This window comes from Blennius ocellaris (genome assembly GCF_963422515.1).
Source record: "Blennius ocellaris genome assembly, chromosome: 21".
Taxonomy (NCBI): Eukaryota; Metazoa; Chordata; class Actinopteri; order Blenniiformes; family Blenniidae; genus Blennius; species Blennius ocellaris.
In genome coordinates, this window is record NC_137670.1 from 21736063 (window position 1) to 21808151 (window position 72089).

The window sequence follows — 72089 nt, forward strand, 5'->3', positions numbered from 1 at the left end:
GGAAGTAATCAGATTACTACACCATCACCAGGTAAAAACAGGAAGTTATAAGATTACTACACTCTACTATCAGGTGAAAACAGGAAGTAATCAGATTACTACACTCTACTATCAGGTGAAAACAGGAAGTAATCAGATCACTACACTCTACTATCAGTTGAAAACAGGAAGTAATCAGATTACTACACTCTACTATCAGATGAAAACAGGAAGTAATCAGATCACTACACTCTACTATCAGTTGAAAACAGGAAGTAATCAGATTACTACACTCTACTATCAGTTGAAAACAGGAAGTAATCAGATTACTACACTCTACTATCAGGTGAAAATAGGAAGTAATCAGATTACTACACCATCACCAGGTAAAAACAGGAAGTTATAAGATCACTACACTCTACTATCAGTTGAAAACAGGAAGTAATCAGATTACTGCACTCTACTATCAGTTGAAAACAGGAAGTAATCAGATTACTACACTCTACTATCAGGTGAAAACAGGAAGTTATAAGATTACTACACTCTACTATCAGGTGAAAACAGGAAGTTATAAGATTACTACACTCTACTATCAGGTGAAAATAGGAAGTAATCAGATTACTACACCATCACCAGGTAAAAACAGGAAGTTATAAGATTACTACACTCTACTATCAGGTGAAAACAGGAAGTAATCAGATTACTACACCATCACCAGGTAAAAACAGGAAGTTATAAGATTACTACACTCTACTATCAGGTGAAAACAGGAAGTTATAAGATTACTACTCTCTACTATCAGGTGAAAACAGGAAGTAATCAGATTACTACACCATCACCAGGTGAAAACAGGAAGTAATCAGATTACTACACCATCACCAGGTGAAAACAGGAAGTTATAAGATTACGATGCCATCACCAGGTGACCTCATATAAAGACATCAAACTATACTGTTGATGACTAAACCTTTATGAAAGGTTTAATCATATATATATCATATATATATAAGGTTTAATCATATATATATCATATATATAAGGTTTAATCATATATATATATATATATATATATATATATATATATATATATATATATATATATAAATATATCTCCTCTGTCGAAATGACCTAAAAACACTCCCTCCTCTGGGCGGGAGGGGGTGTCGATGGTCAGTGAAGCGCATATATGTATATATCGGGAAACCGGAAACCATCCGATTTCCGTTTTTCGAGGTTCAATTTGAAAACGAAAATCGAAAATCGGATGGTTTCCGCTTTTTCGTTCTCCGACATCAAAACGAAAGTCGAATGGCCGGAAAGTACACGGACCGTACTTCCGGTTGGAGGACTTCCTGCTGCCAGCTTGACTTGTGCCGCAGTTAATCGGCGGGACGGAGCTCAGCGGACAGTGCGCTTCTCGCCCGGTATGTTCTTTGACTCTCCCGGTATGTGTCAGAGCGCACGGCCCAGAGCTGGAGCGTCTCCCTGCCCGGCTCTGGACGCCTCGGGGCGGCGTCGTGACGCTCTTCGTGTCTGTCTGCCGGCGCGGAGCGGCTAATGGTGGTTAGCCTCAGAGGAGAAAGTCACAGTCCGTCACGAACCGACCTTATAAACTGACCGTGGGAATAATACGGAAAAAAATGTCTTTTTTTCATTAGTGTCGTTGATACTGAACATTTCCGAACTGTTAATATCCCATTATTTATCCCCAGTGTGACCTGAGTGCGGCCGCGTCTCAAATCCTTAATGTTGCAGACTCCTTCCATTGGAGGGAAGATACTAACAACACTGTCTAAATGACCTTAAAACACTCCCTCCTCTGTCTAAATGACCTGAAAACGCTCCCTCCTCTGTCTAAATGACCTAAAAACGCTCCCTCCTCTGTCTAAATGACCTAAAAACACTCCCTCCTCTGTCTAAATGACCTTAAAACACTCCCTCCTCTGTCTAAATGACCTGAAAACGCTCCCTCCTCTGTCTAAATGACCTAAAAACACTCCCTCCTCTGTCTAAATGACCTTAAAACGCTCCCTCCTCTGTCTAAATGACCTAAAAACGCTCCCTCCTCTGTCTAAATGACCTAAAAACACTCCCTCCTCTGTCTAAATGACCTTAAAACACTCCCTCCTCTGTCTAAATGACCTGAAAACGCTCCCTCCTCTGTCTAAATGACCTAAAAACGCTCCCTCCTCTGTCTAAATGACCTAAAAACACTCCCTCCTCTGTCGAAATGACCTAAAAACACTCCCTCCTCTGTCGAAATGACCTAAAAACACTCCCTCCTCTGTCTAAATGACCTTAAAACACTCCCTCCTCTGTCTAAATGACCAAAAAACACTCCCTCCTCTGTCTAAATGACCTTAAAACGCTCCCTCCTCTGTCTAAATGACCTGAAAACACTCCCTCCTTTGTCGAAATGACCTAAAAACGCTCCCTCCTCTGTCTAAATGACCTAAAAACGCTCCCTCCTCTGTCGAAATGACCTAAAAACACTCCCTTCTCTGTCGAAATGACCTAAAAACACCCCCTCCTTTGTCGAAATGACCTAAAAACGCTCCCTCCTCTGTCTAAATGACCTAAAAACACTCCCTCCTCTGTCGAAATGACCTAAAAACACTCCCTACTCTGTCTAAATGACCTTAAAACGCTCCCTCCTCTGTCTAAATGACCTAAAAACGCTCCCTCCTCTGTCTAAATGACCTTAAAACGCTCCCTCCTCTGTCTAAATGACCTTAAAACACTCCCTCCTCTGTCTAAATGACCTTAAAACACTCCCTCCTCTGTCTAAATGACCTGAAAACACTCCCTCCTTTGTCGAAATGACCTAAAAACGCTCCCTCCTCTGTCGAAATGACCTAAAAACGCTCCCTCCTCTGTCGAAATGACCTAAAAACACTCCCTTCTCTGTCGAAATGACCTAAAAACACCCCCTCCTTTGTCGAAATGACCTAAAAACGCTCCCTCCTCTGTCTAAATGACCTAAAAACACTCCCTCCTCTGTCGAAATGACCTAAAAACACTCCCTACTCTGTCTAAATGACCTTAAAACGCTCCCTCCTCTGTCTAAATGACCTAAAAACGCTCCCTCCTCTGTCTAAATGACCTTAAAACGCTCCCTCCTCTGTCTAAATGACCTTAAAACGCTCCCTCCTCTGTCTAAATGACCTTAAAACACTCCCTCCTCTGTCTAAATGACCTTAAAACGCTCCCTCCTCTGTCTAAATGACCTAAAAACGCTCCCTCCTCTGTCTAAATGACCTAAAAACGCTCCCTCCTCTGTCTAAATGACCTAAAAACGCTCCCTCCTCTGTCTAAATGACCTAAAAACACTCCCTCCTCTGTCGCGATGACCTAAAAACGCTCCCTCCTCTGTCGCGATGACCTAAAAACGCTCCCTCCTCTGTCGAAATGACCTTAAAACGCTCCCTCCTCTGTCGAAATGACCTAAAAACACTTCCTCCTCTGTCTAAATGACCTAAAAACACTCCCTCCTCTGTCGCGATGACCTAAAAACGCTCCCTCCTCCGTCTAAATGACCTAAAAACGCTCCCTCCTCCGTCTAAATGACCTAAAAACGCTCCCTCCTCTGTCTAAATGACCTAAAAACCCTCCCTCCTCTGTCTAAATGACCTAAAAACGCTCTGTCCTCTGTGTAAATGACCTTAAAACGCTCCCTCTTCTGTCTAAATGACCTAAAAACACTCCCTCCTCTGTCTAAATGACCTTAAAACACTCCCTCTTCTGTCTAAATGACCTAAAAACGCTCCCTCCTCTGTTGAAATGACCTAAAAACACACCCTCCTCTGTCGAAATGACCTAAAAACACTCCCTCCTCTGTCTAAATGACCTTAAAACGCTCCCTCTTCTGTCTAAATGACCTAAAAACGCTCCCTCTTCTATCTAAATGACCTAAAAACACTCCCTCTTCTGTCTAAATGACCTAAAAACACTCCCTCCTCTGTCGAAATGACATAAAAACGCTCCCTCTTCTGTCTAAATGACCTTAAAACACTCCCTCTTCTGTCTAAATGACCTAAAAACACTCCCTCCTCTGTCGAAATGACATAAAAACGCTCCCTCCTCTGTCGAAATGACATAAAAACGCTCCCTCTTCTGTCTAAATGACCTTAAAACACTCCCTCTTCTGTCTAAATGACCTTAAAACACTCCCTCTTCTGTCGAAATGACCTAAAAACACTCCCTCCTCTGTCTAAATGACCTTAAAACACTCCCTCCTCTGTCTAAATGACCTAAAAACACTCCCTCCTCTGTATAAATGACCTTAAAACACACCCTCCTCTATCGAAATGACCTTAAAACGCTCCCTCCTCTGTCTAAATGACCTTAAAACGCTCCCTCCTCTGTCTAAATGACCTAAAAACACTCCCTCCTCTGTCTAAATGACCTTAAAACACTCCCTCCTCTATCGAAATGACCTAAAAACGCTCCCTCCTCTGTCTAAATGACCTAAAAACACTCCCTCCTCTGTCTAAATGACCTTAAAACACTCCCTCCTCTATCGAAATGACCTTAAAACGCTCCCTCCTCTGTCTAAATGACCTAAAAACACTCCCTCCTCTGTCTAAATGACCTTAAAACACTCCCTCCTCTGTCTAAATGACCTAAAAACACTCCCTCCTCTATCGAAATGACCTTAAAACGCTCCCTCCTCTGTCTAAATGACCTTAAAACGCTCCCTCCTCTGTCTAAATGACCTAAAAACACTCCCTACTCTGTCTAAATGACCTTAAAACACTCCCTCCTCTGTCTAAATGACCTAAAAACGCTCCCTCCTCTGTCTAAATTACCTAAAAACACTCCCTCCTCTGTCTAAATTACCTAAAAACACTCCCTCTTCTGTCTAAATGACCTAAAAACACTCCCTCCTCTGTCTAAATGACCTTAAAACACTCCCTCCTCTGTCTAAATGACCTAAAAACACTCCCTCCTCTGTCGAAATGACCTAAAAACACTCCCTCCTCTGTCGAAATGACCTAAAAACACTCCCTCCTCTGTCTAAATGACCTAAAAACACCCCCTCTGGAGGCAAGATCCGTCCGAGTGAGGAAGGAGTGGAGTGATGGAGGAAGGATGTCTAAAAAGCGTATGAAGCCAGATCAACTTATTATATTATTATAACTTAAGGGGGAGGGAACCCTGGCCCTCGAGAGCCGTAGACCCAATCCCAATTCTCTTTTGTACCCCTCTGCCTACCCCTTAGCCCTCCGCCTCTGCCGTCACCTCCAAAACGTGGACAAAGGCAAAGGGATAAAAGTTTCAGTCCTTAGATTTGGGACACCCCTCTCCCTCTACTCCTCCCCACCCCTCTCCCATTGCCTCTCCCTCTGCTTTGTTTCACATCGAGGTGAAGAAATAGACGGAGACATGGATTATTCAGTTTTTGTATTTGGACTTCAGAAATATTTCCTCATTCACCATGTGAAAGTAGAGGAGCTTCCTTGCTTGCTCTGGTCCCTGTTTTCAAAACACCATATTAGAAGACTTTGGAACTCTACAGTGTAATAATAATGTTATAAACAGTCTCTACCAAGCAAAGACACACGGAAGCTCCATACGGCAGACGGCAGCCCTACTGCTGCTCTTACTAGTATAAAACACAACAGGTTTATATAACTTTAGAAGCGTGTATATGTGAATCTTGCTAGTATAAAACACAACAGGTTTATATAACTTTAGAAGCGTGTATATGTGAATCTTACTAGTATAAAACACAACAGGTTTATATAACTTTAGAAGCGTGTATATGTGAATCTTACTAGTATAAAACACAACAGGTTTATATAACTTTAGAAGCGTGTATATGTGAATCTTGCTAGTATAAAACACAACAGGTTTATATAACTTTAGAAGCGTGTATATGTGAATCTTACTAGTATAAAACACAACAGGTTTATATAACTTTAGAAGCGTATGTATGTGAATCTTGCTAGTATAAAACACAACAGGTTTATATAACTTTAGAAGCGTGTATATGTGAATCTTGCTAGTATAAAACACAACAGGTTTATATAACTTTAGAAGCGTGTATATGTGAATCTTACTAGTATAAAACACAACAGGTTTATATAACTTTAGAAGCGTGTATATGTGAATCTTGCTAGTATAAAACACAACAGGTTTATATAACTTTAGAAGTGTATATATGTGAATCTTACTAGTATAAAACACAACAGGTTTATATAACTTTAGAAGCGTATATATGTGAATCTTGCTAGTATAAAACACAACAGGATAATATATAACTTTAGAAGCGTGTATATGTGAATCTTACTAGTATAAAACACAACAGGTTTATATAACTTTAGAAGCGTGTATATGTGAATCTTACTAGTATAAAACACAACAGGTTTATATAACTTTAGAAGCGTGTATATGTGAATCTTACTAGTATAAAACACAACAGGTTTATATAACTTTAGAAGCGTGTATATGTGAATCTTACTAGTATAAAACACAACAGGTTTATATAACTTTAGAAGCGTGTATATGTGAATATTACTAGTATAAAACACAACAGGTTTATATAACTTTAGAAGCGTGTATATGTGAATCTTACTAGTATAAAACACAACAGGTTTATATAACTTTAGAAGCGTGTATATGTGAATCTTACTAGTATAAAACACAACAGGTTTATATAACTTTAGAAGCGTGTATGTGTGAATCTTACTAGTATAAAACACAACAGGTTTATATAACTTTAGAAGCGTATGTATGTGAATCTTACTAGTATAAAACACAACAGGTTTATATAACTTTAGAAGCGTGTATATGTGAATCTTGCTAGTATAAAACACAACAGGTTTATATAACTTTAGAAGCGTGTATATGTGAATCTTACTAGTATAAAACACAACAGGTTTATATAACTTTAGAAGCGTGTATATGTGAATCTTACTAGTATAAAACACAACAGGTTTATATAACTTTAGAAGTGTATATATGTGAATCTTACTAGTATAAAACACAACAGGTTTATATAACTTTAGAAGCGTGTATATGTGAATCTTGCTAGTATAAAACACAACAGGTTTATATAACTTTAGAAGCGTGTATATGTGAATCTTACTAGTATAAAACACAACAGGTTTATATAACTTTAGAAGCGTGTATATGTGAATCTTGCTAGTATAAAACACAACAGGTTTATATAACTTTAGAAGCGTATGTATGTGAATCTTACTAGTATAAAACACAACAGGTTTATATAACTTTAGAAGCGTGTATATGTGAATCTTACTAGTATAAAACACAACAGGTTTATCTAACTTTAGAAGCGTGTATATGTGAATCTTACTAGTATAAAACACAACAGGTTTATCTAACTTTAGAAGCGTGTATATGTGAATCTTACTAGTATAAAACACAACAGGTTTATATAACTTTAGAAGCGTGTATATGTGAATCTTACTAGTATAAAACACAACAGGTTTATATAACTTTAGAAGCGTGTATATGTGAATCTTACTAGTATAAAACACAACAGGTTTATATAACTTTAGAAGCGTGTATATGTGAATCTTACTAGTATAAAACACAACAGGTTTATATAACTTTAGAAGCGTGTATATGTGAATCTTACTAGTATAAAACACAACAGGTTTATATAACTTTAGAAGCGTGTATATGTGAATCTTACTAGTATAAAACACAACAGGTTTATATAACTTTAGAAGCGTGTATATGTGAATCTTACTAGTATAAAACACAACAGGTTTATATAACTTTAGAAGCGTGTATATGTGAATCTTACTAGTATAAAACACAACAGGTTTATATAACTTTAGAAGCGTGTATATGTGAATCTTACTAGTATAAAACACAACAGGTTTATATAACTTTAGAAGCGTGTATATGTGAATCTTACTAGTATAAAACACAACAGATTTATATAACTTTAGAAGCGTGTATATGTGAATCTTACTAGTATAAAACACAACAGGTTTATATAACTTTAGAAGCGTGTATATGTGAATCTTACTAGTATAAAACACAACAGGTTTATCTAACTTTAGAAGCGTATATATGTGAAATGCGAGTCCTTCGGCGCCATGTCCTGCTACCCCTCTGTTTAAAGTGTGCATCTGTAAATGCTTCGTTTAGAGGGGTGAATAGCCCTTCCCCTCACCCCTCCACCTCTGCACAGTAGGGAAATAGGACACCCCTCAGACCCTCATGGACATGCATTTCAGAGGGATAGGGGTAAGATGAAGGGCTAAGGGGGAGAAATGAAACGCAGCCGTAGCCCGGCACATTTTCCACGCCTCCCTCCACTGAACATCCTGATGGTTCATCACCATGTTCAGCACAAAGCCAGATGACGAGCTGCTCATTGCAATCAGCCATGTTGATGCAGGGGGACATGGAAAACGTGCAGGGCTGCAGCTCTCGAGGACCAGGGTTCCCGACCCCTGAGTTTAATAAACGGTCTGGGTCAGACCCGGCCTCCCAGGGTTCAGTCCAGAGTCTTGAACCCCTTATTTTCTGATCCTGATGTGGATTTCTCACAGTTACTCTACATTTTGATCAGAAGAGCCACGTAGCACGGATGAAGCCACACGTCCTGTAAAAACAAGTCCTTGATTACTCTGTGGTCGACCTGCTCATGAATCCAGAGACTGTATGGAGTCACTTTAATTTAACGACTCTGCATTTCTATCACGACACAAAAACAAAAAAAAATCTTGTAACCTTGAAGGTTTTAAATCAGAGTACAGGGGTTCTCAAAGTTTTTCATATTTAGGTCCGTCAAAGACAAAAACCGATGAAAACATCCAATTTCTAATGATTTTAATGACCAGGTTGCATTTCTGATTTACATTTATTGGTCTGCATTCAGTAATCTGCAATAAATTCATTTTAATAAATTAAAACACAAAATCCAAAATGGGGTTTTGTGCTCTCAACAGTCAAATTTGGGATATGACAGTCCTGTGTGCAGTCCATTTCAGAATATATGTGAAAACGTATATAGAACAGTCAGTTAGTCCCAGGGTCTGTCCACACCAGAACGCCATCTCCTGCAAAAATGCACCGTTTTTGTCTGATCATTAGGGATGGGTATTGTTAGGATTTTTATGAATCCAATTCCAATTCTGGTTCTGCTTATCGATTCCGGTTCCAAATGATTCCTTACTTCGATTCCAAAATGGTGAAAAAAATAGGTCAATTGTTTATTTAACAAAAGCACCTTTATTCCTTTACATTCGAAGAAACTGGTTAACAAAAATAAAATTCTGTCTGAGCAGCATTAGTGCTAAAATACTAAAGTGCATTGTAGCCACAGCAAATAAACATCAAGAATTAAAGTGCATTCAGTATATAACAGCTGCTTACAATCAGTAGAGATCCCTGAGAAATGAACTGAAATAATATTTATTACCTGCCGTTTTTGGCAGGAACCGGATTTCTGGACCCAACCCTACCGGTCATACACACGGCATGGTGTTTTAGGACTAACATGTTGTTGGTTTTGTTCCCCAACACGGTCCTGGAGTGGGGAAATTCAATATAGCAGCAGGGGCATAGACCTAAATAACTTAGAGTTAGAGTTAAAATGGTCCATGAGCAGAAGTCAACTTCTATATTTCTGTTATCTGTGTCTTCTTCTATGGTTTGGGTGTATTCAGTTAGTCACAGTGCCTATACACGTGGCCAAAGTACAGGAAATGGAGTTTCAAAGTGATGCACAGTCAGATTTGAGAGTCATTGTGGGCAGCCAGAAATGTTGGTTCGGTCATTGGCCGCACTGAAGAAGCTCTGATTGAGATGATTGGTTTGTCCTCGCATCTCGCTGTGAGCCCGAGCCTCATTTCAGGAAGAATCGCAGAACTTAATGTCATTTTGCATACATAAAGCCAGTTTGCAGGTCAATGGACCGAGAAAATAGTACAATCAATGAAACTTCAGAGTCCTCCTGGACTCCATCCCAGACTTCCGTTGGAGAGGTCGCTATTTGAAACAGTCATATGGACTTTGGTCAGCATGTTTCCCCCCTGTGTGCTACTGGTCCATGGTTTCCAAACCAACCAGCTCATGCTATTTTTCCACTGACCCTTCAGACATTCTAGGTCCTTGTGTAATAACAGTTAGTTACCTTGACGCAGGACTTGGCAAGTTAAACAAAATGTTGAACTGAAACCTGCCATCTTTGGTTGCATCTTGGCTGTTGGGACACAGTGAATTGTTTCTGAAGTGAACTCCTCTCTGTGGAAACAACTTTTCTGATCATTGTCTGAATGTGAAGCCTTTGTACTGTCCAGTCGATCAATCTGCCACCAGCTGGAAATACTTCTTGTATCTACCTAGTTTGTGTAGCACAAGAATCAAAGTGAGGTCACACTCCGAGAGAAAAATATATCAGTGGCATAAAGTCAAAGATCAAACAGTAATTAAATTAGCTGCTAGAAATCTCTCAACAATCCTGAAATCCTGAAATCCAGGTTGGTTATTTAGTTCATTTGTCAGAAATCTAAGATGAAGACCTGGTTGGTTTTGTTCCAGATGTGTGTAGATGTTCTTCTCTTTGTCAGACGGAAAACATTCACCCTTTTCTCTCTCCTCCACCATTAGACTTGGTCTCCGATGTAAAGAGAATTTAAAAAAGCAATCAAAGCAGAGGAGTGACGGGCGACTTGTCTTGTTACTTTCATTCTTCTGAGATGGACGTCAGTGTCCAAATCCTACGTCTTCCGCAACTGCAGCCCCACAGCTGCTCTCCCAGTGAGACACATCTGTATGGTGCTGCTGTGTCTCCTCACCCTCCTCACTCTCCTCACTCTCCTCACTCTCCTCACTCTCCTCACTCTCCTCACCCTCCTCACTCTCCTCACTCTCCTCACTCTCCTCACTCTCCTCACCCTCCTCACTCTCCTCACTCTCCTCACTCTCCTCACTCTCCTCACCCTCCTCACTCTCCTCACTCTCCTCACTCTCCTCACTCTCCTCACTCTCCTCACTCTCCTCACTCTCCTCACCCTCCTCACTCTCCTCACTCTCCTCACTCTCCTCACTCTCCTCACTCTCCTCACCCTCCTCACTCTCCTCACCCTCCTCACTCTCCTCACTCTCCTCACTCTCCTCACCCTCCTCACCCTCCTCACCCTCCTCACTCTCCTCACCCTCCTCACTCTCCTCACTCTCCTCACTCTCCTCACCCTCCTCACTCTCCTCACTCTCCTCACCCTCCTCACTCTCCTCACTCTCCTCACCCTCCTCACTCTCCTCACCCTCCTCACTCTCCTCACTCTCCTCACTCTCCTCACTCTCCTCACTCTCCTCACTCTCCTCACTCTCCTCACTCTCCTCACCCTCCTCACTCTCCTCACTCTCCTCACCCTCCTCACCCTCCTCACTCTCCTCACCCTCCTCACTCTCCTCACCCTCCTCACCCTCCTCACTCTCCTCACCCTCCTCACCCTCCTCACTCTCCTCACTCTCCTCACCCTCCTCACCCTCCTCACCCTCCTCACTCTCCTCACCCTCCTCACCCTCCTCACCCTCCTCACTCTCCTCACTCTCCTCACTCTCCTCACCCTCCTCACCCTCCTCACTCTCCTCACCCTCCTCACTCTCCTCACCCTCCTCACCCTCCTCACTCTCCTCACCCTCCTCACCCTCCTCACCCTCCTCACCCTCCTCACTCTCCTCACTCTCCTCACTCTCCTCACTCTCCTCACCCTCCTCACCCTCCTCACGCTCCTCACCCTCCTCACCCTCCTCACCCTCCTCACTCTCCTCACCCTCCTCACTCTCCTCACTCTCCTCACTCTCCTCACCCTCCTCACTCTCCTCACCCTCCTCACCCTCCTCACTCTCCTCATCCTCCTCACCCTCCTCATCTGTCTCATCCTCCTCACCCTCCTCACCCTGTGGATGTCAAAGTCAGGTCCTGGACCCTTTGAACTTTGGAGACTTGAAAGTGTCTTTTCGAGGTGGTGTAAACCCAGAGAATGGTCCCTCATGAGATCAGTGCTAAAGTATTTGTACTAGTTACGAGTCCCCCTCCCAGTAGGCTGTATGATGGCCCCCATGGGCTCCATGTTTAGACCGGGGCCCAGCATATGGCTCGAGGGCCAGTGTGGATGTGAGATGAACTGAGGGACGTGTAGGGCTGTTGGATGTTGCTGCTTTGACTCTGTGTGCTGCATGAGGCCTCAGGCCAGCAGGGGCCTCTGGAGTGTGTTTGCTGCTTTGACTCTGTGTGCTGCATGAGGCCTCAGGCCAGCAGGGGCCTCTGTTTGCTCCAGGTAAATGAAGGGACATGTGTCCAGGTGGAGGACGACCAGTCATGGACGCAGTGAAGGAGGGTCCGAGCCTGAGCTCGGCTAAAGTTCTGGCTGTGGCTGCAGGGCTGTCAGTGGGCGCTACGGTGGGCTACATGCTATATCGCCATGTCAACAGAACCAACACCGGTAGGTGTGTGTGTGAGAGAGACTCTCTGAACTCTCTTACTCTGATTTCTCTCTTATCTCTCTCTGTCTTTGTCTCTCTCTGATGTCTGTCTCGACCTACTCTCTGGTGTCTCTCTCTTTCTCTGATCTCTCTCTGATTTCTCTCTCTGATGTCTGTCTCGACCTACTCTCTGATGTCTCTCTCTTTCTCTGATCTCTCTCTGATGTCTCTCTCAACCTACTCTCTGATGCCTCTCTCTGATCTATCTCTCTTTCGCTGATCTCTCTCTGATGTCTCTCGACCTACTCTCTGGTGTCTCTCTCTTTCTCTGATCTCTCTCTGATGTCACTCTCTTTCTCTGATCTCTCTCTGATGTCTCTCTTTCTCTGATGTCTCTCTCTTTCTCTGATCTCTCTCTGATGTCTCTCTTGACCTACTCTCTGGTGTCTCTCTCTTTTTCTGATCTCTCTCTGATGTCTCTCTCTTTCTCTGATCTCTCTCTGATTTCTCTCTCTGACTTCTCTGATCTCTCTCTGATTTCTCTCTCTGACTTCTCTGATCTCTCTCTGATGCCTCTCTAATTTCTCTGATGTCTCTCTGATGCCTCTTTCTCTGCTTTCTCTCTGATCTCTCACTATTTCTCTGATATATCTGATGTCTCCCTCTGATCTCTCACTCTCTGCTTTCTCTCTGATCTCTCTCTGATTTCCCTGATGTCTCTCTGATCTCTCTCTCTCTCTCTCTGATTTCTCTCTCTCTCTGATCTGTCTCTGATTTCTCTCTCTGACTTCACTGATCTCTCTCTGATGCCTCTTTCTCTGCTTTCTCTCTGATTTCTCTCTGATCTGTCACTAATTTCTCTGATCTCTCTGATGTCTCTGATTTCTCTCTGATTTCTCTGATCTCGGTTGTCTCTCTGATCTCTCTCTGGTGTCTCTGATTTCTCTCTGTCTCTCTCTCTCTGATGTCTCACTCTGATGTCTCTGATTTCTCTCTGTCTCTCTCTGATCTCTGATGTGTCTGATTTCTCTCTCTGATTTTTTTCTGTCTCGCTCTCTGCTTTCTCTCTGTTGTTTCTCTCTCTCTCTGATTTCTCTTATGTCTCTCTTTCTAATCTCTCTGCCTCCCGCAGACCGGGATGTGAACTCTGAAGTGTCCAGGATGACCCTGCCTGTAGACGTTTACAAGAACATTTCCAGATACCAGAACCAGTTTTTGGATGAGGTGAGTAGTTTGAGTAGAAGTAGGGATCATAACTTGGTGTTGCAACGTGCAGATTACACAAAAATGTGTTGATGTTGAGTGGTTTTCTTCAGGCCCTGTCCACACAAGCCAAAACGTTCTCTTTTTCTCCTCGTTCTTCAAAGAATTCAGTCCAAACGTCACTATGAACATGGCTCAAAACAATGTACTACATATGCCAGGCTTATAGGTGGTGCTGGAACTCTGCCACAGAAATGCACCGAAACCAGAGAAGAAGATGGGAGCATGAAAAAACCCTGGGCCTCGAGAACTCCCAACATATCACCTTATTAAACTAAATAGCATCAGGAGCATGCACCAGCTGCAGCAGGTTGCCCACCATGTTGTTCAGTGAGGTCAAGGAGAGGGTGGCGGGGTTACAGGTGTTGAGGTGGGCCCATCACCTCGTCTTCCTGAAAGTAGGATTCTTGTCCGTCCACACCGCACCATGTGGAAGATGCGGCTCCATGACACGCTGTGTGGACAAAGCCTTAGTTCTCCACAGGGAGCTCCTGACCGGGGACTCCAGTGATGTGGGAAGTGTGTCCATGTACCGCTTGATGGGATTTTCTGACATTGCTACAGAGAACCTGGTTTGACTTGTTGATTCGGCTTCACTTTTCTTCTTCTCTGATGATGTGTGCTGCAGGTCATCCAGAAGTCTGGCGCTCAGGTGAAGCTTGTGTCCGACTGTGGGGGTCCAGTGGGCGTGTCCGTCCTCCTGCAGGGCTCCAAGGAGCAGGTCCTGCTGGCCCGCTGTGCCCTGGACACCCTGATGACCGACTGGCAACCCGTGTCTGAGCTGCTGGAGGTCCCTCAGACCGCCCTGGGGCGCATCATAGGTAGGTGTGTGTGTGTGTGAAGGTTTGGATGAAGGAAATTAGTCAAATGATCTTATTTTAAGTAATAAAACAGCTGATTTTGAGTTTAGAGTAAATCTGCAGGAAACGGTGTGTGTGTGTGTGTGTGTGTGTGTGTGTGTGTGTGTGTGTGTGTGTGTGTGTGTGTGTGTGTGTGTGTGTGTGTGTGTGTGTGTGTGTGTGTGTGTGTGCGTGTGCGTGTGCGTGCGTGCGTGCGTGCGTGCCAGGTCGTGGTGGAGAGAGCTTGAAGAGGATCACCAGGACGACTGGGGCCCAGGTGTCCTGCCCCAGACAGAAGTCCAGGGGCCCCGGGGCCAAAGAGAGCGTGAGCATCGTGGGCAGCAGACGGGAGGTGCAGCAGGCGAAGGTGAAGGCTCTGGACTGCTGATGATGGACCTCTGTACCAGGATGAGGACACTGACTCTGACGTCCTCTTGTCCCTGAAGGAGCTGATTCTCCAGAAGGTCTCTGAGGACACCACCGTGAGGACCATGATCTCCAAGTCCTCAGCGCTGCGCCACAAACGGGGACAAAGTGTCTTCAACCACAAGATGGACAGTCTGGAGACTGAAGCTCCTCCTCAGTGCCTTAACAAGAACGGGCCCCTGCCCCAGGAGAAGGACGGAGGCCTTCACCCCGTCGACGCCCACACTGGTCCAGAACCACTGCTGTCCCAGAAGACGGAGGAGCTCAGCGTCTGCACCTCGGACAACAGGGAGGAGGACAGCCTTTCTACTGAGTTGCTCCCACAAACCTCCAAGTTTGAAAGTGAGTGCTCTTTCAATGGAAACAGTCACAGAGCTGCTGTCTCATCCTGTCCTGCTGTCTGTCCACTCGGTATGCTGTCTGCAGCAGAAACACTTCTGCTACTCTTTCAGTACTTCACTAGGAAAAGGATGTCCCATTGTGTGGAGCATGAGCATCCAGATGATAGAGTTTGAGTTTATTTAAAACAGGGAGAACACATATTTAGGAACATATACATGTAAATATGCAAGATTATAGCCAACGGCTAAATTCCGCCTTTAGTCCCTTCGGCAGGTTGATGTCAAGAACACAAGATAATAAAATCAGTAAAACAACAGTAACAACAAGTAGAACAGTGTGAGCAGGAGGGGTAATTATATAGAGAGGAAGTGTGTCCCTGAAAACACAATAGGACAGGTAAGAATAAAAAAGAAAGTCAAAAAAATGAAACAGTGCAGTGATCATGTAGCATACAGGCCAAGGGCCAGGGGACCAAACGTATTTCACTAATGCTAAAATTAGATAAAGAGCTGAATATAGTGAAGAATGCTGAAGTGTTAAAGTGTTCGATGCTTAATTATATTGCAAATTGCCCGATTGCACAGTAATTATAAAGTGCTATTTTAAGTTCACAATACTCAATACATATTACATTAATCAAATACCAGCAATGGCAATTATATAATACTGAGAGTACCCATTTTTAAGAAATATAAAGTGCGTCTTACCTTGCATGTAGCCCTAATACCTATGTTGGGATTTATGGTTGGTTATTAGCGTTAAAATTACTGTAACTAATCACTGGAAGTAATTTATGAAAAATGTTAATTATTAATTGAAGTAAATGGTCATTTACTGATTAACAACTTCTAAAGTAATTGACTAATTACTTAAACATTAATAAATTATAAAAAAAAAATTTTGAAGGAAAAATTATTCATTTGAATAAATCATTTATTTATCAATTAATAATTAAATGGGGCGCCACTAGTTAAACTGGAAGTAGCTGATACCAAAATTTCTATCTCGTTAAAAAGGTTTATTTAAGTTAGTTAATATTTCTGTGTAAAATATAACAATCTGAAAAGTGAAGGTGTGAGATTTGAGCACAGACTGTTACAAACCAGTGAATTGTCAACAATAAATATACAATAATCACCAGGACGTGATCAATTCAGCTAAGAGGCGTAAATGTCATCTGACACGGTACAAGAAAGTGTGTGTCTGTAATACTGCATTGTTTTACATTATTCCATACTGGATGGAGGTAAACTCCGTCTGTAGCCACAGCTGCCCTGGGGCAGACTGACTGAAGTGAGGCGGCCATGTTGCACCATCGGCTCCTCCACCACCACCAACCTCTCACTCTCACTCTGCAGTCACACAGTTCAGGGTTCAGTGTCTTGCCCAGGGACTCTTGTGGGCAGGCAGAGATGGGATTGAACATGCAACCTTCCAATTGGGAGACGACCGCTCTACCAACCGAGCCGTGTGATGATAGTGAAGGGAGTCTAACCTGGGTCAGTGGAGCTCAGTCAGGTGGTGCTCCCTGTACTGAAGCTGCTAGGAGACGAGCTAATCTCCCGACGATCTCCTGTCAGATCTCCAACGACTGTTTATTTCTCCTGAACAACCCTCGACAGTCTCAGACATGCTAAGTGGTGAGTTTACAGTGACTATATTTCCCTGAATGGTTCAACTCGAGCTTTGTAACTGCTCACGTTGTCTAAGGAGGCAGAGTTAGATTTCTGATGGTGGCAGGGGTTAGTACATGCACCTGATGGGAGTTGAGCATGCTGTCCCTAAACCCTACTGATTAAAATCTGTTCTGCTCCTGGAATGGAGGTTCTCCCCCCTCGCTAGGGGAGGAGTCAACATTACTCCGAGGGAGTAAATGGATTGAGTGGCTCTGCAGTGCAGGCCGTGACAACACTGGATCTTCTGGCTGGTCCAGAAGGTGCAGTGGAAGGTCATTTCTCTACCAGTCATTCTTTGGAGGGAGTGGAACCTGTGGAGTGGTGTATGGTGGACCGAAGGGTCACCAACACCCATTGGAGGCTCACATCTCCATCTGTACCACCGCTGTTACCATACCGGAGTATGTGGGTGGTGCTGTGGTTGACTCGGTCAACCTGGGTAGATGACAAGGGGTGAACTGGTGAATGGAGGTTGGCCTCCATTACCAAAATGTCATACAGAACAGTCCTGACACTGGGTGTGGCATGTGGACGGAAGGTGGGAGGCTCCAGTGGCTGAACGCTTGGTTCAGAAGGACGACAGCAGCCGTGGTGGCTGTGTCAACGTGGAGATGGAGGTCATCAACATGAATGTTACGTGGGCCCTGACAGGCATTTTCATCATGATTATGATGATTGGATGGAACGGTCTGAGTCGTGGTGAAGGCTTTCTGGCAGTGGGAGGTCTGTATCTCCATGCTGTAAAGCCGTCTGCTGGCATGAGGAGAGGAAGTACTTCCTCCTCTTTCCAGGATGGGCATGTGGGCGGAGCCAGTTCAGCTCCCTGAAACCCAGCAGATGCTGAATGTGGCTCGAATGCCCAAATATTCAAGTATCAAGTTGTGTGATATGACTTCTTTAACTTCGTTCTCAGAAGTTCGGGTTAGTAACCCAATAGGTTCCGTATAAGGAGCCTGATGGTCCCTGGCCTGGATCTCCTGTCGCAGGCGGGAGTTCTCCAGCTTCAGCTGGGCAGTGTTGATCCTCAGCTGCGAACTGTAAAGTTGCAGCTGGGAGAGCTGCTCTTGAGCTTCGAGAGCTTGCAGCTCGGCCTTGCGCTGGTAGAGCAGTGCAATGTGGCCTAACACATCTGGAATGGTGAGCTCTACCTGACCAACCGGGTTCCTCACATAGCTTAACAGCTGCCTGATCTCTGCTTCACAGGTCTCTAAGCTGTAGCTGTTGAGGTTTCTTCTCTCCTGTGTGGAGAGGCATAGGAGACCAGCGACCACAGTCTGCAGGGCTGGGTCATGTGACTCCCGAGGAGTCTCTGCTCCGAGCACGCAGTGTCTCTGACTCCTCATGGTAGGAGTCACGCGAAAGCTGTGTTTTGAAAAGTGCCAAATTGTTGTTAATGCACAGGTGATGGTTACACCTGTGGCTTACACCTCTATAGGTTGCTGCTGATGCACAGGTGAGAGCTGAACCTGTGACTTCCACTCCTATAGTTTATGCTAATGGCTCTAACTGTAACCTCTCAAGTTAACAGGGTGGTGTTAGCACCTTGGGTGAGCAATAGCTGTGTTAGTGTACATGTAATTGTCAGAAACAAAAGAATGCATGAAAATGCAAGAACAAGGCTCTAACCACTTCACAAACACAACTGACTTTGCTTAGCATGCTGTAACTTTGTTCTTTGAAACAAAGTTATCGGTTGGACAACTGACAATTCAAATCAATTATGCAGATATTGTGACAATACTGGTTTTAAAATATCCTCACATGGGTGGCCATTATGTTGTGCAGCCATCGGGGAACCATTATGTTAAGTCCGCCCATGGGGCACCATTATGTTGGGATTAATGGTTGGTTATGAGCATTAAAATTACTCTAAGTAATAAATTACTGAAAGTAATAGATTACTGAAAGTAATAAATCACTAGAAGTAATTTATGAAAAATGGAAATGATTAATGAAAGTAAACAGTCATTTACTCATTAACAACTCCTAAAGTAATTAAGTAATTACTTAAAAGTGAATACATTATCAAAAATAATGTGTTCATGAAAAATTATTCATTTGAATTAATCGGTTATTTATCAATTAATAATTAAATGGTGCACCACCAGTTATACTGGAAATAGCTATTACCAAAATTTCAGTTTCGTTGTAAAAAGGTTTATTGAAGTTTGTTAATGTTTCTGTACAAAATATAACAATCTTAAATAACAAGGAAGGTGTGAGATTCAAGCACAGACTGTTACAAACCAGAGAATTGTCAACAATAAATACACAATGATTACCAGGAATCCATCAATTCAGCTAATCTGTTTATTACAGAAGTGTATTCAGAAATTATTCAGAAATCATCTCATAAATTAACACATTCAATTAGCAAACCTATGTACCAAAGTGTGTGTGTGTGTGTGTGTGTGTGTGTGTGTGTGTGTGTGTGTGTGTGTGTGTGTGTGTGTGTGTGTGTGTGTGTGTGTGTGTGTGTGTGTGTGTGTGTGTGTGTGTGTGTGTGTGTGTGTGTGTGTGTGTGTGTGTGTGTGTGTGTGTGTGTCAGTTTCCAGCCCTGACTTGAGCTTCCAGCCTGGTGAACATCTGGAGGTGTATGTGTCTGCGGTGGAGAATCCAAACCACTTCTGGATCCAGATCCTGGGGGTCCGCTCGCTGCAGCTGGACCAGCTGCATGAGGAGATGACCCGGTTCTACAGCAGTGACAGCACCACCGTGAGACACACACACACAACTGGATTCATTTTCAGTCTGGTCTCCAGCCTGGGGTCCTCGGTGGACAAACACTGAATAGAGCTGCTGCCACTGGTTCCATGAGCAAGTGTGTCAACAGTCAGTTTCTGTAGACAAACATCAAGGTCAGACTAACAATGGAGCTGTGATTTCCTGTGACTCAACCCAACCAGCATCAGCCTCTATTTTAGAAGGTGTGTGGTTCCTGCAGGACCAGGAGCGTCATTGACTGTGGTTCCTGCAGGACCAGGAGCGTCATTGACTGTGGTTCCTGCAGGACCAGGAGCGTCATTGACTCTGGTTCCTGCAGGACCAGGAGCGTCATTGACTGTGGTTCCTGCAGGACCAGGAGGTTTACATGGTAGTGTTTGGGTTGTAACAGAAGTGTTCTGGTTCCTGCAGGACCAGGAGGTTTACATGGTAGTGTTTGGGTTGTAACAGAAGTGTTCTGGTTCCTGCAGGACCAGGAGGTTTACATGGTAGTGTTTGGGTTGTAACAGAAGTGTTCTGGTTCCTGCAGGACCAGGAGGTTTACATGGTAGTGTTTGGGTTGTAACAGAAGTGTTCTGGTTCCTGCAGGACCAGAGTGTGCAGGCCCTGGTGGTCGGGGACATTGTGGCAGCTCCGTACCAGGACCACGGCACTTGGAACAGGGCCAGAGTCCTGGGGGTGCTGGACTCTGGACTGGTGGACCTCTACTACATGGACTTCGGGGACAATGGGGAGCTGCCCAGAGACGGCCTGCGACGCATGAGGTGAAACATCAACACGTCCAGATAGAGAAAGAAGGAGCTGATATTAGTACGTGGTTAGAACAAGCTGCTGAACGTCTTCATGATGCACTGCAATCTGAACGCTGGTACCAACACTGGAAAACACTGGACTTCATTTACTTACACTAGGTGATGTTCTGTTTACATTATGTAGCATTGTTGATTTAAAGACGCAATATGCAGTATTCTACAATTACAGGTACAATTTAAATTAACAATAACATTCTTTATTTGAAGGGTTCATATGTAATATTCATATAAAGGTACAATAATGTTTATTTGAATTACAACCTTTATACTTTATATTTAAAAATATTATTAAAAGGTTCAAGTGGTGTTTTTTCTTTCAAGATACAAAGCGAAAGTATTATTATTAACAACTACGATAATAGTTGTAAAGTTGTATAGTAATAAAAGAGTTTATTGCCAGCTTACTACGAGAGCAGAGCTGTATTACTGTGAGCAGACTGGACGCTGCGGTTTCTCCAGTGTTTCACAGTGAAGATGCTGGATGCTCTTTCTGCCACTTTATTTGGTTCTGCTCTGTGTTTCTACTGGATGGTTTCAGGAGCGACTTCCTCAGTTTGCCATTCCAGGCGATTGAGTGCAGCTTAGCAGGAGTGAGGCCCAAAGGTAAATTAAAGCCCGTCTCAGTGTCCTGATGCATCTAATGGTCCTCTCACTGGGATCTGTCCCTGTTCTCTGATTGGTCGCCCTGTCTCAGGAGACGTGTGGACCGAGGAAGCTCTTGACCAGTTCGACCAGCTGACGCACTGCGCATTGTGGAGACCCCTGCAGGCCAAATTGTGCAGCTACTCCAACTCTGACGTGTCCTCCTGGCCCAGCGTGAAGCTCTATGACAACAGCCAGGGCCAGGTGGGACCCGGTCCTGTTGTCTGTCCTGTCTCTGCTGTGTATTCTGACCCGGTCCTGTTGTCTGTCCTGTCTCTGCTGTGTATTCTGACCCGGTCCTGTTGTCTGTCCTGTCTCTGCTGTGTATTCTGACCCAGTCCTGTTGTCTGTCCTGTCTCTGCTGACCCTGGTTCTGCTTTCTCCTTGGTTTGTCCTTTCCACCCCTCATGTTGCACCAGACCCTGGACATCGGTGAGGAGCTGATCCGGCGGGACCATGCCATCAGCTTCCAGGAGACGCTGGACGGGAGAACGGAGGGAGAAAACCTGGGCTGTTTGCAGAGGATGCTGGTGGGTACTGACTCACTCCTCAGCATGGTACAGAAGAGAACTGACTCACTCCTCAGCACGGTACAGAAGAGAACTGACTCACTCCGCAGCACGGTATAGAAGAGAACTGACTCACTCCTAAGCACGGTATAGAAGAGAACTGACTCACTCCTCAGCACGGTACAGAAGAGAACTGACTCACTCCTCAGCACGGTACAGAAGAGAACTGACTCACTCCTCAGCATGGTACAGAAGAGAACTGACTCACTCCTCAGCACGGTACAGAAGAGAACTGACTCACTCCTCAGCATGGTACAGAAGAGAACTGACTCACTCCTCAGCATGGTACAGAAGAGAACTGACTCACTCCTCAGCACGGTACAGAAGAGAACTGACTCACTCCTCGGCACGGTATAGAAGAGAACTGACTCACTCCTCAGCACGGTATAGAAGAGAACTGACTCACTCCTCGGCACGGTACAGAAGAGAACTGACTCACTCCTCAGCACGGTACAGAAGAGAACTGACTCACTCCTCAGCACGGTATAGAAGAGAACTGACTCACTCCTCTGCATGGTACAGAAGAGAACTGACTCACTCCTCAGCACGGTATAGAAGAGAACTGACTCACTCCTCAGCACGGTATAGAAGAGAACTGACTCACTCCTCAGCACGGTATAGAAGAGAACTGACTCACTCCTCAGCATGGTACAGAAGAGAACTGACTCACTCCTCAGCACGGTACAGAAGAGAACTGACTCACTCCTCAGCACGGTATAGAAGAGAACTGACTCACTCCTCAGCACGGTACAGAAGAGAACTGACTCACTCAGCACGGTACAGAAGAGAACTGACTCACTCCTCGGCACGGTACAGAAGAGAACTGACTCACTCCTCGGCATGGTATAGAAGAGAACTGACTCACTCCTCGGCACGGTATAGAAGAGAACTGACTCACTCCTCAGCACGGTACAGAAGAGAACTGACTCACTCCTCAGCACGGTATAGAAGAGAACTGACTCACTCCTCAGCACGGTATAGAAGAGAACTGACTCACTCCTCAGCATGGTACAGAAGAGAACTGACTCACTCCTCAGCACGGTATAGAAGAGAACTGACTCACTCCTCAGCACGGTATAGAAGAGAACTGACTCACTCCTCAGCACGGTATAGAAGAGAACTGACTCACTCCTCAGCATGGTACAGAAGAGAACTGACTCACTCAGCACGGTACAGAAGAGAACTGACTCACTCCTCGGCACGGTACAGAAGAGAACTGACTCACTCCTCGGCACGGTACAGAAGAGAACTGACTCACTCCTCGGCACGGTACAGAAGAGAACTGACTCACTCCTCAGCATGGTACAGAAGAGAACTGACTCACTCCTCAGCACGGTATAGAAGAGAACTGACTCACTCCTCAGCACGGTACAGAAGAGAACTGACTCACTCCGCAGCACGGTACAGAAGAGAACTGACTCACTCCTCAGCACGGTACAGAAGAGAACTGACTCACTCCGCAGCACGGTACAGAAGAGAACTGACTCACTCCTCAGCACGGTACAGAAGAGAACTGACTCACTCCTCAGCACGGTATAGAAGAGAACTGACTCACTCCTCAGCACGGTACAGAAGAGAACTGACTCACTCCTCAGCACGGTACAGAAGAGAACTGACACACTCCTCAGCACGGTACAGAAGAGAACTGACTCACTCCGCAGCACGGTACAGAAGAGAACTGACTCACTCCTAAGCACGGTATAGAAGAGAACTGACTCACTCCGCAGCACGGTACAGAAGAGAACTGACTCACTCCTCAGCACGGTATAGAAGAGAACTGACTCACTCCTCAGCACGGTACAGAAGAGAACTGACTCACTCCTCAGCACGGTATAGAAGAGAACTGACTCACTCCGCAGCACGGTATAGAAGAGAACTGACTCACTCCTCAGCACGGTATAGAAGAGAACTGACTCACTCCTCAGCACGGTACAGAAGAGAACTGACTCACTCCTCAGCACGGTATAGAAGAGAACTGACTCACTCCTAAGCACGGTATAGAAGAGAACTGACTCACTCCGCAGCACGGTACAGAAGAGAACTGACTCACTCCTCAGCACGGTATAGAAGAGAACTGACTCACTCCGCAGCACGGTACAGAAGAGAACTGACTCACTCCGCAGCACGGTACAGAAGAGAACTGACTCACTCCTCAGCACGGTATAGAAGAGAACTGACTCACTCCTCAGCACGGTACAGAAGAGAACTGACTCACTCCTCAGCACGGTATAGAAGAGAACTGACTCACTCCGCAGCACGGTACAGAAGAGAACTGACTCACTCCGCAGCACGGTACAGAAGAGAACTGACTCACTCCTCAGCACGGTATAGAAGAGAACTGACTCACTCCTCAGCACGGTACAGAAGAGAACTGACTCACTCCTCAGCACGGTACAGAAGAGAACTGACTCACTCCTCAGCACGGTATAGAAGAGAACTGACTCACTCCTCGGCACGGTATAGAAGAGAACTGACTCACTCCTCGGCACGGTATAGAAGAGAACTGACTCACTCCTCAGCACGGTACAGAAGAGAACTGACTCACTCCGCAGCACGGTACAGAAGAGAACTGACTCACTCCTCAGCACGGTATAGAAGAGAACTGACTCACTCCTCAGCACGGTATAGAAGAGAACTGACTCACTCCTCAGCACGGTATAGAAGAGAACTGACTCACTCCGCAGCACGGTACAGAAGAGAACTGACTCACTCCTCAGCACGGTATAGAAGAGAACTGACTCACTCCTCAGCACGGTATAGAAGAGAACTGACTCACTCCTCAGCACGGTACAGAAGAGAACTGACTCACTCCTCAGCACGGTACAGAAGAGAACTGACTCACCGTGTTTCTCTAGGAAGACGTCATCGGAGCATCGTCTGAGCTCAGTCTGTCCTGCATGAGTTTATCAGGTGAGTACCGCCTCCACCTACACCCTCTACACACTCTACCTATACCCCCCACCTACACACTCCACCTACACCCTCTACACACTCTACCTATACCCCCCACCTACACACTCCACCTACACCCTCTACACACACTCTACCTACACCCCCCACCTACACCCTCTACACACTCTACCTACACACTCTACCTACACCCCCCCTACACACTCTACCTACACACTCTACCTACACCCCCACCTACACACTCTACCTACACCCCCACCTACACCCTCTACACACTCTACCTACACCCTCTACACACTCTACCTACACCCCCCTACACACTCCACCTACACACTCTACCTACACCCTCTACACACTACCTACATCCCCCACCTACACACTCTACCTACACCCTCTACACACTCTACCTACACCTTCTACTTCCATCTTCTACCTCCACCTTCTACTTCCATCGTCTCCCTACACCTTCTACTTCCATCTTCTACCTCCACCTTCTACTTCCATCATCTACCTCCACCGTCTACTTCCATCGTCTCCCTACACCTTCCACCTTAATCTTCTACCTACACCTTCTCCTTCCATCCTCTATACCTACACCTTCTACTTAAACCTTCTACCTACATCTTCTATCTACACCTTTTTCTTCCATCCCCTACCTACAACTTACATCCTCTACTTCCAGCCTCTACCAACACCTTCAACTTCCATCTTCTAGCTCCACCTTCTATGTACATCCTCTACCTAAACCTTCTACTTCCATCTTCTACCTACACCTTCTACTTCCATCTTCTACCTACACCTACTTCATCCATCTTCTACCTACACCTTCTACTTCATCCTCTACCTACACCTTCTACTTCATCCTCTAACTACACCTTCTACTTCCATCCTCTCCCTACACCTGCTACTTCATCCTCTAATTACACCCTCTACTTCATCCTCTAACTACACCTACTTCATCCTCTATCTACACCTTGTACTTCATCCTCTAACTACACCTTCTACTTCATCCTCTAACTTCACCTTCTACTTCATCCTCTAACTACACCTTCTACTTCATCCTCTAACTACACCTTCTACTTCATCCTCTAACTTCACCTTCTACTTCATCCTCTAACTACACCTTCTACTTCATCCTCTAACTTCACCTTCTACTTCATCCTCTAACTTCACCTTCTACTTCATCCTCTAACTACACCTTCTACTTCATCCTCTAACTACACCTTCTACTTCATCCTCTAACTACACCTTCTACTTCATCCTCTAACTACACCTTCTACTTCATCCTCTAACTTCACCTTCTACTTCATCCTCTAACTTCACCTTCTACTTCATCCTCTAACTTCACCTTCTACTTCATCCTCTAACTACACCTTCTACTTCATCCTCTAACTACACCTTCTACTTCATCCTCTAACTACACCTTCTACTTCATCCTCTAACTACACCTTCTACTTCATCCTCTAACTTCACCTTCTACTTCATCCTCTAACTACACCTTCTACTTCATCCTCTAACTACACCTTCTACTTCATCCTCTAACTACACCTTCTACTTCATCCTCTAACTACACCTTCTACTTCATCCTCTAACTACACCTTCTACTTCGTGCACCTTCTATCTGCATCTTCTACTTCCATCTTGTACCTACACCTTCTACTTTCATCATCTAACTACACCTCCTTTCATCTTCTACCTACATCTTCTCCCTACACTTTCTACATACATCTTCTGTTTCCATCCTCTACCTTCACCTTCTAACTACAGTGGCTTGCAAAAGTCTTCATAGCCCTTGAACTTTTCCACATTCTGTCACATTACACACCACAAACATTCATATATTTTATTGGAATTTTATGTGAAAGACCAACACAAAGTGTCACACAGTTGTGAAGTACATAGAAAATTATACATGACTTTGCAATTCCAGCTGAAGTCTTTTGGGGTCTGTCTCTACCTGCTCTGCACATCTGGACACTGAGATTTCTGCCCTTTCTTCTTTCAAAACAGCTCAATAGATGGAGAAAGTTTGTGAACGGCGGTTTTCAGATCTTGCCACTTTGACTGGGACATTCTAACATGTGAATACGTTTTGTTTTAAAACATTCCATTGTAGCCCTGGTGTTATGTTTAGTTTGGTGGTCCTGCTGGAAGGTGACCCTCCAGTCTCAAGTCTTTATGTTTAGTTTGGTGGTCCTGCTGGAAGTTGAACCTCCAGTCTCAAGTCTTTATGTTTAGTTTGGTGGTCCTGCTGGAAGGTGAACCTCCAGTCTCAAGTCTTTATGTTTAGGATGGTGGGCCTGCTGGAAGGTGAACCTCCAGTCTCAAGTCTTTATGTTTAGGATGGTGGGCCTGCTGGAAGGTGAACCTCCAGTCTCAAGTCTTTATGTTTAGGATGGTGGGCCTGCTGGAAGGTGAACCTCCAGTCTCAAGTCTTTATGTTTAGTTTGGTGGTCCTGCTGGAACGTGACCCTCCAGTCTCAAGTCTTTATGTTTAGGATGGTGGTCCTGCTGGAAGGTGAACCTCCGCCCCAGTCTCAAGTCTTTGTTTAGTTTGGTGGTCCTGCTGGAAGGTGAACCTCCAGTCTCAAGTCTTTATGTTTAGGATGGTGGTCCTGCTGGAAGGTGACCCTCCAGTCTCAAGTCTTTATGTTTAGGATGGTGGGCCTGCTGGAAGGTGAACCTCCAGTCTCAAGTCTTTGTTTAGTTTGGTGGTCCTGCTGGAAGGTGAACCTCCAGTCTCAAGTCTTTATGTTTAGGATGGTGGGCCTGCTGGAAGGTGAACCTCCAGTCTCAAGTCTTTGTTTAGTTTGGTGGTCCTGCTGGAAGGTGAACCTCCAGTCTCAAGTCTTTATGTTTAGGATGGTGGGCCTGCTGGAAGGTGAACCTCCAGTCTCAAGTCTTTGTTTAGTTTGGTGGTCCTGCTGGAAGGTGAACCTCCAGTCTCAAGTCTTTATGTTTAGGATGGTGGGCCTGCTGGAAGGTGAACCTCCAGTCTCAAGTCTTTGTTTAGTTTGGTGGTCCTGCTGGAAGGTGAACCTCCAGTCTCAAGTCTTTATGTTTAGGATGGTGGGCCTGCTGGAAGGTGAACCTCCAGTCTCAAGTCTTTGTTTAGTTTGGTGGTCCTGCTGGAAGGTGAACCTCCAGTCTCAAATCTTTATGTTTAGGATGGTGGTCCTGCTGGAAGGTGAACCTCCAGTCTCAAGTCTTTATGTTTAGGATGGTGGTCCTGCTGGAAGGTGAACCTCCAGTCTCAAGTCTTTATGTTTAGGATGGTGGTCCTGCTGGAAGGTGAACCTCCAGTCTCAAGTCTTTATGTTTAGGATGGTGGTCCTGCTGGAAGGTGAACCTCCAGTCTCAAGTCTTTATGTTTAGGATGGTGGTCCTGCTGGAAGGTGAACCTCCAGTCTCAAGTCTTTATGTTTAGGATGGTGGTCCTGCTGGAAGGTGAACCTCCAGTCTCAAGTCTTTATGTTTAGGATGGTGGTCCTGCTGGAAGGTGAACCTCCAGTCTCAAGTCTTTATGTTTAGGATGGTGGTCCTGCTGGAAGGTGAACCTCCAGTCTCAAGTCTTTATGTTTAGGATGGTGGTCCTGCTGGAAGGTGACCCTCCTGCATCTCTTGGCTGCATCTCTGGTCACTGCTCTCCTTGTTCGGCCAGGAAGTTTATCTGGACGGCCGTGTCTTGGTAGGTTTGCAGTTGTGCCATACTCTTTCCATTTCAGGATGATGGATTGAACAGTGCTCCGTGAGATGTTCCAAGCTTGGGAAATCTTTTCATAGCCTAACTGTTACATCCCACAGTGACCTGTGTTTATGTACGTGTGTCACAACAGTGTGACGTATAACTGTCATTGTTGTTTGAAGGTAAAAGCCCGCGCTCCTGAGGAATGCTGGGTAATGTAGTTCGGTAATAAAGCCGGTGTTCTAAGGCACACAGTCGTGGTCCTCCTAATTCAAACACAATATTGGCGACGAGGATGGAGTTTTTTCCACTTTCACCACTTTGTCTTTTCAAACTTTTATTGCCGCCGCCGGGTTAGCTGATGCTAGCGACGATAGGCTAACGGCTCTGCTCATTCACAACCTGGGAAACGAGGGACAGCGTATTTTCCACACACTTGGACCCGCGGACAAGTATCAGGCCTGTATCGCCTTACTGGCCGGACATTTCGCTGCTCCACAGAGCGTCACTGTCCGCCGGACCTTCTTCAGACAGCGACCCGGTGACCCGTCCACCAATACGTCACGGACCTCCGATGTTTGGCCAGTCTCTGCAAATATGGAGCCTTGGAAGACGAGTTTATTCGGGATCAGTTAGCCGAACACACAGCGGATCACAAACTACGTGAGAGACTGCTTATGGCACCGGATGATACGACTCTGTCTCAGGCAGTGGACATGGCTTTTCAGCTCCAGTCGGCTGCTCAGCTGACATCGCGGCTAGCGGCTACAAACCCGGATCCTTCCTACTCTGCTCCGCTGGCACAGACCGTGGCCCCGGCAGCTCAGGATCCCGGCCCCACTTATCCTCACAACGAGCTGGAGGTTAGCGTCGCGGGACACCAGGATACCTCACCACGCCGGCCATGTGGAAACTGTGGCTCGTTTTGCCACGCCACACGAGCACAGGTCTGTCCAGCCACGGGACAGAGATGTCAGCGCTGTGGTAAACTCAATCACTTTGCTAAAGTGTGCCGCTCTGCACCTTCTGCTACAAGAACCCAGCGCCGCTCATCCCGCCCATCAAGCCCAACCACCATTCACTCTGTGGGCGCCAACAACAAGCCTTTCACCTGGTGCACGGTGGAGCTGGATGATGTGTGTTTACCGCTACTACTGGACACTGCTGCCTCCAGGTCCCTTCTCAGTGAGTCCACAGTCCGGCAGCTCTTTCCCAGACAGACTATCAAAACAGGAGCAGAAGAGCTGTACGGCTATGGACACACTAAAATTAGAATGATCGGCACGGCTACCTTCTCTGTCCGTTATGGCTCCAGAGTCCTCCCAGCGTTCACGTTCCAGGTGTCCCAGCAGGGTGCCAGCCTCCTGGGATTTGAGTTGTTCTGCGCCCTGGGTTTCTCCATCTCTGATAACCTCGGTGCCACCATCCTGACAGTGACCACGCCATGGCAGCAGCGCTGGCCATCACTTTTCACTGGGCTGGGCTCCCTCACTGCCTTCAACCACCAGCCGCTTATCGACCCAGCTGTGAAAACAGTCATCCAACCTCTGCGCAGGCTGCCCCTCACCCTGTGTGATGATGTCACTGCTGAGTTGCAGAAATTGATGGAGGCTGGCATCATCGAAAGAGTCGATGCCTCGCCCTGGATCTCCAATCTGGTCGTAGCAAAGAAGAAGACAGGCGGCCTCGGCCCCTGTGTCGACCTCAGACAGGTTCACAAAGCGCTGGTCCCAGACAGATACCCACTACCCACTACTACTGTAGAGGAGCTCTCTGCGCAGTTTTACGGCTCGACAGTTTTCTCAAAGCTCGACCTTCGCCAGGGCTCCCTGCAGGTTCCCCTACACCAGGCCTATTCAACTGGCGGCCCGCGGGCCGGATGACATCAGACCAGCCCGCAGATCAGTTCTATTTACTTTTTTTTTTTTTTTATTAAAAAAAAGAAAGACATTTTTAAATACATTACAGTCATTCCAATGTGCTTTTATAGAGAAAATAGAAAAGCCCAACATCCACATGAGCAGCAGGTTTGTTTGTGACTGTGAAAGAAAAACTCCCCAACAGGGAGAAACTTTGTAGAAACCAGAGTCAGAGGTGGAGGAGAGGAGAGGAGAGACAGAGAAAGACTTGGTGGGGAGATACAAACAATACCCTTGTTAGTGCTACATACATTTCTTTTTCTTTTTGATAATACATGAACCACAGTGATCTAAATATTTTCCAACTGCCATGAGATCAAACCAGCCTGAGCAACAACAGAGCAAAAACCAAAGTAATCCCAACAATGATAACAAAAGCAAAAACAAAAGGACATAAAACAAAGAAAAAAAAGGAAAAGAGAAAAACAGAACGAAACAAAAAAAACGAAATAAAAAGCTGTGGTATTAAGTCTGTTCGATAAACAGCTTTTGTTGTCAGATGCTCAAAATGTTCAGCGACTGTGTGACATGAAATCCATTGGCAAGTTCAGCTAATCTTTCAATTCTGATCATCTGTTTGCTCTCTTCTGTGGATTGCTTGAAAGAAAGGGATTTGTTTTATAAGTAGAGATGTCAGAATTTACTAAATTATACAGAAAGACCTACATAATCTTTCAGATGTTTCAAATGTGTGTTTATGGGGCTGTAACAGCCTTTGTTCCAAAACAAAAACAGTATGATGTGTATAAAGTCAGTGATTTGTACCAAAATAAAAGACTTGAATGTGGCAGAGCTTTGTGTCAGGTTGAGATCAGGAATGATAGCTCATGGAATTGTCCGGCCCCCGGGTCCTTAGCTTTCTGAAAATGGGGCCCTTCCAAAAATAGAGTTGCCACTGCACCGCTCTGCACCCTCCTGAAGCAGGATGCACCCTGGGCCGGGTCTCTTGCATGCTCTACAGTCAGCCGGCTCAAATCCCAACTCACCTCCCCACCTGTACTTGCTCACTTTGACCTCGAGAGCCCCACATTTGTGACCTGCGATGCCTCCAACACTGCAGTCGGCGCAGTCCTGTCTCAAATCCACAAAGGGACTGAGTGTCCGGTGGCGTTCGCTTCAAGGGCGCTAACTCCAACTGAGCAGAAGTACTCTGTAGGGGAAAGAGAGGCACTGGCCTGTGTCTGGGCATGTGAGCGGTGGCACATGTACCTGTACGGGCGACATTTCACCTTACGGACCGATCACCAGGCCCTCACAGCCCTCCTGGTCACAAGCAGATCTGGCCACAAACCGCTGCGCCTCTATCGATGGTCTGAGAGGCTACAAGCATACAACTTCTCCACACAGTTTATCCCAGGCAGGGAGAATGTTGTAGCAGACCTCCTCTCCAGAGCCACACCCACTTCTGCACCTGACACCAACCAGGACTCCCCAGAACCAGAACTGATCCTCTTGCTGCACGCACCCCTCGAGGCAGCTGTTTCCCTGAAAGAACTTCAGGCAGCTTCAGCACAAGACCCTGTTCTCACCCAGCTGGCCTGCCAGGGTTCCTGAGGATCTAGCACCCTTTCACCGGGTCAGAAGTGACCTCTCCTGCTGGAATGACGTCTGCGTAGCGAGAGGGCTGTGTACGGTGGTCCCAAGCACTCTGAGAGAACGGGTCCTAGCCATGGTCCATGGTGGCCATCTTGACATTGTAAAAGTCAAACAACGCTGCAGGGGACTGGTCTGGTGGCCAGGTATCGACAGAGACATTGAAGATCTGGTTAAAGACTGTGCAGCCTGTCTCACCAGTGGTAAAACTGCCCCTCCCCCGCCTCCACCCTTACAGCCCGTGCCATGGCCTCAGGCACCATGGACCCACATACAGGTGGACATATGTGGTGAACTTCATGGCACTCCACAGCATCAGCGCTTCCTCCTGGTGGCCTACGACCTTCACTCCAAATGGCCAGAGGTACTTCCTGCCGGGTCTGTCACCACTGCAGTGATCATTAACTTTCTCTCCTCCTTGTTCGCCCGCTGGGGTGTCCCTGACACCATTACCACAGATAATGGGCCCCAGTTCATCTCAGCCAACTTTACAGCTTTTGCAGATGGGAGGGGGATAAAGCACATCAAAACTGCCCTCTACCAGCCTCAGGCCAATGGAGGTGTGGAAAGGTTCAATCAGACCCTGAAGGAGGGGCTCAGAGCTCACATGGCCTGTCATTCTCCACATCACTGCAGAGCACCTTACTGCACTACAGAGCCATACCCCACACTACCACTGGCAGCTCTCCAGTCCTACTGATGCTAGGGCGGGAACTACAACTTCCTTTGGACCGCCTCCACCCTCCAGTGAGAGACACTCCAGTAGCAGCGCCCTCACCAGGCGACAGAGTGGCACAACAGCAACGTACCATGAAGCAGCGGTTCGACAGGAAACATCGTGTGAGACCACCTGCCCTCGCTGTATCGGACTGGGTCTGAGTCCGGCGTCCCACTCCTTCTCACCAGCTGCTCTCTTTCTGGTATCGGACTGGGTCTGAGTCCGGCGTCCCACTCCTTCTCACCAGCTGCTCTCTTTCTGGTATCGGACTGGGTCTGAGTCCGGCGTCCCACTCCTTCTCACCAGCTGCTCTCTTTCTGGTACCGGACTGGGTCTGAGTCCGGCGTCCCACTCCTTCTCACCAGCTGCTCTCTTTCTGATACCGGACTGGGTCTGAGTCCGGCGTCCCACTCCTTCTCACCAGCTGCTCTCTTTCTGGTACCGGACTGGGTCTGAGTCCGGCGTCCCACTCCTTCTCACCAGCTGCTCTCTTTCTGGTACCGGACTGGGTCTGAGTCCGGCGTCCCACTCCTTCTCACCAGCTGCTCTCTTTCTGATATCGGACTGGGTCTGAGTCCGGCGTCCCACTCCTTCTCACCAGCTGCTCTCTTTCTGGTACCGGACTGGGTCTGAGTCCGGCGTCCCACTCCTTCTCACCAGCTGCTCTCTTTCTGATATCGGACTGGGTCTGAGTCCGGCGTCCCACTCCTTCTCACCAGCTGCTCTCTTTCTGGTACCGGACTGGGTCTGAGTCCGGCGTCCCACTCCTTCTCACCAGCTGCTCTCTTTCTGGTATCGGACTGGGTCTGAGTCCGGCGTCCCACTCCTTCTCACCAGCTGCTCTCTTTCTGGTACCGGACTGGGTCTGAGTCCGGCGTCCCACTCCTTCTCACCAGCTGCTCTCTTTCTGGTCTGCACCAACACAGATCACAGCACAACTGGGGCCAGCCGCCTTCCGTGTGACCGATGGTTCACGCTGGTACGTCAGTCGCCTCCGACGGGTGAGGCAACCTTCTGTCGGCCCAGCAAGCGGCGGCCGATCATCACCGCTCCAATAGGGTCTGGGACCCTCCAGACATACGGGTGGAGACTCTGGCGAGACAACCCCCTCAACCACATGTGCAGGCTGAACCCCTGCAGGCCGGACCCCGCCCGGTTTGGGCCCGCCAGAGGCCCTCGTACCTCAATGCTGGGTAATGTAGTTCAGTAATAAAGCCGTTGTTCTCAGGCACACAGTCGTGGTCCTCCTAATTCAAACACAATACTAACCCTGCTTTAAACGTCTCCACTACTTTCTGTCTGACCTGTCTGGCTCCTTGGACTTCATGGTCCTGTTTGCTCCCCAATAGTCTGTACAGAACAGCTGCATTGGTACTGAGGTTACATTCCACACAGCTGGACTCTATTTAGTCATCAGGTCAACGTTCAATCATTCAGCAGCCATCAGGCAACTTCTACAGGCAGTTGGTTGGTTGAATTCAGAGAAAAGGAGATGAATACTTTTACACGCTGCACTTTTCAGTGTTTTATTTGTGAAAAAAATGGAAAGTCATGTATAATTTTCTATGTACTTCACAATTGTGTGACACTTTGTGTTGGTCTTTCACATAAAATATATGAATGTTTGTGGCGTGTAATGTGACAGAATGTGGAAAAGTTCAAGGGCTATGAAGACTTTTGCAAGCCACTGTACATCTTCTCCCTACACCGATACCTAAATCTTCTACCTTTATTCTTCTGCAATGTTGTGCCTCAACAGGAAGAATATTGCAGGAGACGATAGATCTTTTTTGCTGCTATGCTTTGGGGATTCCAAAATACTCTAAAATTATTCAAGAAATGAAAAAGCATTGAATCGGAACGTGTCTCCAAACTTGTAACTCACTGTTTACTTTAAACCGGTGTCTGTAGAGACTAAAATGACTGACAGAGGCTAACGACATGTTATGAAGCAGAACTGTAGTTTTGAAGACACATTTTAGATCTTACTGAAACTATTTCAGCTTTAAGATCTGTGTTCATTTTAACGTTTGAAGATATGTTCTGGCTGCAGATCCAGCAGACGTGTGAACAGTCTGGGTGTGTATGTTGTCAGAAGCTGCGTCCATCTCGGGAAGCGTTGAGGGCGTGATGGAGGAGGAGCTCCTCTGAGGTCAAACATGAAGGTAAAGGAGTCAAACAGAGAACACAGTCACATGTCCTCCTCTCTCATCCGTCCTCCTTCCTTTGTCCTCTCTCCAACTTCCTCGGTCCTCAGGATCGCCTGGCTGGAGATGAGCCGTCCTCCATGTCCTCCTGGTGGTGACCTCTGACCTCATTGACCCGCTCTACTTTCTGTGCAGTCCTGCAAACTCGTTAGTTTAGTTAGAAGACATGCAGAGAGGAACAATAACAAGAAGCACTGTGTCTGCTACATTTCTATTTTCTCATGTTACATATTTTCAAAGTTTGGAGAGTATTCTTGAATGTGGACCTCAGTTTTGTTCAGCAAAGTTTATCTTAAAGGGTGTAACAGATTACATTATATATAAAATAAATTATTTATTTTATTTGATAAGCCTTGTTTGTGTCTACTAACTTCTTACAAACACCAGCCTGGATGAATCCGGGCATTAATATTGCTTTCTACCACGAAGTGTTGCTAGAGGCTGCCAGTGGCGAATCCAAGATGGCCGACAATATGGCCACTTCCTGGTGGTCGTTGCCATTATTGTTCGGCCATTTTCTTCCAATCACCACCACAGCACCAGTCGGAGGGAGGCGGTCGTACATGAAATATGGCTGCTTCCTGCAGGTTGCCGCCATTTTGTTCCAAAGCACAATCTCAGTGCCACTGCAGGTAGGGAGCAGCAGTACATGATCCACCCTGACCGTACTCCACTGCAGGTAGGGAGCAGCAGTACATGATCCACCCTGACCGTACTCCACTGCAGGTAGGGAGCAGCAGTACATGATCCACCCTGACCGTACTCCACTGCAGGTAGGGAGCAGCAGTACATGATCCACCCTGACCGTACTCCACTGCAGGTAGGGAGCAGCAGTACATGATCCACCCTGACCGTACTCCTCCACCACTGAAACCACGCCAGTGCGCTATCTACATGGCGGCTTACATTCTTGTTTGTGGGCACGGACATACTTTATAGTGGTCGCCGCCATATTTAAAAGGCAGAATGACGTCAGTGGTTTAAATTCCGTCACAGTTTCATGGATTGTGTTCAGTTCTAGTGAGCACAAGAACACTGGAGGAACATCCAGGTAGAGTTGATCTGAATAAAGCTCAGAGTATTTAATTGGTCCAGAGCCAAGTGGATTGAAGAGGGAGAAAAAACACCCCACCATATTCCATATCCAATTTATAAAAACAGCCTAGAAAACAAAATTCTCTCATGATGAATAAGAGGAATGCTCAGTTAGAACCAAAAAGTATGCAAAGGATATCTTGAATTTCTTGAGATACCTGAATGTATTGTTTATTCTAAACAAAATACTGAATAATTTTTCCAATTAGATAAAGGATCTGATTCCTGTAAGTGATGAAACTTTAGAACGTTTGTGACGAGAATTTGAACATTGAAAACAGCCTCTGGCTGATCTCCATTCTAGATACTGCAGTACATTTACTCTTCTCCATTCTAGATACTGCAGTACATTTACTCTTCTCCATTCTAAATACTGCAGTACATTTACTCTTCTCTATTCTAAATACTGCAGTACATTTACTCTTCTCCATTCTAAATACTGCAGTACATTTACTCTTCTCTATTCTAAATACTGCAGTACATTTACTCTTCTCCATTCTAAATACTGCAGTACATTTACTCTTCTCCATTCTAGATACTGCAGTACATTTACTCTTCTCCATTCTAAATACTGCAGTACATTTACTCTTCTCCATTCTAGATACTGCAGTACATTTACTCTTCTCCATTCTAGATACTGCAGTACATTTACTCTTCTCCATTCTAAATACTGCAGTACATTTACTCTTCTCTATTCTAAATACTGCAGTACATTTACTCTTCTCTATTCTAAATACTGCAGTACATTTACTCTTCTCCATTCTAAATACTGCAGTACATTTACTCTTCTCTATTCTAAATACTGCAGTACATTTACTCTTCTCCATTCTAAATACTGCAGTACATTTACTCTTCTCCATTCTAAATACTGCAGTACATTTACTCTTCTCCATTCTAGATACTGCAGTACATTTACTCTTCTCCATTCTAGATACTGCAGTACATTTACCCTTCATTCTAGATACTGCAGTACATTTACTCTTCATTCTAGATACTGCAGTACATTTACTCTTCTCCATTGTAGATACTGCAGTACATTTACTCTTCTCCATTCTAGATACTGCAGTACATTTACTCTTCTCCATTCTAGATACTGCAGTACATTTACTCTTCTCTGTTCTAAATACTGCAGTACATTTACTCTTCTCTGTTCTAAATACTGCAGTACATTTACCCTTCATTCTAGATACTGCAGTACATTTACTCTTCTCCATTCTAGATACTGCAGTACATTTACTCTTCTCCATTCTAGATACTGCAGTACATTTACTCTTCTCCATTCTAGATACTGCAGTACATTTACTCTTCTCCATTCTAGATACTGCAGTACATTTACTCTTCATTCTAGATACTGCAGTACATTTACTCTTCTCCATTCTAAATACTGCAGTACATTTACTCTTCTCCATTCTAGATACTGCAGTACATTTACTCTTCATTGTAGATGCTGCAGTACATTTACTCTTCTCCATTCTAGATGCTGCAGTACATTTACTCTTCATTCTAGATACTGCAGTACATTTACTCTTCTCCATTCTAGATACTGCAGTACATTTACTCTTCTCCATTCTAGATACTGCAGTACATTTACTCTTCTCCATTCTAGATACTGCAGTACATTTACTCTTCATTCTAGATACTGCAGTACATTTACTCTTCTCCATTCTAGATACTGCAGTACATTTACTCTTCATTCTAGATACTGCAGTACATTTACTCTTCTCCATTCTAGATACTGCAGTACATTTACTCTTCTCCATTCTAGATACTGCAGTACATTTACTCTTCTCCATTCTAGATACTGCAGTACATTTACTCTTCTCCATTCTAGATACTGCAGTACATTTACTCTTCTCCATTCTAGATACTGCAGTACATTTACTCTTCTCCGTTCTAAATACTGCAGTACATTTACTCTTCTCCATTCTAGATACTGCAGTACATTTACTCTTCTCCATTCTAGATACTGCAGTACATTTACTCTTCTCCATTCTAGATACTGCAGTACATTTACTCTTCATTCTAGATACTGCAGTAGATTTACTCTTCATTCTAGATACTGCAGTACATTTACTCTTCTCCATTGTAGATACTGCAGTACATTTACTCTTCTCCATTCTAGATACTGCAGTACATTTACTCTTCTCCATTCTAGATACTGCAGTACATTTACTCTTCTCTGTTCTAAATACTGCAGTACATTTACTCTTCTCTGTTCTAAATACTGCAGTACATTTACCCTTCATTCTAGATACTGCAGTACATTTACTCTTCTCCATTCTAAATACTGCAGTACATTTACTCTTCTCCATTCTAGATACTGCAGTACATTTACTCTTCTCCATTCTAGATACTGCAGTACATTTACTCTTCATTCTAGATACTGCAGTACATTTACTCTTCATTCTAAATACTGCAGTACATTTACTCTTCTCCATTCTAGATACTGCAGTACATTTACTCTTCATTCTAGATACTGCAGTACATTTACTCTTCTCCATCTAAATACTGCAGTACATTTACTCTTCTCCATTCTAGATACTGCAGTACATTTACCCTTCATTCTAGATACTGCAGTACATTTACTCTTCTCCATTGTAGATGCTGCAGTACATTTACTCTTCTCCATTCTAGATACTGCAGTACATTTACTCTTCTCCATTCTAGATACTGCAGTACATTTACTCTTCTCTGTTCTAAATACTGCAGTACATTTACTCTTCTCCATTCTAGATACTGCAGTACATTTACTCTTCTCCATTCTAGATACTGCAGTACATTTACTCTCCATTCTAGATACTGCAGTACATTTACTCTTCTCCATTCTAGATACTGCAGTACATTTACTCTTCTCCATTCTACATACTGCAGTACATTTACTCTTCTCCATTCTAGATACTGCAGTACATTTACTCTTCTCCATTCTAAATACTGCAGTACATTTACTCTTCTCCATTCTAGATACTGCAGTACATTTACTCTTCATTCTAGATACTGCAGTACATTTACTCTTCTCCATCTAAATACTGCAGTACATTTACTCTTCTCCATTCTAGATACTGCAGTACATTTACTCTTCATTCTAGATACTGCAGTACATTTACTCTTCTCCATTGTAGATGCTGCAGTACATTTACTCTTCTCCATTCTAGATACTGCAGTACATTTACTCTTCTCCATTCTAGATACTGCAGTACATTTACTCTTCTCCATTCTAGATACTGCAGTACATTTACTCTTCTCCATTCTAGATACTGCAGTACATTTACTCTTCATTCTAGATACTGCAGTACATTTACTCTTCTCCATTCTAGATACTGCAGTACATTTACTCTTCTCCATTCTACATACTGCAGTACATTTACTCTTCTCCATTCTAGATACTGCAGTACATTTACTCTTCTCTATTCTAAATACTGCAGTACATTTACTCTTCTCCATTCTAGATACTGCAGTACATTTACTCTTCTCCATTCTAGATACTGCAGTACATTTACTCTTCTCCATTCTAGATACTGCAGTACATTTACTCTTCTCTATTCTAGATACTGCAGTACATTTACTCTTCTCTATTGTAGATACTGCAGTGCATTTACTCTTCTCTATTCTAGATACTGCAGTACATTTACTCGTCTCCATTCTAAATACTGCAGTACATTCACTCTTCTCCGTTCTAAATACTGCAGTACATTTACTCTTCTCTGTTCTAAATACTGCAGTACATTTACTCTTCTCCATTGTAGATACTGCAGTACATTTACCCTTCTCTGTTCTAAATACTGCAGTACATTTACTCTTCTCCATTGTAGATACTGCAGTACATTTACTCTTCTCCATTGTAGATACTGCAGTACATTTACCCTTCTCTGTTCTAAATACTGCAGTACATTTACTCTTCTCCATTGTAGATACTGCAGTACATTTACTCTTCATTCTAGATACTGCAGTACATTTACTCTTCTCCATTCTAGATACTGCAGTACATTTACTCTTCATTCTAAATACTGCAGTATGTTTACTCTTCTCCATTCTAAATACTGCAGTACATTTACTCTTCTCCATTGTAGATACTGCAGTACATTTACTCTTCTCTATTCTAAATACTGCAGTACATTTACTCTTCTCTATTCTAGATACTGCAGTACATTTACTCTTCTCTATTCTAGATACTGCAGTACATTTACTCTTCTCCATTCTAGATACTGCAGTACATTTACTCTTCTCCATTCTAGATACTGCAGTACATTTACTCTTCTCCATTCTAAATACTGCAGTACATTTACTCTTCTCCGTTCTACATACTGCAGTACATTTACTCTTCTCCATTCTAGATACTGCAGTACATTTACTCTTCTCCATTCTAGATACTGCAGTACATTTACTCTTCTCCATTCTAAATACTGCAGTACATTTACTCTTCTCCATTCTAAATACTGCAGTACATTTACTCTTCTCCATTGTAGATACTGCAGTACATTAACCCTTCTGTTCTAAATACTGCAGTACATTTACTCTTCTCTGTTCTAAATACTGCAGTACATTTACTCTTCTCCATTGTAGATACTGCAGTACATTTACCCTTCTCTGTTCTAAATACTGCAGTACATTTACTCTTCTCCATTGTAGATACTGCAGTACATTCACTCTTCTCCGTTCTAAATACTGCAGTACATTTACTCTTCTCTGTTCTAAATACTGCAGTACATTTACTCTTCTCCATTCTAAATACTGCAGTACATTTACTCTTCATTCTAGATACTGCAGTACATTTACTCTTCTCCATTCTAAATACTGCAGTACATTTACTCTTCTCTATTCTAAATACTGCAGTACATTTACTCTTCTCCATTCTAAATACTGCAGTACATTTACTCTTCTCTATTCTAAATACTGCAGTACATTTACTCTTCTCCATTCTAAATACTGCAGTACATTTACTCTTCTCCATTCTAAATACTGCAGTACATTTACTCTTCTCCATTCTAGATACTGCAGTACATTTACTCTTCTCCATTCTAGATACTGCAGTACATTTACCCTTCATTCTAGATACTGCAGTACATTTACTCTTCATTCTAGATACTGCAGTACATTTACTCTTCTCCATTGTAGATACTGCAGTACATTTACTCTTCTCCATTCTAGATACTGCAGTACATTTACTCTTCTCCATTCTAGATACTGCAGTACATTTACTCTTCTCTGTTCTAAATACTGCAGTACATTTACTCTTCTCTGTTCTAAATACTGCAGTACATTTACCCTTCATTCTAGATACTGCAGTACATTTACTCTTCTCCATTCTAGATACTGCAGTACATTTACTCTTCTCCATTCTAGATACTGCAGTACATTTACTCTTCTCCATTCTAGATACTGCAGTACATTTACTCTTCTCCATTCTAGATACTGCAGTACATTTACTCTTCATTCTAGATACTGCAGTACATTTACTCTTCTCCATTCTAAATACTGCAGTACATTTACTCTTCTCCATTCTAGATACTGCAGTACATTTACTCTTCATTGTAGATGCTGCAGTACATTTACTCTTCTCCATTCTAGATGCTGCAGTACATTTACTCTTCATTCTAGATACTGCAGTACATTTACTCTTCTCCATTCTAGATACTGCAGTACATTTACTCTTCTCCATTCTAGATACTGCAGTACATTTACTCTTCTCCATTCTAGATACTGCAGTACATTTACTCTTCATTCTAGATACTGCAGTACATTTACTCTTCTCCATTCTAGATACTGCAGTACATTTACTCTTCTCCATTCTAGATACTGCAGTACATTTACTCTTCTCCATTCTAGATACTGCAGTACATTTACTCTTCTCCATTCTAGATACTGCAGTACATTTACTCTTCTCCATTCTAGATACTGCAGTACATTTACTCTTCTCCATTCTAGATACTGCAGTACATTTACTCTTCTCCATTCTAGATACTGCAGTACATTTACTCTTCTCCATTCTAGATACTGCAGTACATTTACTCTTCTCCATTCTAGATACTGCAGTACATTTACCCTTCATTCTAGATACTGCAGTAGATTTACTCTTCATTCTAGATACTGCAGTACATTTACTCTTCTCCATTCTAGATACTGCAGTACATTTACTCTTCTCCATTCTAGATACTGCAGTACATTTACTCTTCTCCATTCTAGATACTGCAGTACATTTACTCTTCTCTGTTCTAAATACTGCAGTACATTTACTCTTCTCTGTTCTAAATACTGCAGTACATTTACCCTTCATTCTAGATACTGCAGTACATTTACTCTTCTCCATTCTAAATACTGCAGTACATTTACTCTTCTCCATTCTAGATACTGCAGTACATTTACTCTTCTCCATTCTAGATACTGCAGTACATTTACTCTTCATTCTAGATACTGCAGTACATTTACTCTTCATTCTAAATACTGCAGTACATTTACTCTTCTCCATTCTAGATACTGCAGTACATTTACTCTTCATTCTAGATACTGCAGTACATTTACTCTTCATTCTAGATACTGCAGTACATTTACTCTTCTCCATTGTAGATGCTGCAGTACATTTACTCTTCTCCATTCTAGATACTGCAGTACATTTACTCTTCTCCATTCTAGATACTGCAGTACATTTACTCTTCTCTGTTCTAAATACTGCAGTACATTTACTCTTCTCCATTCTAGATACTGCAGTACATTTACTCTTCTCCATTCTAGATACTGCAGTACATTTACTCTTCATTCTAGATACTGCAGTACATTTACTCTTCTCCATTCTAGATACTGCAGTACATTTACTCTTCTCCATTCTACATACTGCAGTACATTTACTCTTCTCCATTCTAGATACTGCAGTACATTTACTCTTCTCCATTCTAAATACTGCAGTACATTTACTCTTCTCCATTCTAGATACTGCAGTACATTTACTCTTCATTCTAGATACTGCAGTACATTTACTCTTCTCCATCTAAATACTGCAGTACATTTACTCTTCTCCATTCTAGATACTGCAGTACATTTACTCTTCATTCTAGATACTGCAGTACATTTACTCTTCATTCTAAATACTGCAGTACATTTACTCTTCTCCATTCTAGATACTGCAGTACATTTACTCTTCATTCTAGATACTGCAGTACATTTACTCTTCATTCTAGATACTGCAGTACATTTACTCTTCTCCATTGTAGATGCTGCAGTACATTTACTCTTCTCCATTCTAGATACTGCAGTACATTTACTCTTCTCCATTCTAGATACTGCAGTACATTTACTCTTCTCTGTTCTAAATACTGCAGTACATTTACTCTTCTCCATTCTAGATACTGCAGTACATTTACTCTTCTCCATTCTAGATACTGCAGTACATTTACTCTTCATTCTAGATACTGCAGTACATTTACTCTTCTCCATTCTAGATACTGCAGTACATTTACTCTTCTCCATTCTACATACTGCAGTACATTTACTCTTCTCCATTCTAGATACTGCAGTACATTTACTCTTCTCCATTCTAAATACTGCAGTACATTTACTCTTCTCCATTCTAGATACTGCAGTACATTTACTCTTCATTCTAGATACTGCAGTACATTTACTCTTCTCCATCTAAATACTGCAGTACATTTACTCTTCTCCATTCTAGATACTGCAGTACATTTACTCTTCATTCTAGATACTGCAGTACATTTACTCTTCTCCATTGTAGATGCTGCAGTACATTTACTCTTCTCCATTCTAGATACTGCAGTACATTTACTCTTCTCCATTCTAGATACTGCAGTACATTTACTCTTCTCCATTCTAGATACTGCAGTACATTTACTCTTCTCCATTCTAGATACTGCAGTACATTTACTCTTCATTCTAGATACTGCAGTACATTTACTCTTCTCCATTCTAGATACTGCAGTACATTTACTCTTCTCCATTCTACATACTGCAGTACATTTACTCTTCTCCATTCTAGATACTGCAGTACATTTACTCTTCTCTATTCTAAATACTGCAGTACATTTACTCTTCTCCATTCTAGATACTGCAGTACATTTACTCTTCTCCATTCTAGATACTGCAGTACATTTACTCTTCTCCATTCTAGATACTGCAGTACATTTACTCTTCTCTATTCTAGATACTGCAGTACATTTACTCTTCTCTATTGTAGATACTGCAGTGCATTTACTCTTCTCTATTCTAGATACTGCAGTACATTTACTCTTCTCCATTCTAGATACTGCAGTACATTTACTCTTCATTCTAGATACTGCAGTACATTTACTCTTCTCCATTCTAGATACTGCAGTACATTTACTCTTCTCCATTCTACATACTGCAGTACATTTACTCTTCTCCATTCTAGATACTGCAGTACATTTACTCTTCTCCATTCTAAATACTGCAGTACATTTACTCTTCTCCATTCTAGATACTGCAGTACATTTACTCTTCATTCTAGATACTGCAGTACATTTACTCTTCTCCATCTAAATACTGCAGTACATTTACTCTTCTCCATTCTAGATACTGCAGTACATTTACTCTTCATTCTAGATACTGCAGTACATTTACTCTTCTCCATTGTAGATGCTGCAGTACATTTACTCTTCTCCATTCTAGATACTGCAGTACATTTACTCTTCTCCATTCTAGATACTGCAGTACATTTACTCTTCTCCATTCTAGATACTGCAGTACATTTACTCTTCTCCATTCTAGATACTGCAGTACATTTACTCTTCATTCTAGATACTGCAGTACATTTACTCTTCTCCATTCTAGATACTGCAGTACATTTACTCTTCTCCATTCTACATACTGCAGTACATTTACTCTTCTCCATTCTAGATACTGCAGTACATTTACTCTTCTCTATTCTAAATACTGCAGTACATTTACTCTTCTCCATTCTAGATACTGCAGTACATTTACTCTTCTCCATTCTAGATACTGCAGTACATTTACTCTTCTCCATTCTAGATACTGCAGTACATTTACTCTTCTCTATTCTAGATACTGCAGTACATTTACTCTTCTCTATTGTAGATACTGCAGTGCATTTACTCTTCTCTATTCTAGATACTGCAGTACATTTACTCGTCTCCATTCTAAATACTGCAGTACATTCACTCTTCTCCGTTCTAAATACTGCAGTACATTTACTCTTCTCTGTTCTAAATACTGCAGTACATTTACTCTTCTCCATTGTAGATACTGCAGTACATTTACCCTTCTCTGTTCTAAATACTGCAGTACATTTACTCTTCTCCATTGTAGATACTGCAGTACATTTACTCTTCTCCATTGTAGATACTGCAGTACATTTACCCTTCTCTGTTCTAAATACTGCAGTACATTTACTCTTCTCCATTGTAGATACTGCAGTACATTTACTCTTCATTCTAGATACTGCAGTACATTTACTCTTCTCCATTCTAGATACTGCAGTACATTTACTCTTCATTCTAAATACTGCAGTATGTTTACTCTTCTCCATTCTAAATACTGCAGTACATTTACTCTTCTCCATTGTAGATACTGCAGTACATTTACTCTTCTCTATTCTAAATACTGCAGTACATTTACTCTTCTCTATTCTAGATACTGCAGTACATTTACTCTTCTCTATTCTAGATACTGCAGTACATTTACTCTTCTCCATTCTAGATACTGCAGTACATTTACTCTTCTCCATTCTAGATACTGCAGTACATTTACTCTTCTCCATTCTAAATACTGCAGTACATTTACTCTTCTCCGTTCTACATACTGCAGTACATTTACTCTTCTCCATTCTAGATACTGCAGTACATTTACTCTTCTCCATTCTAGATACTGCAGTACATTTACTCTTCTCCATTCTAAATACTGCAGTACATTTACTCTTCTCCATTCTAAATACTGCAGTACATTTACTCTTCTCCATTGTAGATACTGCAGTACATTAACCCTTCTGTTCTAAATACTGCAGTACATTTACTCTTCTCTGTTCTAAATACTGCAGTACATTTACTCTTCTCCATTGTAGATACTGCAGTACATTTACCCTTCTCTGTTCTAAATACTGCAGTACATTTACTCTTCTCCATTGTAGATACTGCAGTACATTCACTCTTCTCCGTTCTAAATACTGCAGTACATTTACTCTTCTCTGTTCTAAATACTGCAGTACATTTACTCTTCTCCATTCTAAATACTGCAGTACATTTACTCTTCTCCGTTCTAAATACTGCAGTACATTTACTCTTCTCCATTGTAGATACTGCAGTACATTTTCTCTTCTCCATTGTAGATACTGCAGTACATTTACCCTTCTCTGTTCTAAATACTGCAGAACATTTACTCTTCTCTGTTCTAAATACTGCAGTACATTTACTCTTCTCTGTTCTAAATACTGCAGTACATTTACCCTTCATTCTAGATACTGCAGTACATTTACTCTTCTCCATTCTAAATACTGCAGTACATTTACTCTTCATTCTAGATACTGCAGTACATTTACTCTTCTCCATTCTAAATACTGCAGTACATTTACTCTTCATTCTAGATACTGCAGTACATTTACTCTTCTCCATTGTAGATGCTGCAGTACATTTACTCTTCTCCATTCTAGATACTGCAGTACATTTACTCTTCTCCATTCTAGATACTGCAGTACATTTACTCTTCTCCATTCTAGATACTGCAGTACATTTACTCTTCTCCATTCTAGATACTGCAGTACATTTACTCTTCATTCTAGATACTGCAGTACATTTACTCTTCTCCATTCTAGATACTGCAGTACATTTACTCTTCTCCATTCTAGATACTGCAGTACATTTACTCTTCATTCTAGATACTGCAGTACATTTACTCTTCTCCATTCTAGATACTGCAGTACATTTACTCTTCATTCTAGATACTGCAGTACATTTACTCTTCTCCATTCTAGATACTGCAGTACATTTACTCTTCTCCATTCTAGATACAGCAGTACATTTACTCTTCATTCTAGATACTGCAGTACATTTACTCTTCTCCATTCTAAATACTGCAGTACATTTACTCTTCTCCATTCTAGATACTGCAGTACATTTACTCTTCTCCATTCTAGATACTGCAGTACATTTACTCTTCTCTATTCTAGATACTGCAGTATATTTACTCTTCTCCATTCTAGATACTGCAGTACATTTACTCTTCTCTATTCTAGATACTGCAGTACATTTACTCTTCTCTATTGTAGATACTGCAGTGCATTTACTCTTCTCTATTCTAGATACTGCAGTACATTTACTCGTCTCCATTCTAAATACTGCAGTACATTCACTCTTCTCCGTTCTAAATACTGCAGTACATTTACTCTTCTCCGTTCTACATACTGCAGTACATTTACTCTTCTCCATTCTAGATACTGCAGTACATTTACTCTTCTCCATTCTAGATACTGCAGTACATTTACTCTTCTCCATTCTAAATACTGCAGTACATTTACTCTTCTCCATTCTAAATACTGCAGTACATTTACTCTTCTCCATTGTAGATACTGCAGTACATTAACCCTTCTGTTCTAAATACTGCAGCACATTTACTCTTCTCTGTTCTAAATACTGCAGTACATTTACTCTTCTCCATTGTAGATACTGCAGTACATTTACCCTTCTCTGTTCTAAATACTGCAGTACATTTACTCTTCTCCATTGTAGATACTGCAGTACATTCACTCTTCTCCGTTCTAAATACTGCAGTACATTTACTCTTCTCCATTCTAGATACTGCAGTACATTTACTCTTCATTCTAGATACTGCAGTACATTTACTCTTCTCCATTGTAGATGCTGCAGTACATTTACTCTTCTCCATTCTAGATACTGCAGTACATTTACTCTTCTCCATTCTAGATACTGCAGTACATTTACTCTTCTCCATTCTAGATACTGCAGTACATTTACTCTTCTCCATTCTAGATACTGCAGTACATTTACTCTTCATTCTAGATACTGCAGTACATTTACTCTTCTCCATTCTAGATACTGCAGTACATTTACTCTTCTCCATTCTACATACTGCAGTACATTTACTCTTCTCCATTCTAGATACTGCAGTACATTTACTCTTCTCTATTCTAAATACTGCAGTACATTTACTCTTCTCCATTCTAGATACTGCAGTACATTTACTCTTCTCCATTCTAGATACTGCAGTACATTTACTCTTCTCCATTCTAGATACTGCAGTACATTTACTCTTCTCTATTCTAGATACTGCAGTACATTTACTCTTCTCTATTGTAGATACTGCAGTGCATTTACTCTTCTCTATTCTAGATACTGCAGTACATTTACTCTTCTCCATTCTAGATACTGCAGTACATTTACTCTTCATTCTAGATACTGCAGTACATTTACTCTTCTCCATTCTAGATACTGCAGTACATTTACTCTTCTCCATTCTACATACTGCAGTACATTTACTCTTCTCCATTCTAGATACTGCAGTACATTTACTCTTCTCCATTCTAAATACTGCAGTACATTTACTCTTCTCCATTCTAGATACTGCAGTACATTTACTCTTCATTCTAGATACTGCAGTACATTTACTCTTCTCCATCTAAATACTGCAGTACATTTACTCTTCTCCATTCTAGATACTGCAGTACATTTACTCTTCATTCTAGATACTGCAGTACATTTACTCTTCTCCATTGTAGATGCTGCAGTACATTTACTCTTCTCCATTCTAGATACTGCAGTACATTTACTCTTCTCCATTCTAGATACTGCAGTACATTTACTCTTCTCCATTCTAGATACTGCAGTACATTTACTCTTCTCCATTCTAGATACTGCAGTACATTTACTCTTCATTCTAGATACTGCAGTACATTTACTCTTCTCCATTCTAGATACTGCAGTACATTTACTCTTCTCCATTCTACATACTGCAGTACATTTACTCTTCTCCATTCTAGATACTGCAGTACATTTACTCTTCTCTATTCTAAATACTGCAGTACATTTACTCTTCTCCATTCTAGATACTGCAGTACATTTACTCTTCTCCATTCTAGATACTGCAGTACATTTACTCTTCTCCATTCTAGATACTGCAGTACATTTACTCTTCTCTATTCTAGATACTGCAGTACATTTACTCTTCTCTATTGTAGATACTGCAGTGCATTTACTCTTCTCTATTCTAGATACTGCAGTACATTTACTCGTCTCCATTCTAAATACTGCAGTACATTCACTCTTCTCCGTTCTAAATACTGCAGTACATTTACTCTTCTCTGTTCTAAATACTGCAGTACATTTACTCTTCTCCATTGTAGATACTGCAGTACATTTACCCTTCTCTGTTCTAAATACTGCAGTACATTTACTCTTCTCCATTGTAGATACTGCAGTACATTTACTCTTCTCCATTGTAGATACTGCAGTACATTTACCCTTCTCTGTTCTAAATACTGCAGTACATTTACTCTTCTCCATTGTAGATACTGCAGTACATTTACTCTTCATTCTAGATACTGCAGTACATTTACTCTTCTCCATTCTAGATACTGCAGTACATTTACTCTTCATTCTAAATACTGCAGTATGTTTACTCTTCTCCATTCTAAATACTGCAGTACATTTACTCTTCTCCATTGTAGATACTGCAGTACATTTACTCTTCTCTATTCTAAATACTGCAGTACATTTACTCTTCTCTATTCTAGATACTGCAGTACATTTACTCTTCTCTATTCTAGATACTGCAGTACATTTACTCTTCTCCATTCTAGATACTGCAGTACATTTACTCTTCTCCATTCTAGATACTGCAGTACATTTACTCTTCTCCATTCTAAATACTGCAGTACATTTACTCTTCTCCGTTCTACATACTGCAGTACATTTACTCTTCTCCATTCTAGATACTGCAGTACATTTACTCTTCTCCATTCTAGATACTGCAGTACATTTACTCTTCTCCATTCTAAATACTGCAGTACATTTACTCTTCTCCATTCTAAATACTGCAGTACATTTACTCTTCTCCATTGTAGATACTGCAGTACATTAACCCTTCTGTTCTAAATACTGCAGTACATTTACTCTTCTCTGTTCTAAATACTGCAGTACATTTACTCTTCTCCATTGTAGATACTGCAGTACATTTACCCTTCTCTGTTCTAAATACTGCAGTACATTTACTCTTCTCCATTGTAGATACTGCAGTACATTCACTCTTCTCCGTTCTAAATACTGCAGTACATTTACTCTTCTCTGTTCTAAATACTGCAGTACATTTACTCTTCTCCATTCTAAATACTGCAGTACATTTACTCTTCTCCGTTCTAAATACTGCAGTACATTTACTCTTCTCCATTGTAGATACTGCAGTACATTTTCTCTTCTCCATTGTAGATACTGCAGTACATTTACCCTTCTCTGTTCTAAATACTGCAGAACATTTACTCTTCTCTGTTCTAAATACTGCAGTACATTTACTCTTCTCTGTTCTAAATACTGCAGTACATTTACCCTTCATTCTAGATACTGCAGTACATTTACTCTTCTCCATTCTAAATACTGCAGTACATTTACTCTTCATTCTAGATACTGCAGTACATTTACTCTTCTCCATTCTAAATACTGCAGTACATTTACTCTTCATTCTAGATACTGCAGTACATTTACTCTTCTCCATTGTAGATGCTGCAGTACATTTACTCTTCTCCATTCTAGATACTGCAGTACATTTACTCTTCTCCATTCTAGATACTGCAGTACATTTACTCTTCTCCATTCTAGATACTGCAGTACATTTACTCTTCTCCATTCTAGATACTGCAGTACATTTACTCTTCATTCTAGATACTGCAGTACATTTACTCTTCTCCATTCTAGATACTGCAGTACATTTACTCTTCTCCATTCTAGATACTGCAGTACATTTACTCTTCATTCTAGATACTGCAGTACATTTACTCTTCTCCATTCTAGATACTGCAGTACATTTACTCTTCATTCTAGATACTGCAGTACATTTACTCTTCTCCATTCTAGATACTGCAGTACATTTACTCTTCTCCATTCTAGATACAGCAGTACATTTACTCTTCATTCTAGATACTGCAGTACATTTACTCTTCTCCATTCTAAATACTGCAGTACATTTACTCTTCTCCATTCTAGATACTGCAGTACATTTACTCTTCTCCATTCTAGATACTGCAGTACATTTACTCTTCTCTATTCTAAATACTGCAGTACATTTACTCTTCTCCATTCTAGATACTGCAGTACATTTACTCTTCTCCATTCTAGATACTGCAGTACATTTACTCTTCATTCTAAATACTGCAGTATGTTTACTCTTCTCCATTCTAAATACTGCAGTACATTTACTCTTCTCCATTGTAGATACTGCAGTACATTTACTCTTCTCTATTCTAAATACTGCAGTACATTTACTCTTCTCTATTCTAGATACTGCAGTACATTTACTCTTCTCTATTCTAGATACTGCAGTACATTTACTCTTCTCCATTCTAGATACTGCAGTACATTTACTCTTCTCTATTCTAGATACTGCAGTACATTTACTCTTCTCCATTCTAGATACAGCAGTACATTTACTCTTCATTCTAGATACTGCAGTACATTTACTCTTCTCCATTCTAGATACAGCAGTACATTTACTCTTCTCTATTCTAGATACTGCAGTATATTTACTCTTCTCCATTCTAGATACTGCAGTACATTTACTCTTCTCTATTCTAGATACTGCAGTACATTTACTCTTCTCTATTGTAGATACTGCAGTGCATTTACTCTTCTCTATTCTAGATACTGCAGTACATTTACTCGTCTCCATTCTAAATACTGCAGTACATTCACTCTTCTCCGTTCTAAATACTGCAGTACATTTACTCTTCTCCGTTCTACATACTGCAGTACATTTACTCTTCTCCATTCTAGATACTGCAGTACATTTACTCTTCTCCATTCTAGATACTGCAGTACATTTACTCTTCTCCATTCTAAATACTGCAGTACATTTACTCTTCTCCATTCTAAATACTGCAGTACATTTACTCTTCTCCATTGTAGATACTGCAGTACATTAACCCTTCTGTTCTAAATACTGCAGCACATTTACTCTTCTCTGTTCTAAATACTGCAGTACATTTACTCTTCTCCATTGTAGATACTGCAGTACATTTACCCTTCTCTGTTCTAAATACTGCAGTACATTTACTCTTCTCCATTGTAGATACTGCAGTACATTCACTCTTCTCCGTTCTAAATACTGCAGTACATTTACTCTTCTCTGTTCTAAATACTGCAGTACATTTACTCTTCTCCATTCTAAATACTGCAGTACATTTACTCTTCTCCGTTCTAAATACTGCAGTACATTTACTCTTCTCTGTTCTAAATACTGCAGTACATTTACTCTTCTCCATTGTAGATACTGCAGTACATTTTCTCTTCTCCATTGTAGATACTGCAGTACATTTACCCTTCTCTGTTCTAAATACTGCAGTACATTCACTCTTCTCCGTTCTAAATACTGCAGTACATTTACTCTTCTCCATTCTAAATACTGCAGTACATTTACTCTTCTCCGTTCTAAATACTGCAGTACATTTACTCTTCTCTGTTCTAAATACTGCAGTACATTTACTCTTCTCCATTGTAGATACTGCAGTACATTTACTCTTCTCCATTGTAAATACTGCAGTACATTTACCCTTCTCTGTTCTAAATACTGCAGTACATTCACTCTTCTCCGTTCTAAATACTGCAGTACATTTACTCTTCTCCATTCTAAATACTGCAGTACATTTACTCTTCTCCATTCTATATACTGCTCGTACTGCAGGCAAAAGTAAAGATTCCTATAGGTAAGACGGTAAAGAGCAGCAGCAGTGCAGCTACACTCTACTATCAGGTGAAAACAGGAAGTAATCAGATTACTACACTATCAGTTGAAAACAGGAAGTAATCAGATTACTACACTACTATCAGGTGAAAACAGGAAGTAATCAGATTACTACACTCTACTATCAGGTGAAAACAGGAAGTAATCAGATTACTACACTCTACTATCAGGTGAAAACAGGAAGTAATCAGATTACTACACTCTACTATCAGGTGAAAACAGGAAGTAATCAGATTACTACACTCTACTATCAGGTGAAAACAGGAAGTAATCAGATTACTACACTCTACTATCAGGTGAAAACAGGAAGTAATCAGAAGTACAGTGTTTACTGTAGTGAATGAATGAGTGAGAGAGGGAGGGAATGTGTTTTACTGTAGTGAATGAATGAGTGAGGGAGGGAGGGAATGTGTTTTATTCTGGTGAATGAATGAGTGAGGGAGGGAGGGAGGGAATGTGTTTTACTGTGGTGAATGAATGAGTGAGGGAGGGAAGGAGGAAATGTGTTTTAACGTAGTGAATGAATTAGTGAGGGAGGGAGGGAGGGAGGGAATGTGTTTTACTGTGGTGAATGAGTGAGGGAGGGAATGTGTTTTACTGTAGTGAATGAATTAGTGAGGGAGGGAGGGAATGTGTTTTAATGTAGTGAATGAATGAGTGAGGGAGGGAGGGAATGTGTTTTAATGTAGTGAATGAATTAGTGAGGGAGGGAGGGAATGTGTTTTACTGTAGTGAATGAATGAGGGAGGGAGGGAGGGAATGTGTTTACTGTAGTGAATGAATGAGGGAGGGAGGGAGGGAATGTGTTTTATTGTGGTGAATGAGTGAGTGAGGGAGGGAGGGAATGTGTTTTAACGTAGTGAATGAATTAGTGAGGGAGGGAGGGAATGTGTTTTACTGTAGTGAATGAATGAGGGAGGGAGGGAGGGAATGTGTTTTATTGTGGTGAATGAGTGAGTGAGGGAGGGAGGGAATGTGTTTTAACGTAGTGAATGAATTAGTGAGGGAGGGAGGGAATGTGTTTTACTGTGGTGAATGAGTGAGGGAGGGAGGGAGGGAATGTGTTTTACTGTGGTGAATGAGTGAGGGAGGGAGGGAGGGAATGTGTTTTAACGTAGTGAATGAATTAGTGAGGGAGGGAGGGAATGTGTTTTACTGTAGTGAATGAATGAGGGAGGGAGGGAGGGAATGTGTTTTACTGTAGTGAATGAATTAGTGAGGGAGGGAGGGAATATGTTTTACTGTGGTGAATGAGTGAGGGAGGGAGGGAGGGAATGTGTTTTAATGTAGTGAATGAATTAGTGAGGGAGGGAGGGAATGTGTTTTACTGTGGTGAATGAGTGAGGGAGGGAGGGAGGGAATGTGTTTTAATGTAGTGAATGAATTAGTGAGGGAGGGAGGGAATGTGTTTTACTGTAGTGAATGAGTGAGGGAGGGAGGGAATGTGTTTTACTGTAGTGAATGAATGAGGGAGGGAGGGAGGGAATGTGTTTACTGTAGTGAATGAGTGAGGGAGGGAAGGAATGTGTTTTACTTTGGTGAATGAATGAGTGAGGGAGGGAGGGAATGTGTTTTACTGTAGTGAATGAATGAGGGAGGGAGGGAGGGAATATGTTTTACTGTAGTGAATGAATGAGGGAGGGAGGGAGGGAATGTGTTTTACTGTAGTGAATGAGTGAGGGAGGGAGGGAGGGAGGGAATGTGTTTTACTGTAGTGAATGAATTAGTGAGGGAGGGAGGGAATGTGTTTTACTGTAGTGAATGAATTAGTGAGGGAGGGAGGGAATGTGTTTTACTGTAGTGAATGAATGAGTGAGTGAGGGAGGGAATGTGTTTTACTGTAGTGAATGAATGAGTGAGTGAGGGAGGGAATGTGTTTTACTGTAGTGAATGAGTGAGGGAGGGAAGGAATGTGTTTTACTTTGGTGAATGAATGAGTGAGGGAGGGAGGGAATGTGTTTTACTGTAGTGAATGAATTAGTGAGTGAGGGAATGTGTTTTACTGTAGTGAATGAATGAGTGAGGGAGGGAGGGAATGTGCTTTACTGTAGTGAATGAATGAGGGAGGGAGGGAGGGAATGTGTTTTACTTTGGTGAATGAATTAGTGAGGGAGGGAGGGAATGTGTTTTACTGTGGTGAATGAGTGAGGGAGGGAGGGAGGGAATGTGTTTTACTGTAGTGAATGAATTAGTGAGGGAGGGAGGGAATGTGTTTTACTGTAGTGAATGAATTAGTGAGGGAGGGAGGGAATATGTTTTACTGTGGTGAATGAGTGAGGGAGGGAGGGAGGGAATGTGTTTTAATGTAGTGAATGAATTAGTGAGGGAGGGAGGGAATGTGTTTTACTGTGGTGAATGAGTGAGGGAGGGAGGGAGGGAATGTGTTTTACTGTAGTGAATGAATTAGTGAGGGAGGGAGGGAATATGTTTTACTGTGGTGAATGAGTGAGGGAGGGAGGGAGGGAATGTGTTTTAATGTAGTGAATGAATTAGTGAGGGAGGGAGGGAATGTGTTTTACTGTGGTGAATGAGTGAGGGAGGGAGGGAGGGAATGTGTTTTAATGTAGTGAATGAATTAGTGAGGGAGGGAGGGAATGTGTTTTACTGTAGTGAATGAGTGAGGGAGGGAGGGAATGTGTTTTACTGTAGTGAATGAATGAGGGAGGGAGGGAGGGAATGTGTTTACTGTAGTGAATGAGTGAGGGAGGGAAGGAATGTGTTTTACTTTGGTGAATGAATGAGTGAGGGAGGGAGGGAATGTGTTTTACTGTAGTGAATGAATGAGGGAGGGAGGGAGGGAATATGTTTTACTGTAGTGAATGAATGAGGGAGGGAGGGAGGGAATGTGTTTTACTGTAGTGAATGAGTGAGGGAGGGAGGGAGGGAGGGAATGTGTTTTACTGTAGTGAATGAATTAGTGAGGGAGGGAGGCAATGTGTTTTACTGTAGTGAATGAATTAGTGAGGGAGGGAGGGAATGTGTTTTACTGTAGTGAATGAATGAGTGAGTGAGGGAGGGAATGTGTTTTACTGTAGTGAATGAATGAGTGAGTGAGGGAGGGAATGTGTTTTACTGTAGTGAATGAGTGAGGGAGGGAAGGAATGTGTTTTACTTTGGTGAATGAATGAGTGAGGGAGGGAGGGAATGTGTTTTACTGTAGTGAATGAATTAGTGAGTGAGGGAATGTGTTTTACTGTAGTGAATGAATGAGTGAGGGAGGGAGGGAATGTGCTTTACTGTGGTGAATGAATGAGTGAGGGAGGGAGGGAATATGTTTTGCTGTAGTGAATGACTGAGTGAGTGAAGGAGGGAGGGAATGTGTTTTACTGTTGTGAATGAGTGAGGGTGGGAAGGAATGTATTTTACAGTGGTGAATGAATGAGTGAGGGAGGGAGGGAATGTGTTTACTGTAGTGAATGAGTGAGGGAGGGAAGGAATGTGTTTTACTTTGGTGAATGAATGAGTGAGGGAGGGAGGGAATGTGTTTTACTGTAGTGAATGAATGAGGGAGGGAGTGGATGTGTTTTACTGTAGTGAATGAATGAGTGAGGGAGGGAGGGAATGTGTTTTACTGTAGTGAATGAATGAGGGAGGGAGGGGATGTGTTTTACTGTAGTGAATGAATGAGTGAGGGAGGGAGGGAATATGTTTTACTGTAGTGAATGAATGAGGGAGGGAGGGGATGTGTTTTACTGTAGTGAAAGAATGAGTGAGGGAGGGAGGGAATGTGTTTTACTGTAGTGAATGAATGAGGGAGGGAGGGGATGTGTTTTACTGTAGTGAATGAATGAGTGAGGGAGGGAGGGAATGTGTTTTACTGTAGTGAATGAATGAGGGAGGGAGGGGATGTGTTTTACTGTAGTGAATGAATGAGTGAGGGAGGGAGGGAATATGTTTTACTGTAGTGAATGAATGAGGGAGGGAGGGAGGGAATGTGTTTTACTGTAGTGAATGAGTGAGGGAGTGAGGGAGGGAGGGAATGTGTTTTACTGTAGTGAATGAGTGAGGGTGGGAAGGAATGTATTTTACAGTGGTGAATGAATGAGTGAGGGAGGGAGGGAATATGTTTTACTGTGGTGAATGAATGAGTGAGTGAGGGAGGGAATGTGTTTTACCGTAGTGAATGAATGAGTGAGGGAGGGAGGGAATGTGTTTACTGTACTGAATGAATGAATGGATGAGGGAGGGAGGGAATGTGTTTTACTGTGATGAATGAATGAGTGAGGGAGGGAGTGAGGGAATGTGTTTTACTGTGGTGAATGAATTAGTGAGTGAGGGAATGTGTTTTAATGTAGTGAATGAGTGAATGAGGGAGGGAGGGTGGGAGGGAATGTGTTTTACTGTAGTGAATGAGTGAGTGAGGGAGGGAGGGAATGTGTTTTAGTGTAGTGAATGAATGAGTGAGTGAGGGAGGGAGGGAATGTGCTTTACTGTAGTGAATGAATGAGTGAGGGAGGGAGGGAATATGTTTTACTGTAGTGAATGAGTGAGTGAGGGAATGCATTTTACTGTAGTGAATGAATGAGTGAGTGAGTGAGGGAGGGAATGTGTTTTACTTTAGTGAATGAATGAGTGAGGGAGGGAGGGAATGTGTTTTACTGTTGTGAATGAATGAGTGAGTGAGTGAGGGAATGTGTTTTACTGTAGTGAATGAGTGAGGGAGGGAGGGATGGAATGTGCTTTACCGTAGTGAATGAATGAGGGAGGGAATTTGTTTTATTGTGGTGAATGAATGAGTGAGTGAGTGAGGGAGGGAATGTGCTTTACTGTAGTGAATGAATGAGTGAGGGAGGGAGGGAATGTGTTTTACTGTAGTGAATGAATGAGTGAGTGAGTGAGGGAGGGAATGTGCTTTACTGTAGTGAATGAATGAGTGAGGGAGGGAGGGAATGTGTTTTACTGTAGTGAATGAATGAGTGAGGGAGGGAGGGAATGTGTTTTACTGTAGTGAATGAATGAGTGAGGGAGGGAGGGAATGTGTTTTACTGTAGTGAATGAATGAGTGAGGGAGGGAGGGAATGTGTTTTACTGTAGTGAATGAATGAGTGAGTGAGGGAGGGAATGTGTTTTACTGTAGTGAATGAATGAGTGAGGGAGGGAGGGAATGTGTTTTACTGTAGTGAATGAATGAGTGAGGGAGGGAGGGAATGTGTTTTACTGTAGTGAATGAATGAGTGAGGGAGGGATGGAATGTGCTTTACCGTAGTGAATGAATGAGGGAGGGAATTTGTTTTATTGTGGTGAATGAATGAGTGAGTGAGTGAGGGAGGGAATGTGCTTTACTGTAGTGAATGAATGAGTGAGGGAGGGAGGGAATGTGTTTTACTGTAGTGAATGAATGAGTGAGTGAGTGAGGGAGGGAATGTGTTTTACTGTAGTGAATGAATGAGTGAGGGAGGGAGGGAATGTGTTTTACTGTAGTGAATGAATGAGGGAGGGAGGGGATGTGTTTTACTGTAGTGAATGAATGAGTGAGGGAGGGAGGGAATATGTTTTACTGTAGTGAATGAGTGAGGGAGGGAAGGAATGTGTTTTACTTTGGTGAATGAATGAGTGAGGGAGGGAGGGAATGTGTTTTACTGTAGTGAATGAATTAGTGAGTGAGGGAATGTGTTTTACTGTAGTGAATGACTGAGTGAGTGAAGGAGGGAGGGAATGTGTTTTACTGTTGTGAATGAGTGAGGGTGGGAAGGAATGTATTTTACAGTGGTGAATGAATGAGTGAGGGAGGGAGGGAATGTGTTTACTGTAGTGAATGAGTGAGGGAGGGAAGGAATGTGTTTTACTTTGGTGAATGAATGAGTGAGGGAGGGAGGGAATGTGTTTTACTGTAGTGAATGAATGAGGGAGGGAGGGGATGTGTTTTACTGTAGTGAATGAATGAGTGAGGGAGGGAGGGAATGTGTTTTACTGTAGTGAATGAATGAGGGAGGGAGGGGATGTGTTTTACTGTAGTGAATGAATGAGTGAGGGAGGGAGGGAATGTGTTTTACTGTAGTGAATGAATGAGGGAGGGAGGGGATGTGTTTTACTGTAGTGAATGAATGAGTGAGGGAGGGAGGGAATGTGTTTTACTGTAGTGAATGAATGAGGGAGGGAGGGGATGTGTTTTACTGTAGTGAATGAATGAGTGAGGGAGGGAGGGAATGTGTTTTACTGTAGTGAATGAATGAGGGAGGGAGGGAGGGAATATGTTTTACTGTAGTGAATGAATGAGGGAGGGAGGGAGGGAATGTGTTTTACTGTAGTGAATGAGTGAGGGAGGGAGGGAGGGATGGAATGTGTTTTACTGTAGTGAATGAATTAGTGAGGGAGGGAGGGAATGTGTTTTACTGTAGTGAATGAATTAGTGAGGGAGGGAGGGAATGTGTTTTACTGTAGTGAATGAATGAGGGAGGGAGGGAGGGAATGTGTTTTACTGTAGTGAATGAGTGAGGGAGGGAGGGAGGGATGGAATGTGTTTTACTGTAGTGAATGAATTAGTGAGGGAGGGAGGGAATGTGTTTTACTGTAGTGAATGAATTAGTGAGGGAGGGAGGGAATGTGTTTTACTGTTGTGAATGAATGAGTGAGGGAGGGAGGGAATGTGTTTTACTGTAGTGAGTGAGTGAGGGAATGTGTTTTACTGTAGTGAATGAGTGAGTGAGGGAGGGATGGAATGTGCTTTACCGTAGTGAATGAATGAGGGAGGGAATTTGTTTTATTGTGGTGAATGAATGAGTGAGTGAGTGAGGGAGGGAATGTGCTTTACTGTAGTGAATGAATGAGTGAGGGAGGGAGGGAATGTGTTTTACTGTAGTGAATGAATGAGTGAGTGAGTGAGGGAGGGAATGTGCTTTACTGTAGTGAATGAATGAGTGAGGGAGGGAGGGATTGTGTTTTACTGTAGTGAATGAATGAGTGAGGGAGGGAGGGAATGTGTTTTACTGTAGTGAATGAATGAGTGAGGGAGGGAGGGAATGTGTTTTACTGTAGTGAATGAATGAGTGAGTGAGGGAGGGAATGTGTTTTACTGTAGTGAATGAATGAGTGAGGGAGGGAGGGAATGTGTTTTACTGTAGTGAATGAATGAGTGAGGGAGGGAGGGAATGTGTTTTACTGTAGTGAATGAATGAGTGAGTGAGGGAGGGAATGTGTTTTACTGTAGTGAATTAATGAGGGAGGGAGGGATGGAATATGTTTTACTGTGATGAATGAATGAGTGAGGGAGGGAGGGAATGTGTTTTACTGTAGTGAATGAATGAGTGAGTGAGGGAGGGAGGGAATGTGTTTTACTGTAGTGAATGAGTGAGTGAGGGAGGGAGGGAATGTGTTTTACTGTAGTGAATGAGTGAGTGAGGGAGGGAGGGAATGTGTTTTACTGTAGTGAATGAATGAGTGAGGGAAGGAGGGAATGTGTTTTACTGTAGTGAATGAATGAATGGGGGGAGGGAGTGAGGGAATGTGTTTACTGTAGTGAATGAGTGAGTGAGGGAGGGAATGTGTTTTACTGTAGTGAATGAGTGAGGGAGGGAAGGAATGTGTTTTACTGTAGTGAATGAGTGAGGGAGGGAAGGAATGTGTTTTACTGTGGTGAATGAATGAGTGAGGGAGGGAGGGAATGTGTTTTACTGTAGTGAATGAATGAGTGAGGGAGGGAGGGAATGTGTTTTACTGTAGTGAATGAGTGAGGGAGGGAATTTGTTTTATTGTGGTGAATGAATGAGTGAGGGAGGGAGGGAATGTGTTTTACTGTTGTGAATGAATGAGTGAGGGAGGGAGGGAATGTGTTTTACTGTAGTGAATGAGTGAGTGAGTGAGGGAATATGTTTTACTGTAGTGAATGAGTGAGTGAGGGAGGGATGGAATGTGCTTTACCGTAGTGAATGAATGAGGGAGGGAATTTGTTTTATTGTGGTGAATGAATGAGTGAGGGAGGGAGGGAATGTGTTTTACTGTAGTGAATGAGTGAGTGAGTGAGGGAATGTGTTTTACTGTAGTGAATGAATGAGTGAGTGAGTGAGGGAGGGAATGTGCTTTACTGTAGTGAATGAATGAGTGAGGGAGGGAGGGAATATGTTTTACTGTAGTGAAGGAATGAGGGAGGGAGGGAGGGAATATGTTTTACTGTAGTGAATGAGTGAGGGAGGGAGGGAATGTGTTTTACTGTAGTGAATGAATGAGTGAGGGAAGGAGGGAATGTGTTTTACTGTAGTGAATGAATGAATGGGGGGAGGGAGGGAGGGAATGTGTTTTACTGTAGTGAATGAGTGAGTGAGGGAGGGAGGGAATGTGTTTTACTGTAGTGAATGAATGAGTGAGGGAAGGAGAGAATGTGTTTTACTGTAGTGAATGAATGAATGGGGGGGAGGGAGGGAGGGAATGTGTTTACTGTACTGAGTGAATGAGTGAGGGAGGGAGGGAATGTTTTACTGTAGTGAATGAGTGAGTGAGGGAGGGAATGTGTTTTACTGTAGTGAATGAGTGAGGGAGGGAAGGAATGTGTTTTACTGTAGTGAATGAGTGAGGGGGGGAGGGAGGGAATGTGTTTTACTGTAGTGAATGAATGAGTGAGGGAGGGAGGGAATGTGTTTTACTGTAGTGAATGAGTGAGGGAGGGAATTTGTTTTATTGTGGTGAATGAATGAGTGAGGGAGGGAGGGAATGTGTTTTACTGTGGTGAATGAATGAGTGAGGGAGGGAGGGAATGTGTTTTACTGTAGTGAATGAGTGAGTGAGGGAGGGAATGTGTTTTACTGTAGTGAATGAGTGAGGGAGGGAAGGAATGTGTTTTACTGTAGTGAATGAGTGAGGGAGGGAGGGAGGGAATGTGTTTTACTGTAGTGAATGAATGAGTGAGGGAGGGAGGGAATGTGTTTTACTGTAGTGAATGAGTGAGGGAGGGAATTTGTTTTATTGTGGTGAATGAATGAGTGAGGGAGGGAGGGGATGTGTTTTACTGTGGTGAATGAATGAGTGAGGGAGGGAGGGAATGTGTTTTACTGTAGTGAATGAGTGAGGGAGGGAATTTGTTTTATTGTGGTGAATGAATGAGTGAGGGAGGGAGGGAATGTGTTTTACTGTAGTGAATGAGTGAGGGAGGGAGGGAATGTGTTTAACTGTGGTGAATGAATGAGTGAGTGAGGGAGGGAATGTGCTTTACTGTAGTGAATGAGTGAGGGAGGTAATTTGTTTTATTGTGGTGAATGAATGAGTGAGGGAGGGAGGGAATGTGTTTTACTGTAGTGAATGAATGAGTGAGGGAGGGAGGGAATGTGTTTTACTGTAGTGAATGAGTGAGGGAGGGAATTTGTTTTATTGTGGTGAATGAATGAGTGAGGGAGGGAGGGAATGTGTTTTACTGTAGTGAATGAGTGAGGGAGGGAGGGAATGTGTTTAACTGTGGTGAATGAATGAGTGAGTGAGGGAGGGAATGTGCTTTACTGTAGTGAATGAGTGAGGGAGGTAATTTGTTTTATTGTGGTGAATGAATGAGTGAGGGAGGGAGGGAATATATTTTACTGTAGTGAATGAGGGAGGGAGGGAGGGAATGTGTTTTACTGTGGTGAATGAATGAGTGAGGGAGGGAGGGAATGTGTTTTACTGTAGTGAATGAATGAGTGAGTTAAGGAGGGAATGTGTTTTACTGTAGTGAATGAATGAATGAGGGGGGAGGGAGGGAGGGAATGTGTTTTACTGTAGTGAATGAGTGAGTGAGGGAGGGAATGTGTTTTACTGTGGTGAATGAGTGAGGGAGGGAGGGAATGTGTTTACTGTACTGAGTGAATGAGTGAGGGGGGGATGGAATGTTTTACTGTAGTGAATGAGTGAGGGAGGGAGGGAGGGAGGGAATGTGTTTTACTGTGGTGAATGAGTGAGTGAGGGAGGGAGGGAATGTGTTTTACTGTGGTGAATGGGTGAGGGAGGGAAGGAATGTGTTTTTCTGTGGTGAATGAATGAGTGAGGGAGGGAGGGAATGTGTTTTACTGTAGTGAATGAATGAGTGAGTGAGGGAGGGAATGTGTTTTACTGTAGTGAATGAGTGAGTGAGGGAGGGAGGGAATGTGTTTTACTGTGGTGAATGGGTGAGGGAGGGAAGGAATGTGTTTTTCTGTGGTGAATGAATGAGTGAGGGAGGGAGGGAATGTGTTTTATTGTGGTGAATGACTGAGTGAGGGAGGGAGGGAATGTGTTTTACTGTAGTGAATGAGTGAGGGAGGGAGGGAATGTGTTTAACTGTAGTGAATGAATGAGTGAGTGAGGGAATGTGCTTTACTGTAGTGAATGAGTGAGGGAGGGAATTTGTTTTATTGTGGTGAATGAATGAGTGAGGGAGGGAGGGAATGTGTTTTACTGTGGTGAATGAATGAGTGAGGGAGGGAGGGAATGTGTTTTACTGTAGTGAATGAATGAGTGAGTTAAGGAGGAAATGTGTTTTACTGTAGTGAATGAATGAATGAGGGGGGAGGGAGGGAGGGAATGTGTTTTACTGTAGTGAATGAGTGAGTGAGGGAGGGAATGTGTTTTACTGTGGTGAATGAGTGAGGGAGGGAGGGAGTGTGTTTACTGTACTGAGTGAATGAGTGAGGGAGGGAGGGAATGTTTTACTGTAGTGAATGAGTGAGGGAGGGAGGGAGGGAATGTGTTTTACTGTGGTGAATGAGTGAGTGAGGGAGGGAGGGAATGTGTTTTACTGTGGTGAATGAGTGAGGGAGGGAGGGAATGTGTTTTACTGTGGTGAATGAATGAGTGAGGGAGGGAGGGAATGTGTTTACTGTAGTGAATGAGTGAGGGAGGGAATTTGTTTTATTGTGGTGAATGAATGAGGGAGGGAGGGAGTGTGTTTACTGTACTGAGTGAATGAGTGAGGGAGGGAGGGAATGTTTTACTGTAGTGAATGAGTGAGGGAGGGAGGGAGGGAATGTGTTTTACTGTGGTGAATGAGTGAGTGAGGGAGGGAGGGAATGTGTTTTACTGTGGTGAATGAGTGAGGGAGGGAGGGAATGTGTTTTACTGTAGTGAATGAGTGAGTGAGGGAGGGAATGTGTTTTACTGTAGTGAATGAGTGAGGGAGGGAAGGAATGTGTTTTACTGTAGTGAATGAGTGAGGGAGGGAGGGAGGGAATGTGTTTTACTGTAGTGAATGAATGAGTGAGGGAGGGAGGGAATGTGTTTTACTGTAGTGAATGAGTGAGGGAGGGAATTTGTTTTATTGTGGTGAATGAATGAGTGAGGGAGGGAGGGAATGTGTTTTACTGTGGTGAATGAATGAGTGAGGGAGGGAGGGAATGTGTTTTACTGTAGTGAATGAGTGAGGGAGGGAATTTGTTTTATTGTGGTGAATGAATGAGTGAGGGAGGGAGGGAATGTGTTTTACTGTAGTGAATGAGTGAGGGAGGGAGGGAATGTGTTTAACTGTGGTGAATGAATGAGTGAGTGAGGGAGGGAATGTGCTTTACTGTAGTGAATGAGTGAGGGAGGTAATTTGTTTTTTTGTGGTGAATGAATGAGTGAGGGAGGGAGGGAATGTGTTTTACTGTAGTGAATGAATGAGTGAGGGAGGGAGGGAATGTGTTTTACTGTAGTGAATGAGTGAGGGAGGGAATTTGTTTTATTGTGGTGAATGAATGAGTGAGGGAGGGGGGGAATGTGTTTTACTGTAGTGAATGAGTGAGGGAGGGAGGGAATGTGTTTAACTGTGGTGAATGAATGAGTGAGTGAGGGAGGGAATGTGCTTTACTGTAGTGAATGAGTGAGGGAGGTAATTTGTTTTATTGTGGTGAATGAATGAGTGAGGGAGGGAGGGAATATATTTTACTGTAGTGAATGAGGGAGGGAGGGAGGGAATGTGTTTTACTGTGGTGAATGAATGAGTGAGGGAGGGAGGGAATGTGTTTTACTGTAGTGAATGAATGAGTGAGTTAAGGAGGGAATGTGTTTTACTGTAGTGAATGAATGAATGAGGGGGAGGGAGGGAGGGAATGTGTTTTACTGTAGTGAATGAGTGAGTGAGGGAGGGAATGTGTTTTACTGTGGTGAATGAGTGAGGGAGGGAGGGAATGTGTTTACTGTACTGAGTGAATGAGTGAGGGAGGGAGGGAATGTTTTACTGTAGTGAATGAGTGAGGGAGGGAGGGAGGGAGGGAGGGAATGTGTTTTACTGTGGTGAATGAGTGAGTGAGGGAGGGAGGGAATGTGTTTTACTGTGGTGAATGGGTGAGGGAGGGCAGGAATGTGTTTTTCTGTGGTGAATGAATGAGTGAGGGAGGGAGGGAATGTGTTTTACTGTAGTGAATGAGTGAGTGAGGGAGGGAATGTGTTTTACTGTAGTGAATGAGTGAGTGAGGGAGGGAGGGAATGTGTTTTACTGTGGTGAATGGGTGAGGGAGGGAAGGAATGTGTTTTTCTGTGGTGAATGAATGAGTGAGGGAGGGAGGGAATGTGTTTTATTGTGGTGAATGACTGAGTGATGGAGGGAGGGAATGTGTTTTACTGTAGTGAATGAGTGAGGGAGGGAGGGAATGTGTTTAACTGTGGTGAATGAATGAGTGAGTGAGTGAGGGAATGTGCTTTACTGTAGTGAATGAGTGAGGGAGGGAATTTGTTTTATTGTGGTGAATGAATGAGTGAGGGAGGGAGGGAATGTGTTTTACTGTGGTGAATGAATGAGTGAGGGAGGGAGGGAATGTGTTTTACTGTAGTGAATGAATGAGTGAGTTAAGGAGGAAATGTGTTTTACTGTAGTGAATGAATGAATGAGGGGGGAGGGAGGGAGGGAATGTGTTTTACTGTAGTGAATGAGTGAGTGAGGGAGGGAATGTGTTTTACTGTGGTGAATGAGTGAGGGAGGGAGGGAGTGTGTTTACTGTACTGAGTGAATGAGTGAGGGAGGGAGGGAATGTTTTACTGTAGTGAATGAGTGAGGGAGGGAGGGAGGGAATGTGTTTTACTGTGGTGAATGAGTGAGTGAGGGAGGGAGGGAATGTGTTTTACTGTGGTGAATGAGTGAGGGAGGGAAGGAATGTGTTTTACTGTGGTGAATGAATGAGTGAGGGAGGGAGGGAATGTGTTTACTGTAGTGAATGAGTGAGGGAGGGAATTTGTTTTATTGTGGTGAATGAATGAGTGAGGGAGGGAGGGAATGTGTTTTACTGTGGTGAATGAATGAGGGAGGGAGGGAGGGAATGTGTTTTACTGTAGTGAATGAGTGAGGGAGGGAATTTGTTTTATTGTGGTGAATGAATGAGTGAGGGAGGGAGGGAATGTGTTTTACTGTAGTGAATGAGTGAGTGAGGGAGGGAATGTGTTTAACTGTGGTGAATGAATGAGTGAGTGAGGGAGGGAATGTGCTTTACTGTAGTGAATGAGTGAGGGAGGTAATTTGTTTTATTGTGGTGAATGAATGAGTGAGGGAGGGAGGGAATGTGTTTTACTGTAGTGAATGAATGAGTGAGGGAGGGAGGGAATGTGTTTTACTGTAGTGAATGAGTGAGGGAGGGAATTTGTTTTATTGTGGTGAATAAATGAGTGAGGGAGGGAGGGAATGTGTTTTACTGTAGTGAATGAGTGAGGGAGGGAGGGAATGTGTTTAACTGTGGTGAATGAATGAGTGAGTTAAGGAGGAAATGTGTTTTACTGTAGTGAATGAATGAATGAGGGGGGAGGGAGGGAGGGAATGTGTTTTACTGTAGTGAATGAGTGAGTGAGGGAGGGAATGTGTTTTACTGTGGTGAATGAGTGAGGGAGGGAGGGAGTGTGTTTACTGTACTGAGTGAATGAGTGAGGGAGGGAGGGAATGTTTTACTGTAGTGAATGAGTGAGGGAGGGAGGGAGGGAATGTGTTTTACTGTGGTGAATGAGTGAGTGAGGGAGGGAGGGAATGTGTTTTACTGTGGTGAATGAGTGAGGGAGGGAAGGAATGTGTTTTACTGTGGTGAATGAATGAGTGAGGGAGGGAGGGAATGTGTTTACTGTAGTGAATGAGTGAGGGAGGGAATTTGTTTTATTGTGGTGAATGAATGAGTGAGGGAGGGAGGGAATGTGTTTTACTGTGGTGAATGAATGAGTGAGGGAGGGAGGGAATGTGTTTTACTGTAGTGAATGAGTGAGGGAGGGAATTTGTTTTATTGTGGTGAATGAATGAGTGAGGGAGGGAGGGAATGTGTTTTACTGTAGTGAATGAGTGAGTGAGGGAGGGAATGTGTTTAACTGTGGTGAATGAATGAGTGAGTGAGGGAGGGAATGTGCTTTACTGTAGTGAATGAGTGAGGGAGGTAATTTGTTTTATTGTGGTGAATGAATGAGTGAGGGAGGGAGGGAATATATTTTACTGTAGTGAATGAGGGAGGGAGGGAGGGAATGTGTTTTACTGTGGTGAATGAATGAGTGAGGGAGGGAGGGAATGTGTTTTACTGTAGTGAATGAATGAGTGAGTTAAGGAGGGAATGTGTTTTACTGTAGTGAATGAATGAATGAGGGGGAGGGAGGGAGGGAATGTGTTTTACTGTAGTGAATGAGTGAGTGAGGGAGGGAATGTGTTTTACTGTGGTGAATGAGTGAGGGAGGGAGGGAATGTGTTTACTGTACTGAGTGAATGAGTGAGGGAGGGAGGGAATGTTTTACTGTAGTGAATGAGTGAGGGAGGGAGGGAGGGAGGGAGGGAATGTGTTTTACTGTGGTGAATGAGTGAGTGAGGGAGGGAGGGAATGTGTTTTACTGTGGTGAATGGGTGAGGGAGGGCAGGAATGTGTTTTTCTGTGGTGAATGAATGAGTGAGGGAGGGAGGGAATGTGTTTTACTGTAGTGAATGAATGAGTGAGTGAGGGAGGGAATGTGTTTTACTGTAGTGAATGAGTGAGTGAGGGAGGGAGGGAATGTGTTTTACTGTGGTGAATGGGTGAGGGAGGGAAGGAATGTGTTTTTCTGTGGTGAATGAATGAGTGAGGGAGGGAGGGAATGTGTTTTATTGTGGTGAATGACTGAGTGATGGAGGGAGGGAATGTGTTTTACTGTAGTGAATGAGTGAGGGAGGGAGGGAATGTGTTTAACTGTGGTGAATGAATGAGTGAGTGAGTGAGGGAATGTGCTTTACTGTAGTGAATGAGTGAGGGAGGGAATTTGTTTTATTGTGGTGAATGAATGAGTGAGGGAGGGAGGGAATGTGTTTTACTCTGGTGAATGAATGAGTGAGGGAGGGAGGGAATGTGTTTTACTGTAGTGAATGAATGAGTGAGTTAAGGAGGAAATGTGTTTTACTGTAGTGAATGAATGAATGAGGGGGGAGGGAGGGAGGGAATGTGTTTTACTGTAGTGAATGAGTGAGTGAGGGAGGGAATGTGTTTTACTGTGGTGAATGAGTGAGGGAGGGAGGGAGTGTGTTTACTGTACTGAGTGAATGAGTGAGGGAGGGAGGGAATGTTTTACTGTAGTGAATGAGTGAGGGAGGGAGGGAGGGAATGTGTTTTACTGTGGTGAATGAGTGAGTGAGGGAGGGAGGGAATGTGTTTTACTGTGGTGAATGAGTGAGGGAGGGAAGGAATGTGTTTTACTGTGGTGAATGAATGAGTGAGGGAGGGAGGGAATGTGTTTACTGTAGTGAATGAGTGAGGGAGGGAATTTGTTTTATTGTGGTGAATGAATGAGTGAGGGAGGGAGGGAATGTGTTTTACTGTGGTGAATGAATGAGGGAGGGAGGGAGGGAATGTGTTTTACTGTAGTGAATGAGTGAGGGAGGGAATTTGTTTTATTGTGGTGAATGAATGAGTGAGGGAGGGAGGGAATGTGTTTTACTGTAGTGAATGAGTGAGTGAGGGAGGGAATGTGTTTAACTGTGGTGAATGAATGAGTGAGTGAGGGAGGGAATGTGCTTTACTGTAGTGAATGAGTGAGGGAGGTAATTTGTTTTATTGTGGTAAATGAATGAGTGAGGGAGGGAGGGAATGTGTTTTACTGTAGTGAATGAATGAGTGAGGGAGGGAGGGAATGTGTTTTACTGTAGTGAATGAGTGAGGGAGGGAATTTGTTTTATTGTGGTGAATAAATGAGTGAGGGAGGGAGGGAATGTGTTTTACTGTAGTGAATGAGTGAGGGAGGGAGGGAATGTGTTTAACTGTGGTGAATGAATGAGTGAGTTAAGGAGGAAATGTGTTTTACTGTAGTGAATGAATGAATGAGGGGGGAGGGAGGGAGGGAATGTGTTTTACTGTAGTGAATGAGTGAGTGAGGGAGGGAATGTGTTTTACTGTGGTGAATGAGTGAGGGAGGGAGGGAGTGTGTTTACTGTACTGAGTGAATGAGTGAGGGAGGGAGGGAATGTTTTACTGTAGTGAATGAGTGAGGGAGGGAGGGAGGGAATGTGTTTTACTGTGGTGAATGAGTGAGTGAGGGAGGGAGGGAATGTGTTTTACTGTGGTGAATGAGTGAGGGAGGGAAGGAATGTGTTTTACTGTGGTGAATGAATGAGTGAGGGAGGGAGGGAATGTGTTTACTGTAGTGAATGAGTGAGGGAGGGAATTTGTTTTATTGTGGTGAATGAATGAGTGAGGGAGGGAGGGAATGTGTTTTACTGTGGTGAATGAATGAGTGAGGGAGGGAGGGAATGTGTTTTACTGTAGTGAATGAGTGAGGGAGGGAATTTGTTTTATTGTGGTGAATGAATGAGTGAGGGAGGGAGGGAATGTGTTTTACTGTAGTGAATGAGTGAGTGAGGGAGGGAATGTGTTTAACTGTGGTGAATGAATGAGTGAGTGAGGGAGGGAATGTGCTTTACTGTAGTGAATGAGTGAGGGAGGTAATTTGTTTTATTGTGGTGAATGAATGAGTGAGGGAGGGAGGGAATGTGTTTTACTGTAGTGAATGAATGAGTGAGGGAGGGAGGGAATGTGTTTTACTGTAGTGAATGAGTGAGGGAGGGAATTTGTTTTATTGTGGTGAATAAATGAGTGAGGGAGGGAGGGAATGTGTTTTACTGTAGTGAATGAGTGAGGGAGGGAGGGAATGTGTTTAACTGTGGTGAATGAATGAGTGAGTGAGGGAGGGAATGTGCTTTACTGTAGTGAATGAGTGAGGGAGGTAATTTGTTTTATTGTGGTGAATGAATGAGTGATGGAGGGAGGGAATGTGTTTTACTGTAGTGAATGAGTGAGGGAGGGAGGGAATGTGTTTAACTGTGGTGAATGAATGAGTGAGTGAGTGAGGGAATGTGCTTTACTGTAGTGAATGAGTGAGGGAGGGAATTTGTTTTATTGTGGTGAATGAATGAGTGAGGGAGGGAGGGAATGTGTTTTACTCTGGTGAATGAATGAGTGAGGGAGGGAGGGAATGTGTTTTACTGTAGTGAATGAATGAGTGAGTTAAGGAGGAAATGTGTTTTACTGTAGTGAATGAATGAATGAGGGGGGAGGGAGGGAGGGAATGTGTTTTACTGTAGTGAATGAGTGAGTGAGGGAGGGAATGTGTTTTACTGTGGTGAATGAGTGAGGGAGGGAGGGAGTGTGTTTACTGTACTGAGTGAATGAGTGAGGGAGGGAGGGAATGTTTTACTGTAGTGAATGAGTGAGGGAGGGAGGGAGGGAATGTGTTTTACTGTGGTGAATGAGTGAGTGAGGGAGGGAGGGAATGTGTTTTACTGTGGTGAATGAGTGAGGGAGGGAAGGAATGTGTTTTACTGTGGTGAATGAATGAGTGAGGGAGGGAGGGAATGTGTTTACTGTAGTGAATGAGTGAGGGAGGGAATTTGTTTTATTGTGGTGAATGAATGAGTGAGGGAGGGAGGGAATGTGTTTTACTGTGGTGAATGAATGAGGGAGGGAGGGAGGGAATGTGTTTTACTGTAGTGAATGAGTGAGGGAGGGAATTTGTTTTATTGTGGTGAATGAATGAGTGAGGGAGGGAGGGAATGTGTTTTACTGTAGTGAATGAGTGAGTGAGGGAGGGAATGTGTTTAACTGTGGTGAATGAATGAGTGAGTGAGGGAGGGAATGTGCTTTACTGTAGTGAATGAGTGAGGGAGGTAATTTGTTTTATTGTGGTAAATGAATGAGTGAGGGAGGGAGGGAATGTGTTTTACTGTAGTGAATGAATGAGTGAGGGAGGGAGGGAATGTGTTTTACTGTAGTGAATGAGTGAGGGAGGGAATTTGTTTTATTGTGGTGAATAAATGAGTGAGGGAGGGAGGGAATGTGTTTTACTGTAGTGAATGAGTGAGGGAGGGAGGGAATGTGTTTAACTGTGGTGAATGAATGAGTGAGTTAAGGAGGAAATGTGTTTTACTGTAGTGAATGAATGAATGAGGGGGGAGGGAGGGAGGGAATGTGTTTTACTGTAGTGAATGAGTGAGTGAGGGAGGGAATGTGTTTTACTGTGGTGAATGAGTGAGGGAGGGAGGGAGTGTGTTTACTGTACTGAGTGAATGAGTGAGGGAGGGAGGGAATGTTTTACTGTAGTGAATGAGTGAGGGAGGGAGGGAGGGAATGTGTTTTACTGTGGTGAATGAGTGAGTGAGGGAGGGAGGGAATGTGTTTTACTGTGGTGAATGAGTGAGGGAGGGAAGGAATGTGTTTTACTGTGGTGAATGAATGAGTGAGGGAGGGAGGGAATGTGTTTACTGTAGTGAATGAGTGAGGGAGGGAATTTGTTTTATTGTGGTGAATGAATGAGTGAGGGAGGGAGGGAATGTGTTTTACTGTGGTGAATGAATGAGTGAGGGAGGGAGGGAATGTGTTTTACTGTAGTGAATGAGTGAGGGAGGGAATTTGTTTTATTGTGGTGAATGAATGAGTGAGGGAGGGAGGGAATGTGTTTTACTGTAGTGAATGAGTGAGTGAGGGAGGGAATGTGTTTAACTGTGGTGAATGAATGAGTGAGTGAGGGAGGGAATGTGCTTTACTGTAGTGAATGAGTGAGGGAGGTAATTTGTTTTATTGTGGTGAATGAATGAGTGAGGGAGGGAGGGAATGTGTTTTACTGTAGTGAATGAATGAGTGAGGGAGGGAGGGAATGTGTTTTACTGTAGTGAATGAGTGAGGGAGGGAATTTGTTTTATTGTGGTGAATAAATGAGTGAGGGAGGGAGGGAATGTGTTTTACTGTAGTGAATGAGTGAGGGAGGGAGGGAATGTGTTTAACTGTGGTGAATGAATGAGTGAGTGAGGGAGGGAATGTGCTTTACTGTAGTGAATGAGTGAGGGAGGTAATTTGTTTTATTGTGGTGAATGAATGAGTGAGGGAGGGAGGGAATATATTTTACTGTAGTGAATGAGGGAGGGAGGGAGGGAATGTGTTTTACTGTGGTGAATGAATGAGTGAGGGAGGGAGGGAATGTGTTTTACTGTAGTGAATGAATGAGTGAGTTAAGGAGGGAATG

General features: G+C 43.1%; 1 protein-coding gene across 1 annotated transcript; it reads left to right on the forward strand.

The window, feature by feature from the left end:
• Positions 1-1297: 1297 nt before the first annotated feature.
• tdrkh (tudor and KH domain containing) lies at positions 1298-35010 on the forward strand. The gene is made up of 14 exons (XM_080517341.1): positions 1298-1403; positions 12273-12413; positions 13526-13617; positions 14285-14477; positions 14723-14862; positions 14942-15263; positions 19488-19654; positions 20252-20427; positions 21014-21078; positions 21170-21321; positions 21537-21647; positions 24542-24596; positions 34607-34676; positions 34769-35010. Exons 2-13 carry the CDS (start codon positions 12290-12292, stop codon positions 34660-34662), a joined length of 1653 nt encoding a protein of 550 aa, XP_080373467.1. The 5' UTR covers positions 1298-1403; positions 12273-12289; the 3' UTR covers positions 34663-34676; positions 34769-35010.
• The last annotated feature ends 37079 nt before the right edge of the window (positions 35011-72089 follow it).

What these genes read in the sequence shown, in the direction of transcription:
- tdrkh (XM_080517341.1), top strand. Translation starts at nt 12,290, where the DNA reads ATGGACGCAGTGAAGGAGGGTCCGAGCCTGAGCTCGGCTAAAGTTCTG. An exon ending in ACAAACCTCCAAGTTTGAAA is followed by an intron (nt 15,264 to 19,487) that starts GTGAGTGCTCTT and finishes TGTGTGTGTCAG; the next exon opens with TTTCCAGCCCTGACTTGAGC. An exon ending in ACAGCAGTGACAGCACCACC is followed by an intron (nt 19,655 to 20,251) that starts GTGAGACACACA and finishes TGGTTCCTGCAG; the next exon opens with GACCAGAGTGTGCAGGCCCT.